This window comes from Triticum aestivum, chromosome 1B (assembly GCF_018294505.1).
Source record: "Triticum aestivum cultivar Chinese Spring chromosome 1B, IWGSC CS RefSeq v2.1, whole genome shotgun sequence".
NCBI lineage: Eukaryota > Viridiplantae > Streptophyta > Magnoliopsida > Poales > Poaceae > Triticum > Triticum aestivum.
Window position 1 is genome coordinate 6,936,534 of NC_057795.1, and position 72,089 is coordinate 7,008,622.

General features: G+C 43.9%; 1 long non-coding RNA gene and 1 pseudogene across 1 annotated transcript; one reads left to right on the forward strand and one right to left on the reverse strand.

The window, feature by feature from the left end:
* LOC123103127 (putative disease resistance protein RGA4) overlaps positions 1-3,705 on the reverse strand; it is an 8,868-nt pseudogene extending 5,163 nt beyond the window's left edge.
* A 31,884-nt stretch (positions 3,706-35,589) lies between these two features.
* On the forward strand, positions 35,590-37,271 carry LOC123103135 (uncharacterized). Its single transcript, XR_006449662.1, has 3 exons — positions 35,590-35,711; positions 35,890-35,982; positions 36,768-37,271. It is a non-coding gene; the product is annotated as an uncharacterized lncRNA (long non-coding RNA).
* Positions 37,272-72,089: the final 34,818 nt, after the last annotated feature.

The following is a 72,089-nucleotide window of genomic DNA, read 5'->3' on the forward strand; positions in this document are numbered from 1 at the left end:
AAATGTTGTGAGCGGGACAGGTATAGTGCTTGAGCTCTCCAATATACAACGGTCGTATGTAGCCTGAGATATGTTCTCGAACCAAACATGAGAAAAACAAATGTATTCTTGCCACTAGAGATGCAGGCTTTAATAAAGTAATCAAATGGCCACACCGAGGCGCCCACAGCCGTCTGAGACAGCGTGCACCGCCATTACAAAACGTCCACTTGCAGCTAAGAAAATAATTTTGTTTCAGATACTACGTTTGGAGCATCATGTGAGCAGGCAGGAAGATAATTTTGTTTCAGATACTACGTTTGATGCGTCACATGAGCAGTCACATGCTTGTCACCCAATACAAGGAAGAAAGTGTTTAATTTTTCAGTTTCGTCAGTCATGACATTGGTTTTGTGCATTACAAGCGTGCTACCAACGGCATGCCATCAGCATCAGCACCAGCACCCAGTTGGTTGCACCTATTTACAAGCTGTGCTCTAAATCTGTTGCGCCATTGGTTTCCTCTTATCATCAAGGCTCCATCCGCTTGGATTTCGTAGCTATATTATCTCTTTTTTTCACTCTGAAGTGTATCGAAAATATTTTACCTGAATGTTTACAATCTACAACGGTTGTATACGGCCTGAGATCTGTTCTCGAGCCAATAATAACGAGAACCATGTTTAATCTTGCCATTTACGATGCAGGCTCTAATAAAGTAATTTCAATGGCCACACCGAGGCAGGTACAGACAGTTGTCTGAGACAGTGTGCACAGCCATTACAAAATGTCCACTAGCAGGTAGGAAGATAATTTTATTTCAAGTATGTTTGATGCATCACATGAGCAGCCACATGCTTGTCACCCTATACGAGGAAATAAAGTGGTTCATTTTGCATTCTCGTCAGTCATGGCACTTGTTTTATGCGTTACAAGGTGTGCTACCGATACCATGCCATCAGCTGCAAGTTGATCCCACTTATTTGCAAGCTGTGCTGTAAATCTATTGAACCATTAGCTATCATTTGCAAGTTTCCTTTTGAGCTACCAATTATACAGACTAGAAGTAACAAAAGCTAAGATAAATTCTAACGGATACAGAAACATATTTGAACAAAGCAGAGATTTGGGGCAGGAAGTGAAAGGGAAGGGGAGCGAGAGAGTACCGACCTTGAGCGGGAGGCGGGATGGGGGTCTTGGAGGCCGACGTCGCCGGAGGGGAAGAAGGGGTGCTGTTCAATGGTGTTGTTCCTGCCGCCGCCACAATGGTCCCACAGATACCGGTGGTCCGGCCGGACTAAGCGTGGTGGTGGTGGCGGCTGGCCTCAGAGACCTCGGGAAAAAGGATGACAGAAGATTTATTTTTTTAGGGAAAAAAACAGAGAAAATGCAAACCGGCAAAGTGTAGGTGGGCTGGGCTTATGATTCGAGGGCCTAGAAAATCCATTATTGCGAGACAGTGAAAACCGGCATAAGGAACCTTATGGAATACTTTTTATCAGCTTAACGAGATCAGCTTGACTAACCAAATCAGATGAAGCCTAACTTTGTAACCATACAACAGAAGCAACAAAAATAAAGACAAAGTGACTAAAACAATAGTGATGTTAGAAGATAAATTCCAGTGCCCTTCATTGATCACTGCCTATGGCCATATAAATGAGGTCAGGTACTCGGTCCGCTCCAACATGCCTATAGAAAGCACATTTGCTCCGATGATGCACATATGAAATGTGACCTAAAATGGCCCCTTACATTTCGGCAAAGCGTAAAGGTACTCAACAAAACAGAAGAAGGACCGAGATTATACAGATGATCAGATGATATAACTTACTTGGATATCGCTCCAGTACACCGAGCAGATGAACTTTCCAGGATCTTTCTCCTCAGACATCAAACAACCACAAACAGTCAGGATTAAATGTAGAACTTTAATCTGTTGACACATCAAACAAAATTAGAAACAGTTAACAATAGCACTGATGAGATTACATGCAGTATCATTTTAATCGGAAAGAAATATTCCTTACGAGATCAGACAGCGCCATACACAGTGCCAAATAAGCAAGGTGGTTGGCATTACCGATGCAGGTTTTAAATCAATCAAATGGCCAAACCGAGGCACTCTAATTACAAACCGTCCACTTGAAGGTAGGAAAATAGATTATGTATTTATTGCAAGTAGAGCACTACATTATGTAATTATGTCAGAACATCCAAAGCAGCTTTTCGAACGGATGCGTGGGTGGGGCTGTAGGCAGGCTCTAGTCGGACGAATGGGAGTTGGGAGATTTTTGTGAGGTCTTGAAGCTTTTGGATGCCTGAGTTGAGAAGAGAAATGTTGTGAGTGGGACAGGTATAGTGCTTGAGCTCTCCAATATACAACGGTCGTACGTAGCCTGAGATCTGTTCTCGATCAAATCACAGCAAAAATATGTAATTTTGCCATTAGCGATGCAGGCTTTAATAAAGCAATCAAAATGGCCACACCGATGCGCGGACAGGCATTTGAGACAGTGTGCACTGCCATTACAAAACACCCACTTGCAGGCAGGAAGATAATTTTGATTCAGATACTACGTTTGATGCATCACGTGAGCAGTCACATGCTTGTCACCCAATACAAGGGAGGAAAAAGTGATTCGTTTTTCATTTTCGTCATTTGGTCATGACACGGGGTTCACGGCCTTGATATTTACAAGCGTGCTACCAATGCCTTGCCATCAGCATCAGCACCCAGTTGGTCGCACTTACTCACAAGTTGTGCTGTGAATCCATTGCATCATTTGTTTCCTCTTAGGAGTAGCATCAACGTTCCATCCACTTTGGTTCAACATATATGCAATTGAATCTAACGCCCCAATTGTCTTCTCTTGCACTCTAAAATGTATTGAAATATATTTTAGCTGAATGTTTACAGTAAATACAGTATACAATGGTCGTATACAGCGTCAGATCTGTTATCGGGCCAATCACAAGAACAATGTTTAACCTGGCCACTGGCACCGACAGCCGTCTGAGACGGCGTGCACCGCCATTACAAAACGTCCACTTGCAGGCAGGCAGGCAGGAAGATAATTTTGTTTCAGATTAGTACTACGTTTGATGCATATCACGTGAGCAGTCACATGCTTGTCACCCAATACAAGGAAGAAAGTGTTAATTTTTTCAGTTTCGTCAGTCATGACATTGGTTTTGTGCATTACAAGCGCGCCATTTGTTTTGCAAGCTGTGCTGCATGTAAATGTAAATCTACTGAACCATTTGCAAGTTTCGTTTTGAGCTACCAACCAATTATACATACAGACTTAGACTAGCTAGAAATAGGAGCAGCAAAAGGTAAAACAAATTCTAACAGAGGATGTAGAAACAGATTTGAACAGAGCCGGGAGTTGGGGGTGAAGGGGAAGGGGAACCTTGTTGGGGTACCTACATATTCGTCGAACAGAGGCCGGGATGGGGTCTTGGAGGCCGACGTCGCCGTCGTTGTTGCCCGCCGCCGCCGCGCTGGGTCCTGTTGACGACGGAGGTCGCCGCCGCCATGGACGGAAGGAGGGACGGAGGGAGGGGCGGACGGCGAGCAGCGGTGGTGGTGAGGTGGGAGACTCGCGGCGCCATTGCCAGCAGCCGCAGCACGAGGGGGTCGGGCCGGCCGGCCAGCCTCGGTGACATCGGCGGCGAAGAGGAGATGCTCACCGGCAGAGTCTGGGTGGGCCGGGCTTATGATTCGGGGGCCTCAGTAAATAGATCCCTGGACACTTTATGTTGGGCTTAACCCCTCAAAAAGAATATTATGTTGGGCTTAGGGCATCTTCAACGCCGACCCTCAAAGTCCGGAAGTGTTTTGCCATCCAACACGGTCATGTAGGCAGTCCGAACGCACTTTCTCCCGCAAAGAGGAGACAAGCGCGGGGGCTTTACGAGCCGCTCCCACGCCCGCTTCTGACCACTCTGATCCACCCAAAACCCTTCCCTCCTCGCCAACTGACCACTCTGATCCACCCAGTTCCTGCCCAGCGTCAACTGACCGCATTCATGCCGTTGTAGAGCAGTCGCTCTGCATTGACGTCAGCCAGAGCAGACGCGGCCGCTCATTGGCCGCTGGCATTGAAGCGGCGTGCCGGCCGAGGGCGCTGCCAGTGATGCATCCGCCTTGTCTGCGCTTGTTGAATGCCGGAGACACATTACTGGACAGGACGGGACGGATATCTACCATGTCCGTTCAATGCCCCGTATGTCTGTATGCCGCCATTAAGTAGGCTCGCAGGCCGAGAAAATCACTCTGACGCTGCGCATTGATGCACTCGATTAACTCCACGCCACACCACAAACCGCTCCACATTCTCCTCCCTTGCACCACATCCGCCATGACTGCAAGCTGCAAAGCTCTATGGGAGAGCCTTTCGCCGTTGATGAAGCACGAGGTGGCCAGCCTTGCGAACGCCAAGCAGAGCCGTCGTGCCACGTGAATTAAGTACGACATGCCGGCCAGCTCGCCCGAGGTCTCTGACAACAATGACGACGGCCCCATGATGGAGATAGGCTCCAACAACACTGCACCGGAGTCCGCGCCTGTCCATGCCGACTTCACCATGGAGCAGACACACTTCAACACTGCCATGGTGGAGGAGCAGCTTGCGTCGGCACCTATGACAACATTCCAGCAGGATCTCGAGCATCATCGGTTGGCAGAGGGCCAAATAGACGGTGAGCGCGTGAGCGAGGAGCCCGTGGCAGCCATGGCCGCGGTGAAACCCAACTTCGTCGCAGAGCAGCATGCGATCTATGAGGCCCTCCGTGCTCAAGCTGTCGCTTGACAAGAACAGGGGACCGTAGAGGCGCAACTACAGGTGATCGTGGACAACACCACCGCCAACCACGCATCCTACGCGCCACCGTCAAACTTTTGGGCGGGCTAGTGGCATGACGTCAGCGCTAGTGCCTCCATTTCCATCGTGAACCTCACGTCCACCAGCGACGGGCAAGGTGCGGACTCCTCTGAGAATGAGTAGGGCACGGGAGACGGCAGGGCCTGGTGTCCCCCATGTGGGTCGGTCAATCTCCCGTGTTCTACTCTTTTCCTCGCCGGCTACTACACCTTCACTTCACGAGTCTTATCGTCGGCGCTCATGGAGACGATGGTGATGGAGGACTTGGTAGCAGGAAAGGAAAAACACGGGCTTCGACACCCAACTCTGCCATAGTGTAGGTTTAGGTCCGCTCCCCTTCCTTTTAAATGAAAACTATCCGAATTGTAATGAAGTCCGGTTTGCATGAATATCATCTGGATTACATGTATTTCATCCGATCTGTTGAAAAAGTGTTTGAAATGTGTGCGGGCAATGTTGGATGGCAGCCTCCGACATCAATGTCCGCGGACAGGGTCTGTCCGTGAACAGATGCCGGAGCAAATTTGACGGTGCGTTGGAGATGCCCTTACTCGCTCTAAACTCAAGTCTTTATTCATTCATGTTTTTCTTCCCTGCTCAAGAAAATAATCATGTTTTTCTTTCTTTACAACGAACTCTATATTCATTCACGATCTCTTTGGATCTGCAGTGTACAACTCTCGGACAACATGAAAGTCATCGGGACCGCTGCGAAAAAAAAAAGAGGCCGCTGAATTCAAGTACATCTCGGATCCCACTACACCAGAATTAATTAGCATATAAGACGTGGTAGATATGCTCATGTGCATCCTATCCAGCATCGAATAGCCAGTTCTAGAAATTGTCAGCGCTGAAGTTCTAAGCTTTTCCCTTGAAGCTTGATAGTTTTTATTTGGTACAAGTTCAGACTTGATTTTTCTAGAGTACCCACCGAAATATATTAGGGGTTCAATATAATATAGACTAAATACTAACGCCAATAAGCCAAACATGATGGCCGGTTAGAGAGCCGGTTCTCATAGCAACTAGCTAACGAACACACCTCCTTATTAGAGAGCCGGTTCTCATAGCAAGCAGGAGGCCTCATTCGTTCCATGAATTTTGATTTTTCTTTTGAGTGGGCGTCGACACAAATATAACAGTCCATTCCTTGATTTTTTTTGTAGGGGAACGGACAAGAAAAGTAATCCTCCCACCTCCAATCTCCTTTATCACCATGCCATAATTATGTTTGATATATTAATCAATGTTTATGCCCTTGATTTTTAGGCAAATTTAAGTCCTTGATATGAGCCCCCAATTCGACATCGTTGAATAGCACACAGCAACGGACATGGGCTGGTTGATGATGGCATGCGTGCAGCGTTCTACTCTATAGCTATTTTCTTACATTTTAACTATCGGTTTTCCAACCAATTTTCCTCTAAAAACGGCTACTGGATTATTTTTACAGATTGAAAAAAATTTAAATGATAAAAAAATGTTTAGGAACTTTAAAAAATGCTCTTGTATTTTCAAAATGTTCTTCCAATTTGAAATATATTTATGAAATTCAAAGTATTTTCATTATTTGTAAAATCTTAATGAATGGTTAAAATCGTGAATTGAAAAATGTTCCACAATTTAAAAACATTCATTAATTTAAAAATAAAATGAAACTAGCATAACAATTTAAAAGGAAATGCAGTGAATAAACAGAAGAAAACTAAAGAAAAAACCACCTAAACAATAAAGGAAAAAAATCATCACATTGAAAAACCAAATAACCCAAACAAAACTTTCAGAAAAGAAAATCGCCTGAGACTATTATACCATAAAAAGGCATTCTCAACGTTCTCTGGCGTACTAAAAGTGGGCCTGGCCCGTATCGCACCGCAACATGCTTGATTTGAAGATACTTTGATGCAAAGTGCGTCAGATAGGAAACCAATCCCTGATGGGAACTACAGCAGTTTGTTAACCCCCCCAAAAAATCAGTTTGTTTGCCACCCCTAAAAATTCAGTTTGTTTGCGAGAAAACATGAAAAAGTTAGTTAAAAATAAAAAATCTAAATACGGAAATATTTTTTAAAAATTTCGGAACAATCGTTCAAATATGAATATTTTATTAAGCTTGTTGGTAATATTTTTTAAATAAAACATATTACTAAACTTTCTGAATATTTTTTCCACATTCGTGAACATATTGATAAAATATCTACTTTTTGTACTCGGACATTTTATGGGAATTGTTTTTTTAATTTTGATCCGTTTTCAAAGACCCTAACAATTTTTCAATTCTGAGCATTTTTCATTTTAGAACATATCTTAAAAATACATAAAATTCTAGTAAAGGAGAAAATTCCAAAATAAATTCTGATTTTTTGTAAAAACAAAAGAAAAAGAAATAAAATGTAGTATTGGCTAAAGAAAATTTAGAAAAACTAAGCAGAAAAAACCAGATAGAAATAATAGCTTAAATAGGTCGGCATATCACAGTTGCCTTCACTCAGCTCCCTAAGCGAAACAACGGCAAACCATAAAATAGGAAATGTCACTAACAATGTCTGCCAAAAACTGATTCTGTACGTCGTCACTAGTACTTTTTTTTCTTATTCATTTTATTTCCTCCAATGCTCCAAATTCATTTATTCTTTATCTTCTATATTTGTTTCGCCAACCGATTTTTTATTCCATCTTTATTCACTATATATTACCTATGAAAGGGCAAAACACATGCCCTCATTTCAATCTGATTTCTTTCGACCTAGCTCCCACAAACAAGAGAAAAATACAAGTGCTTTTCCTGAAATATTTTTTTGTTGGCTAGACCTGTTGTGGCATACCAAAGAGATACGAACAGTCTGCCAATTATTATTGCCATACACATCAAAAGAAATTTCCCACTACAGGAATCAACTGGGTTGGCACATTAGTTGGGAATAAGGGAGAATTTCAGGCGGTCATGGGAAGCTTCTTCCCCTGTCTTGGAACCTTTTGCCGTGTTTTTCTTCTATTCCTCTTGACATTTATTTTTATTTTTTATTCGTGAACTATATTTAAATTCATGAACCTTAAATATTTTTAATATCACCTAAACTTTGAATTAGTGAATGTTTTCAAAAAATCACAATAGTTGTTAATTTTTGTCAACAATTTATTTATTAGTAAACTTTTTTAAAAAGTTAACAACTTATATATTCTATTTTCTGAAAATATTCGTGAATATTTTGTATTCCATGTACATTCTGTTTTATATTCATGAATATTTCCTATTAAAATATAAATGAGATAGATAAAAAATAAAAAAGAAAAAAAAACTTGAATCCGCTCCCTCACAGGAGAATTTTAATTTAAAAAAGCTCGCTCATAGGAATTACTGGCTGCTTTTTGCTATTTGGCCAGGCCCACAGGTGATATCATGGGACAATTTAATTTAAAAAAGCTCGCTCGTAAGAACATGGCTGAAGCGCTTGCAGTCCCTATTTACCACGTAGGACGACGGATATTGACCGACCGCAGACCCCTTTGCTAATGCATTAACCCATCCAAAAAAGAAACTTATGCACTAACCATGTTGGGCTGCCCACTTGTAGAACCAGTTGTTTTGTTTTTCTTCTGTTTTTTATATTCTTTGTCATTTTCTATTTTCATATTAGTTTTTCCTTTCCTTTTTCTTTTTGAGAACCCTTCCTTTTATTCTTATTTATTTATTCTTTGTGTTATTTCTTATTTTTATTTTCATTTTAAGAACATGTTCAAATCCATGAACATTTTGAATCACGAACTTCCTTTGAGTTGTGAATATTTTTGTAAAACAAGATTTATTTTTTTAATCAGGAACACTGTTTAACAAATCCAGGACATATTTTGAAATCATGAATATATATATACATACATACATATATATATATATATATATATATATATATATATATATATATATATATATATATATATATATATATATATACACGCACACAAATCCTAGAACAATTTTTCGAATTTTTAAAAAGTTTCTGAAATCATGAAAAATTTAGAATTCACCAACAGTTTTTGAAATCATGAACATTTATGAAATTTCACGCAATTTTTTGCAAATTTTTAAAAATTTAATGAATCTCTTAATTTTTTTACAAAATGCATTACTATTTCTTGAATTGGAGTACGTTTGTTCAAATTTGGAATGTTTTATCAACTCTCAAATTTTTTGAAAAATGACGACCAATTTTCAAATTTGAGAACATTTTTTCTGAACGAACAAACAATTACTTCATTCGAGGACATTTTTCAAATTTGTGAAGTTCTTGAAATTTAATTTTTTGTTTTAAATCATGAACAATGTTTAATGAAACAAACAAAAGAAAAAATAGGGGCGCCCGTCCGGCACATGGGCAGGGCGAAAAGTACGCATAAGGAGGCAGGGGTTTCCTGCCACGCGGTAGCGGCGCTCACAATGAGGCACACAAAGCAGCGACACTCCAACTGGGCCAGACACATTTGCAGTTTAACTAAAAAAACGCATTGTAAAGGTACTTTTGTTTTTGGTACTGTAGCAATGATACTGTACTTATTGTAAACTGTAGGCCATGGTTTTTTGCTAGTGTTTTTTTTTCAAATAATTGATGAAAATATGAATATATATGCTGAATTTTGTTTTTCTGAATCCAGTTTGTAATATACATCGAACAATTTAGGAAAAAGAGTAAAGCTTTTTGTAAAAAAATGCTGAACAAATTTTCAAGTACACAATGAACATTTTGTAGTACACATTGAACAATTTGTTAATATACGATGAAAAAGTTTCAAATACTCAGCGAACAATTTGTAAAATATAGTTGAACAATTTTGTTTATATGTTGAACATTTTTTAAATACATGGCGGACATTTTTTAATGCATGGTGAAACTTTTTTTATTATATGGTGAAAAATTTCTTAATATAATATGAATATTTTTGAGATATACGATGACCTTTTATATAAATAGGCAAAAAAGAGAGAAAATATAAAAAACAGAAAAGGTAAAAAAAACGAAACATAAAATAGAACACTGAAGGGAAAGGAATGAAAACAACATAATGAAAATAAAATGGAACAAATGAACTGAAATCGACATAACAGTGAAAAAAGGGAAAGGAAAAAAGCACAGATGAAAAACGAGATAAAACCCACAGGAAACATCAGTGAACTAAAAAGTTACACGATGCTAGTTTCATAACTGATTTTGGGCTATGATTTCATCCTCACGGGTGAAGCAGTGGACTAATCGGAAGAGTTCAAGCATAACACTATTGCAGATTCTACAGCAAAAGCAGAGTAGTGTGATGCTTCAGTAGCATCGAAAGGAGGTAGTCTTGATCAAGTAGTTTCTTGAATCATACCAGACATATCAAACACAAGTAAATGTACTCAAGATTCATACGGAATGTCAGGCCCCATACTTGATCCATAATTGAAGGATAGGTTCTCCGTTCAATTGAAGGTAGACGCATATTTCATGAAGTTACATCAACTAACACACTGCATGGGTTACACACAAGCAATACATGTATGCAATAATTCGTTGGCAGAAAATCACAACTTAAATTTTATAAACACGTGTATACTGGATATGTCCGAACACTCGATCATACTGATGACTGGGTTGCTTGAAAACAAGGTGCACCGTTGATGAACACACATACTGACATACATATACATAAAATTGGATTGTATACTGTATACACATCTGACTAATGGCACAACTGACTTTCAAGATATTATATATCTTCGAATCTTAGTAGTATGCTAATTAAGATGTTATCCTTGGATTGTCGCAGTCTACCATTTTTAAGAAATTGCTCCCAACTACAAGGCATTCTCTTAACATGCAAATGGTCCAACTCAGCATGCCATGTCATCAGATACCAACCAATCAAAAGTTTACAACTATCTCTCTCCTCCCGTCCCGATCGTACTTTCCCACAATATTAAAGTGCATATGTCACGGCACACGTTCCATTACTAGCGCTAATTCCCCTCTCATACTAAAGTGCAAATAAAGCATTAGTTGTTTCTTTTCGTTTCCGGGTGTAACAGCTGAACCTCATCTCCCCCTTTTGAACTTTTCACCTGCGTGCATGCAACCCTGAAGGCCAGCCGTCGCTCCCTTAGAAACAAAAAGACCGACTTTCCCTACGGTGCAACGGCAACAGAGATCTCCGTGTGAAGTGCGCTCTTCCCACAAGACCGCCTGTCTTCTTCGCCTCTGACGCTTCTCGGGGTGTTGAACTCCTGCCGGGACGCAGCTCCGTTGCCGCCCACCCTGGAAGAGCACAACCAAATCGACATGCGCTCCTCCTCTGGTAATCGAGCTGGTCCGCCTCGCCACCGACGACTCTCTGGACGTTGGGACGCAGATGCGAGCTGGGCGTCGTTCCATCGCCCACAACCTGAATTCCAGATGGTGGAGGAAGATGCAACTGGTGAGGCCTCTACCTGCACGTCATAGGTCCGCTCCGCGACCGATGTGGGCTCTGAGGAGCTGCGAGGAGTCCCGCTCGATCAGTAAAGGCATCTTTCCTAGGACTCCACCTTCTGGCCAAATCAGCTTATCAGGTGTGCACCGCTGCACTTCCGTTCACATCTGATTTGTCTCTTTGTCCGGCTGCAGGTCAACCGGGGGGGGGGGGGGGGGGGGGGGGGGGTTGGCGATCTTTAACAGCGTAATTGTTATCTTTTTTTGTCCAACTGACCTCCTGCAGCTTGGGAGCAAGCCGACCAGGCTGCTTTGAATGGCCTGTAATTTTTCTCCGCTCAGGGCTCCCAAGCCATTTTCAGTAATGACATCTAATGGTTGCTTCTTAATTCCTCATACTAGATTTACTATGGGAACTTGTCAGTCATACTATATATTAATCTATCTCATCAGAAATGTGCCTCGAGGATATATGGTCTATTTTAATCATTTATATGATGAAGAGCGTGTTCCTACAAACAACAATATCAAGAGGTTCACAGTGAGACATTGACACGTTGCTCCAACGTATCTCCGGCTGCATTTGATGAGATTTTCAATGACATGCTGGGTTTTTGTAGAGAAGTGACATGATGATATTGGGGGAGTTGGAGGGTCCCTGAGCTTGGTCTGAATATTTGGCACAAAGCACACCGAGTGATGTTCGCTTCTCCAACAACAAACTATTAATGATTAAGGGTGATATCTTGGATTTCTTGGCGGAAGTAGTTACACAATAAAGAACTACCAAGGTATGAATGATATGAACATTTTTCATTAGTTAAGCTTAATATGGACAACACCATTTTGCAATATATCGGCAGGCCAACGCATTGCCAATGCATTTATCAGCCACATTATACTATTTTTAAAAAATTTCACATCATTCTATCAAAGGTTCAAGTAAACTTATATTTATATATTTATTTCAGTGATTTCACCAATTATTTGCTTCATAAATCCTCCTCCTAAGCAATCCTACAAATTCCCGCGGCAACGCGCGGGGTATCATCTAGTTCCTTATGAAGGCCACTATCCAAGTAGCATTGATAAACTTGTCCAAAGTATTATATTTCGGTGGTTGTCACGTACGAAGATTGCCCACTAAGTATTATTAATTTCCTTCTATATAGTGGTTTACTTTTTGCAGGCCTATGGTACTCATTAGTTTTGTTCCTAAGGTAGTGGTGAAACCTTCTACCATAATTTGACATGGTTGATGTCATGCATGATTCGTGAATGGAGTTGACATTTACAGAACCACTTGATAATAATTTGTGAATGGTCTTAAACTAGCCTGCATAGTTGATAGTCTTTCTTTCTTTCTTTTTGGCTGGGAACAAACCGCTAAAAGCCTGTACAAGAAGCAGTATGCTAATCAAGACATTTAGGTTGCACACAGCCAAATTGTTAATAAAAAGGCATGCCCTACAAAATTCATGTCAAAGCGATCAAGGCACACATCAGTGACCAACACCAACCAGCGCCAATGGAACAATCCGAAGTACGAGAAAGGTTCTCCAACAACGACACCTCTAGGAAAGGGATGATCACTATTGTCACCGATCTAATAGAGGCTAGATCATGAGTTTTCACACTGAATAGGACTTCCGAGCAATCTCAGGAGAACGTCTCCAACAAAGGAACAATGTCAAAACATCGCCCCATTGCAACGTACAATCAATATTGAAGGCCTAAGCTAGAGTTTCCCCTCTGGAACTCGAGATTCTGTATTTGAAGAGCACCACCAAACTGAAGTCACCGCGTGTTGCCGCCACCCCACCTACCATGAATAAACCACTTACGGCAGCCATATCACCATGCAATGACATCCACTCATGTGCATAGCCATGGTTGTACATCTCCATGTGCGCGGACATGCCCATGTAAACAAGTTGTCGAGCGGCGAAAAGAAATGCATGTAACACCATCGGAGAGGATGCTTGATGCTGCCGGATCCTATGGGCCAGCCATTGTGGGTCGTTGTTGGTGCTGCAAAAACACTCTATAGCCACAGCCGCATCGCGTTGTGTGGCCACGAATTCCTACATCATCCCTCCTGTCTTTGGCATCAAGGCCGCCTCAACAAAACAAGCGACGGCGGAAAGAAGAGGTCGAAGGGAAGCTTTTGACCAGGGTTTGGTAGGGGGGTCCGAAGTAGCAACCACGTCGTTTGTGTCTCGAATCGAAGCGGTAAACCGGGCCAGATAATTAAGTGTTGTTTGATCAAGTATGTATCTAGCTTACACGCATCATCAATCCTTGGATTTGAACTTTGTATTATAGGAGTAATGACAATTTGCTCGTTGTCCAGGTGGAAAACCTAGGCTGCAGCTCCTCTCGATATATAATTAGATGTAAAGATAAGCATGGGCGTCTAATGCATTTTAGTCTTTGTCAATTTTACATTACCATGTGGGCAAAGTAATACCTTGTACATATTGTATGACAAAGAAAAAAAATTGGGTAGTATGTTTCCTCAAAAGGCACCTGACCTTTGTGATCTCCGAGGGTTGATACATCATACATGTACAAGGAATTGTTCAGCCTCACATGCATAGTATATCCTAAATAAAAATTCCAGCTGAAGAAATGAAACTAAAAAGGATATAAAATGGATCATCTCAAAGAAATAAGAAACAAGAGGATATGGAACGAATATGCTAGCTAGTCCTGGAGCACTACAAATAGACCCTAGACTCAAGTGTTTCTCACACAGCTAACACACAACAAGGGAAACAGTCTGTTTACGTATACACCTCCTAGCTAGCCATGGCCAGTCCTAGCCTTGTCATGTCCATGATCTTGCTCCTGCATTCCATTCTATTCATGCCATCTGCATCCCTCTCATGTGTTCTTCAGTGTGAGTCTGAGGTAAACTTGCACTTGTACTTGCACCAAATTGCCGCTGGGCCGGGCACCAACCAGGTAGAAATTGTTACCTCCAGCAAACCGGCAGGGTTTGGCACATTGGCTGTTAATGATTGGACTGTCATGGATGGGCCAAGTCCTGGTGTCACCATTGTTGCCCGTACCAAAGGCATGCATACACAAGCTGGTGTGGCCGATCGAACCTGGTTCAACTACTTCAGCATGGTGTTCGAGAATGCCAGGTAATTTTTGCACATACTTTTGGGCTAAAAGCTAGTTTTTGTTTTCTCGTATGCTCAAGATTGTCCAATTTTAAACGATGTATGATATTGCCCTGCAAAACTGCATCGGGTGCAATGAAGGCTAGATTTAATTGGTATCATCTTGATATTAATGTATTCCATTTCCTTTAACAAAAATCAGGTACAATGGATCGTCATTTGAGGTAATGGGGATCAATGGTCAAGAAGGCCAGATGTCCATTATCGGTGGGACTGGAGAGTTTGCTATGGCACGTGGGATCATCAAGTACAAAGTGCTCGACAACTCTCCTCCGGGTCAAAGTATCAAAGAACTTAATATCCATGCATTCTACGTCAAACCAGCTGTAAGTAAATATGTTTAACTACTTCATTTTGTATATGCTCATTTCTTGTTATGTAATAAATATGATAGTTCCTAATAAAAGTCTACTTCTATGAGAAAGCTAGTTCCAGTCATGTGGATAAACATAACGAATTGCCACTATTCTCATGATAAATTCCATTAGTACCTTAATGCATGGTTTCTTGACATGTAGTGATGCTGATGTTACTGGGCATTTTATTTTCAGGACACCACGGCTGGCTCCGCCATCCAGTAATACGCTCGAATGCTGCGTGGATTGTAGAAACCCATACGGGTAGCTGCGAAATGAACTTTATAAGATTGTCAATGTGTTCCTTTTCGTAATCAGTGGATTTCTATCCTGGAATATTCCAACAACCTATACGGATGTCTATTTGTTAATGTTTAGTTTTGTGTTTGAGATCATATCATATCGGTGTGGATCAGAAAATAAAGAAGTCTGGTTGGTGTGTGAATGTATAATATGAAGATCATACTCCCGTACCAAGGATCATTACTTATTACAACTTTCAGGTGAGCTAGCAACTTTAACGACCTATAGTATGTCTGAAATTGGTCCATATTACTAGATATTGAGATATTGAGATTGAGATTGAGATATTCATATATTACTAGATATTGAGATTGGGAGGAAGTAAATGCTCTCTTGTAGTTGTCGCTGTTGCTGCTGGTGGCTCTGGCATGATAGGACTTCTGCTTATGGAGGTAGTGACTTCTGGTTTCTGACGCCCACCCAGCTGACATGATAGGACTTGAATACTACTGCAGCCATCAATTACTATGGTCTTTAAGGATGGAGGCAGACTTAGAGCCGCTTGTAAGCTTCCACATCCAACTAAACATAGCTCTTCTAGGCATGGACAAAAGTGATTCATGGGTGAGGATGGCAACTCTGATACAGCTGCAGGCATGATTGCCTCACTTCTAGAAGATCCTTGGACTAAATCTTTGAAATGTTTATAGTACATTGCAAAATTAATAGATTATCATCTCTATTGATCTTCAAATCTCACCTATCAACAAAATTGAAAGAATACAGGTTGAATGAAACATAACGATTGAATGTTCGTAGATCTTCTAGTCCCACAGAATATGATCCATACCCAACCACCTTGCCTTCGGACGAGATGCATGGCCAGATCAAAGCTGCGGCCATGGCGTTGAGGTGATGTAGAGGACGCAAACAACCAATTGGGGTGTGGGAAACAGGTTGCCTATAACCTTGTGGCTATAGGCACCCGCATGGAGGATTGTGAGGTGGGATGGCGCCGAATCTTTGCCGGCGGCCGCCGCGGGGAGGGCTGTGCGCCTCCTCTCGTGTTCTTCGTTGAAAAGGTGGTGCGAGATCGCGAGGGAATTGAGGTGGAGGTAGGGAGGGGCCACGACGCGCGGCTAGATCCTGCCGTCGAGGAGTAAAACCCTAGCGGCGGCGAGGAATAAACCCTAGCAAACGGGATAAAAATCGTACTGAAAATAGCCCTGAAATTCATACCGAGAATACCCTCGAAACATTTGGGAGGGAAAATCTGATCAGTTTGAAATATTTTTTCTCCCAAAAATGCCCCTTGGGGTCTGATAAAATACACGTGACATCAATGTATTGCATCGGATCTGGACCATCGAATTCGCTCCGACGGACGGTTCATATCGACCGGATGCACTGTAAAATAACTCATGAAATAACTGCATGTGTGATTTTTCAAAGCAAGCAAGGCCTTATAAAATGGGACATGCTTGTGCTGCTCTTAGGCGTAATATACCCGGAGGGAGTAGTGTTAATAAAGGAAGAAAAAATGCATTTGCATCAATCAAGAACCGAAAAATAACTGTTTTCAATATACATCGAAATTAGAAGGGATGTGTGGCATGATTCGTTTCCTATAATAGAAATCGGGGGGATCCCCTCTTCTCCAAAAAAGCATACCCCACATGAAGAAAATGATGTGGCATACTAGACAAAGTGTCATATGCACTCACCCTTTGGGCCACCACAAAAGAACCACAAAGGAGGCATCGGAATGTAACTATCTACTGCTCAAATGTCAGCAAGAAATGCATCCTTAAGGGCCAGTGCTCTAGCTGCCCACCACATACCGGAATCCTATAATTCTGCTATTTCAACCTCGAGCACTAAAAGCAGAGCATTGTTCGCACCAGATGGGTTTCAGTAAATCAAAAACACTTATTAAAAAATCTAGATAAGTAGTGATGAAACCATAAAAAATGACAGCATGTTCCTGGTGCAGCTGAGTCTGGTTGAACAAATTAGAAATAAATTTGTGGTGTTGTCGTTTCTGTCTTATGAACTTTTGGCATCGTCATTAAGAAAGCGTGGTCGTGTCTATATTCTATGAGAATGAGATGATGATGAATATGATGGCCATGGTTCTGTCATCTCACTTTATTGATTGTCCATTCCAATTTAAGAAGATGGCATGAGACAAATAAGACAAATGTTTGTCGAATCAGGAGCCTCTATTTTGCGTCAGTGACTGGTTACTTGTGAGCTGAAAGTTCAAAAACATCTGGAGCAAGAGGACACTAGTAGAAAAGGGGGCAATGGTCCAGGCCGGCTAACCCCATTAGTCCCGGTTCAATCCAGAACCGGGACCAATGGGGGCATTGGACCCGGTTCGTGAGCCTCAGGGGCCGGCCGGGCCACGTGGGCCATTGGTCCCGGTTCGTCTGAACCTATTGGTCCCGGTTGGTGGGACGAACCGGGACCAATGGCCCTCGCTCTTGGCCCAACACCATTGGTCCCGATTGGTGGGACGAACAGGGACCAAAGTGTTGGTCCTCGTTGCGGCCAGAGTTTAGTCCCACCTCGCCAACCGAAGGGGAATCGGACCGGTTTATAAGCCCCTCCCTCTCTGCCTTATTGAGCTACTCTAAAAATGAAAATAGATGCCCTTATATAGGGAAATTAGCCTAAATTCATACGGATTTCGATTGAAATTTGTTATGAATTTAAGTTGATTTTCCTCTATAAGCGCATCTATGCTCATTTCTGAGTAGTTTTTTATATTTTTTTTCTTTTCTGCTATATTTATTTTTTTCTTTTTATTTCTGAGTTGTAATAAGCCATTAAAAGTAAGTATATATGTTCCTTTTTTAGTACAGTTAATCACAACTATTTTTTGCTTCTATTCATTTCTAAGTAGTTTTCTATATAGTTTTTTTTCTTTTCTGTTATATTTATTCTTTTGTTTTTATTTCTGAGTTGTAATAAGTCATTAGAAATAAGCATCTATGCTATTTTTTTAGTAAAGTTAATAAAAATTATTTTTTGCTTCTATTTATTTCTGAGTGGTTTTTTATATAGTTTTTTTCTTTTCTGCTACATTTATTTTTTTTCTTTTTATTTCTGAGTTGTAATAAGTCATTAAAAATAAAAAAGAGGCGCAATGCTCGTTAAGACGAAGCCGCTCCACCTCCTTCCTCTGACTTACAGCGCTGCTCCACAAAACAATGCTCCCAAGAGAGAAACAACACCACAGTGCCGCCATCGTCCGGTCTGGAACACCAGATCCTAGGGTTTCCCCCGGAGCAATACGAGTGGGTCAACGGTAGTCACACGACGATGCCTTCATCATGGTAACGACATGGCACGCCGCCATCGCCCGCCGTCAGCTCAGTTTTCACCGGCAACTACGTCTCCCCGACTCGCAGCTGGTGCCAGATGACGGATCCCGAGATCCGAACACCCAGCCTCAGGCCGAACACCTCTGACTGAAGAGATGATCACCATCGCCGGCTGCAACGGTCAGAATTATTTTTTAGTAAAGTTAATCAAAATTTATTTTTCTTCTATTTATTTCTGAGTGGTTTTTTATATAGTTTTTTTCTTTTCTGCTACATTTATTTTTTTCTTTTTATTTCTGAATTGTAATAAGTCATTAAAAATAAAAAAGAGGCGCAATGCTCGTTAATTTGCTTCAAGCCTTTCGGAATAGTGTCAACTGCACTGCACATAGCTCTGTGCAGTCTACCGTATTCCTCAAGGCTTGAAGCTAACCAACGTGCAGGAGCATTGAGCCTCTTCGTCATCGTCTCTGCACTCAGGGCTTATAAACAGCTGCGACTGCCTCTCGCTTGGCGAGGCGGGACTAAAAAACAGCTGCAGGAAGAATCAACAAAAAAATAGCTGCAGAAAATAAAAAAGTAGTTACACGGGTCCATTGGTACCGGTACATGGCACCAACCGGTACCAATGCCGCTCTTTGGTCCCGGTTGGTCGCTCCAACCGGGACCAATGCCACCCCTTTAGTCCCGGTTGGTGCCTCCAACCGGGACCAAAGGTCTTCGTTTCCCGCCCTTTGGGCTGCTGAAAAGAGGCCTTTGGTCCCGGTTGGTGGCACCAACCGGGACTAAAGGGGGCATTAGCCTCCAACCGGGACCAATGCTCTTGTTATATATACTGGACTTAGCAGTTTTCGCCAAATTCCATCTCTTTCTCGCCCTTGCCCCGAGCCTCTGCTCCTCGTCGCTGTCGCCGCCGAGGCCGCCCCGCGCCGCCCCGAGCCCGTCGACCCCGTCGCCGCCCCGAGCCCGCCGTCGTCGCCGCCCCCATCGCCGCCCGCGTCCCGCGCCCCGACGTCGTCGCCAGCCGTCGCCCCTGCCCCGAGCCCGCCGTCCCCGTCGCCGCCCCCGAGCCCGCTGTCCTCGTCGCCCCTGCCCCGCGCCGCCCCGAGCCCGTCGTCGCCCCTGCACCGCGCCGCCTCGACGCCGACGTGAGTGTTTTTTTATTTTTGTTAGATTTTTTTTAGATTCTTTTTGTAGTTCATAGATTTTTTTGTTAGGTTAGATGTGTAGTAATTTAGATATGTAGTTCATAGATTTTTTTGTTAGATTAGATTTTTTTTGTTAGATTACATGTGTAGTAATTAATTTGTTCATATTATGTTAGATTTTTTTGTTAGATTAATTAGATTTTTTTGTTAGATTAGATATGTGTAGTAATTAATTTGTTCATATTATGTTAGATTTTTTTTTTCTGTTAATAGATTTATTTTGTGATATTATTATTTAATATGCATGTTTGGTGATATTATTGTTAATAGATTTTTTTTGGTGATATTTAGATTGTGTAATTAATTTTGTTCATAGAATTTTAATGATTTTTTTGTTCATAGTATTTAGAAAAAGGAAAAAAAAGAAGTAGTTTATATATAGTTGAACTAGCTAGTTGATTTAATAAACTAATTTATTTTACTATATAATGAAGTAGTTTGTTTTTAGTAAGTACTACTTATTTATTTATAGTAAGTGCTTAATAGTTGAACTAGATAGTTGATTTAATTAGATTTTTTTGTTAGATTAGATTTTTTTTGTTAGATTACATGTGTAGTAATTAATTTGTTCATATTATGTTAGATATTTTTGTTAGATTAATTAGATTTTTTTGTTAGATTAGATATGTGTAGTAATTAATTTCTTCATATTATGTTAGATTTTTTTTCTGTTAATAGATTTTTTTGGTGATATTATTATTGAATATGCATGTTTGGTGATATTATTGTTAATAGATATTTTTTGGTGATATTTAGATTGTGTAATTAATTTTGTTCATAGAATTTTAATAATTTTTTTGTTCATAGTATTTAGAAAAAGGAAAAAAATAAGAAGTAGTTTATATATAGTTGAACTAGCTAGTTGATTTAATAAACTAATTTATTTTACTATATAATGAAGTAGTTTGTTTTTAGTAAGTACTACTTATTTATGTATAGTAAGTGCTTAGTAGTTGAACTAGATAGTTGATTTAATTAGTAAAACTACTTTTATTTAACTATATATAGAAGTAGTTCCCGCGTCGACGTCGGCGCTGCATATTCCGCATCCTCGTCGTCGTCGACTCGGCGGTGGAGGCTTGGTTGATCAGGGCCATGTTCGGGACTGGGCTCCGCCAGGTTGGTATTGGGAGGTGCTACCTTCCGGGGGACGTAGGTTGGTAAGGAAGCAGCTAGTTGTTGATCCGATCCTTGTTTGGTGGCGGTCGCGTGGGCCAGTGACGGTGGTGAGGCATCCGGACACCGCGGAGGTGGTACGTCACCGTGTCAGCGAGGAGGACGAGCACGTCCGTCGCTACATGGTTGCATTGGAGGGGAGGTTCGACAATACCTAGCAGGTTTTTCAGGGATCTCACTGGAGCTATGATCCTGTGATGGTTCCTTATCTTTGGGTGTCCACCGCCCGTGCCGATACCCGTCGGGCGCTACGGTTCTAGTTGTATTAGTGATAATATTCGACGATGTACGAACACCAAGAGATGATGTACTTTTGCTTATAATTATTGAATGCATGCTAATTTGAATAATATACTTTATTTTATGATTTGGTTTTGCTTATTTTATGATTTGGTTTTGCTTATTGAATGCTCATATTGGATAAGTTCTCCTTCATTCATGTGTGCTACACAATTTGGTATAATAATGCATTCGGGAATGAAAGAGAAGCTACATACGTACATCGATCATCGATAGTCAACCCGTGATTAATAATAATGATCTAGTTTAATATTTGAATTATGAATGTAGGCCGGAAATGTCGTACTCATTGGACGACGAAAACCGCCCGGGGGAGTGCGACTGGTGCCACGACGACCGAGGTATGTGCGACAGGTTCATTGAGCTGGACGAAGATCGGCGCTTCAGCATTAAGCTCGAGGAGACCTGCGATGTTCATACGGTACGCAACGGCGACAATAGTTTTTTTCGTAATTAAGCACGACTTCAACTATTTTAACGTGTATTTTTCATCTTTTCCAATTCGACTAGCTTATCCCATGCTTTGCAAGACGCTATGTCTTGGAGAGGATGGGTTTTGAAGACCATGAAAGTTTCGAAACCAAAAAAATTATCCTAAGTACCCATCATGGTGTGGATTTTCAAGTAAAGCTATACAATGCTCAGAGTGTAACCCATTTTGGTTGCAAAAATTGGGATGCATTTTGCAAGATGTATGGTCTTGATGAGGGTTGCTTGTCACCATGGATCTTGGTGATCCTACAATCGAGCAAGAGACACCTTCGATTTGGGTCCTTGTGGATACACCTCCAGTTCTTCCCTCATGTGAGCTAAACATAGTTATTAAGTAATTTATATTGTTTATTTGAAAATATATAGTTGACAACTTATCTCCATTGACAGCTTATTTTCATTCTTCAAAGAATGTGCGGAAGATGGTAGACAGAACGTACTACACCGAAGGATCCGAATTAACTTATCAGGAGAAAAATCATCTGGTCGGATTTTGTACTGATCTTGAGAATTACAATATCTACAATCAAACTCCTCAACATTATGGTCAATACGTGCCACTAGTGCACGTGTTGAACTACGGTAACTACCATGGAGATACCCTGGTAAGATTATTTTTTACTATTACAACATCCGTGCATCTTTTTGCACACTTCTAAAACTAATACATCATTGCTAACTACGAAGTTATTACTATGTTTTTCAACAGATAATCCCGAATGATTGTGTGCCTCATCTGATGTATACGCATGGTAGCCTTCATGTTTTGAACATACGACCAGGTCGTCCTACGAATCTCAACTGTCCATACCGGGTTTCTAAAAGAAATAGAGACATAACAATCAAAGAATGGAAAAAATGTATGGACAATCGAAAGGAGCTTCTTGGAAGCAATAAGCAGCGAAGGGCAAGAATTGGAGACAGGATGATCGCCATTCTTCATAATGGAGAGTCAGGGTCTATATTGTTTTATGCTATTTTACCTTAAGGGTGTAGGTCCTACCTGATACTGATGATCATGTGCTAAGAACAATTATGTAGGGTTGGGTTCGATGACTACGAGGATGATGATCGTATGACTTATTATTAATAACGAGTAGAAGTTGTATGATGATGCATGATTAGTAGGACTTGTTTTTATATACATATATGATGATGTATGATGCAAAGCATGCATGAGCATGTTATATCTGCGGGTGCAATGAACATAGCAGCAACGTTGATAAACCAAGGATGAAGATAAGAGAGGACACTTCTCTCTATTAGCTAGCTATAATAACAACCTAAAAATAACCCCTAAAGCAGCCACTTTTGTAAAAAAAAATTGACTTTTGGTCCCGGTTGGAGCCACCAACCGGGACCAAAGGCCTCCTGATTGGGCTCGGTGCACAGGGCCACATGGAGGCACATTGGTCCCGATTCCTGTTTGAACCGGGACTAATGGGTGGTGGCATTAGTAACGACCCATTAGTCCCGGTTCATGAACCGGGACTAATGGATGGTTTTCTACTAGTGGGAATTCCAATAAGCCTTGAAAAATGTGGAAATCAACGTAAACGAGGAAATGGTTTAGAAAATTCAGAATTCAAACAAAAACTATGATACAATGGTACCACACCCAATCATTTCAAATTTGCAACTGAACTAGACCAACTTGGAAATTCTACGAGAAATTGGAATTCGAAAGGAGAAAAACATGAGGGGTGGAAAAAGTTCACTTGAGATGCCCTTGTATAAGATTCCTGCAGTTTAAGAGTCTCTGCTAATCGGCAAGTCAGGCATCACTTGCTAATCCAGTGGATATCACAAGTCGGACAAATTTTCAGACCAAAGGAATCTCTGACACTGCAAACAAAGCAGGTATCTACTACACTTCTCAACGCCCTGGAATTCGAAGGTTTGTCTATACTAATTCTCTACTGTTGGATCCAACAGCCTGATTCCTCCACCTACATGATGTATCCCAATAACAAACAGCACACGCCTCATAATCCAAACCAGCTAGCAATCCGATTAAATACTATAGGTGCAGAAATTCCTCGCGGCAGCTACATATCCCTTCCATACTAGTACAAGAAGACTGAGCAACGAGCACTAAATGATGAATAAAGATTGGGTGAATAACCTGGTTGCAACCGCAGGACCTCTGCTGTGCCGCGCCGGCGGCCTCCCGCGATGGATGGCAGACTAGAGGGCCAGAATTGAGACGGCGGCTTCTCCAAGAGGCGCGACGACATCCGTATCTCCTTGAGCTCTCTTGCCGCGCATGGCCGTCAGTGTACAACAACCTACGCGGGGGCGGAGAGGGCTTGGGAACAGCAGAGGCCAGTTGTTGTTTTTCGAAAGTAATTTGATAAAAAAGGTTTTTTTTTCTAAGTTCATCTATTAGACGCAGGGTCTGGTACCACCTGTCAACGACATGTCTGCTATTCTCTATATATATATCCAATACAGATTCTGATATATAACTTTATAAAATTTATCACGCTACATTTCCGAAAAACAATTTTACAAGAACTGCTCTATTGCTCCATCAACGCATCCTCCTTGGGGTGTTTTGCCCACAAAGTCTCTGTGCTCCTTGTCGGCTTCCATGGTGGGAAAGGTCATGACCGTGACCTCATCGACAGCTAAAACGTGGACTATGATGCCCATGATCAGCAGGAGGAGCTTAGGATTGTGGCGTCACTAACTCATTCTCTGATAGCGCAAACATAGGCTCCCGCTTCACAAAGGGAATGTCGCGGCGAATGGACTAATACCACCAAAGAGCACGATGGTTGGAGCTGTTAGACGCGAGAAGATACATGTATTTGTTTTCCTACAATATTTTAGATGAACTTAAGATGTATAGAAAGGGAGCAAGTCTGAACTCATATCACACTCATATTGACATCCCAAGACCGTGGAGTATATATAGGACTTCTGCACTACAGATCATGTGTTGAGCAAGTCATTCAAAAAATGTTTATTTTATCATGTGACTAGACTACAGAATCAGGTGATCATCCTACTTGCATGTTTAGGTTAGCGTCCAACGACACGGTCCAAGACCTTAGTATACATGGTATGATAGTTCTCACATATGTACCATCACTCCAAGTGCATTGCATCATGAAAGGCACGTGAAACATGCGAACTGGTTCATTTTAGCTATCTTTTCAGCTCCTTGTGAAGAACATCATAGCATCCGTGTGATGGTATTAAGCAAGGTGTTTCGAAGCTGATTAACATTTCTTTATTAAGCAAGTACACTGCATAATATAAGGCCCAATAAATATATACAAGGGAGAGAAAAAAATCTTTGGTTTTGGCATTACTTGATTCTTCACCACCACTCAGTTTCAGCTAGAACTGGATCGGCTGGATTAACTTTCCACATGCAAAAGAAGCTAAAAAATAGCGCGCTATAGAAAAATAGCGTGAGCCTTAAAATACGCTATTAGCGTGCTATATCGCGCTATAGCGTGCTATTAGCGAGACATGGTACATCGATTTATTTAGCGAGAGAATTCAGCACGCTATAGCATGCTATTAGCAGCGCTATAGTGCGCTATTTTTTCAGTGCAAAACTGGCCAGAGTAGGTGAGCACACACACACACACACACACACACAGAGAGAGAGAGAGAGAGAGAGAGAGAGAGAGAGAGAGAGAGAGAGAGAGAGAGAGAGACGATGGGCGGAGCTCAAGGTGAAGATGGTTGAGAAATAGATCTCACTAAAAAGAAGATTGAAACGAAAGGTCCACATTTAAACAAACTGATTACATGCATAAATGGAACGGTCTGAATATGCCACCTTTCCTCCGCGAAAATGAACATTTCAATTCTTACACAGAAGAAAGATAAAATCAAGATCACCGTTGCAAGATCAAGAATACACATTTACACGAGTTCGCACGTAATTATAAGTTAAATCTAAATCATAGCTACCACATGTCATATGTGCTGAGAAATCAAAAAAATGTATGCGTTGTAGCTGAACTTACGTTCGACGAGGGCGAAAACGTTGTTCAGAGGGTCTATTGGAAAAGGACCGTAGAAGCATTTGTAGCCCAAAAAGGGCCGCTGTGTTTGGAGGGTCCATATGTGTTATATCAATCCATTGATACACGAGCAAGTAAGCTAGTGGACGTATGAACCGCCTTTATGTGAACGGACCCAATCAGACCACAGAGGTGGAACCGCATGTCGAGAGGTGACAACCTTAACCTTGTCTTCTCCAGTTTAGATACTAGCATCTCCTTATACTTCTGATAGTTCAGTAATCAAAATCATCCTTCCTCCCCTGCTCATGATAACCACATTTACCAATGTCTTTTTTTTCTAGAGAAATCAAAACTGTAAGCATTCAGTCAGTAGGTCATCAGAATAACTCAGGGAAAGCCAATGCAAAGAGGAAATAAACTAAAGTAGCCTCATGAGTGCATTCATGAAACATCTTATAATTGTGGACGGGGAAAATAAACTAAGATACTGGATTTTCAGCACCCGAGGGCCCCTACACCCTCTATGAACAGTAAATTCAAAACGAATTTAAAAAAATCTAAAAAAACTAAAACTTTGGGACATCGAGCTTCATGAAACTTTTGATGCTTGCAAAGTTTTAGCTAAAAATAACATTCGAAGAGCACTCAAATAAAAAAAATAAAATCATTGTTCAAAGTTTATGTACATTTTTGAGCACTGATTTTGTTTTCTTTGGTGAGGGCTCCATGAAGGTTATTTGTTGGTGAAACTTTGCAGGAACATCAAACCTTTCATAATATTTGATCCTTGAAAGTTTCAGAATTTTTTTGATTTTTTTCAATTTTATATGAATTTACTGTTCATGGGGTTGTAGGGGTACCCGAGAGCTGTTATACATTTCTCAATAAACTAAAGTACTACTTACTGGAGAACATCCTATGCTTCTTCACTGAAGTGTGTGCAGCGTGGCCTTTCCTGCTGAATCGGTCCTCCCTCGCAAGCAGCCAGCAACGGCGAACACTGGACAGAGGAAAGGGAAAGCAGCAGAAAACCAAATACATAGCAGATCGTCCTGGCTGGCCCCAACAACACTCGATCGAGAGCGAGTGCAGTACAGTATAGTTGCAGAAGCATAGCCCGAGCAGAGCACCAACCATCGGCGAGGCCTACTATTGAAAAAAAAGTCACAACATCCTTCTGCAGGGCTCCAAACTGCAGAGTACAGCAAAGTTTCTCAACAAGTTGAAGCTGTATTAATTCCTCCTGTGAAAGGCTGATTCGCCGTGCCTCAACCATCTGCCCCAGCATTGCCGCCCAACCATCAGTATGAACCAGGATTGCGTGTGAGAAGGGACCTTTGGTTCTTGGCGTGCGATGAATTGGAGTCGAACAAGTGCAGTCTCCAACCTAATGTATGACAAGTCGTCTCCCAAAACATATGCACCTGAGTTTGGTGACCGTGACTTCAAGTTTTCTTAATACAGTGGCCGTTTTGACTATATGAGACATCGACAATGATCGTTGATGTATTGTACGTAATCCATTTTTTCAGGTCAGCAAGATCGACAGTCCATGGACGAAACGAGAGAGCGCCAGAACAGATGTGACCCTTTTTCCAAGGAGAAAAGAATAACAAAAGTGACACGAGGTGTAACACGACAGGGAAGCTGGGATTGGGTCATTATGTGAGTTCAGGCCTTAGATCCCAGCGCTGGAATCTTGACACACGCAGGTCCGGACGCACACGAAGAAGGAACACACGTAACAAAGTACTCTCTATTTTTTTCGTGAATAACAAAATACTCTCCTAAACACGCCACGGCCCACACATTGTGTGTGCCATCTCACATAATATAAATCGAAGAGTTAGACTTCGAAACTCACTTGCAACCTGAATCTGTACGTTACAACTCGACACTACTGAGCGACTCGGTACTTAAGGTTCAGACTGTACAATACTGAGCTCACAGGTTAATTTAACGAAGCCAGTAAAATGAACACTGAATCAGAGCGAAAGAGACTTTCTTCACACCATCTTGCACGTCGAGACAGCAATGAGGATGGTCGTCATCTCGCACCCGCCGACTGTTAGCACAGGCCCGACCTCGACGCCGCTGTAGCCGAGTACTTTCCAGGAATACACGCGCGTACGAAACTAGCTCGAGTACTTTCCGAGCTAACCGGTTCAAGACGTGTACGTAGACGTTGAATGGTGGCCCAGGTGCGTGTATACACCAAGCAACCAAGCAGCCTAGCTGCTGGATCGATCGCTGTCGAGCTAGCTTACACACGTAGTAGACCAGGACTCGCTGACTTGATTACTCGATCTAACCAGCGAAACAACTCGACCAGAACACACGAGGACGCACACGATTGATGGCTAAACAGGGCCTTGTCGGTCCTGTTGATCTTATTACTTCCAATCTGATCTGGGTTACAAAGCACACGGGGTACATAGGTATTTATATCAGCTAACCTAGCTAACACCAAATCCTAGTCGGTGACTGTTCCTAGTCCAACCAGGACAGGACTACTCCATCGTGCTTAATTCCAACACCGATTGCTTGAACAGTTAGCATGACAGAGCATGGGCAACCCCTTGGAGGGATCAAAGCAGACAGCCTTGGCGCATATTGACAAAGCGCGACGTTTTCACTAACGCTACCCCCAAACATGGCGTTCGCATGGCTTGTCTTTGTTCTCCCCTCGTCAACAGACGAGCCGCGGATGATCATGAGCATGATCTTGGACCCCAGCATCATTGGAAGGTCATATGGTGGCATAGACATGAGCTCTGGCTCGACAAATGCAGTAATGGGGTTGATGGACTCATACCACTGAACATAAACATTGGGAGATGGATTTGGCTGCAGAGGGTACATGTATATTTGTTTTCCTCCAATATTTTAGATAGACTAAAGTTGGATAAACAGAGAAGCAAATCTGGAAACATATCGCATTCACTTTGGCATCTAAGACAGTGGAGTATATATAGGATTTCTATACAAATCTTATCTTTGTTAGCTCTTTTTAGGAAATAAATAAATAAACTCTGAGCATGGGATATGTCTTGAGCAAGCCACTCAAGAACTGTTTATCATGTCTTTTGAGTCATGTGACCATCCTAATTGCATGTTTGGTTTATATATGATTCCTTGCCAAACACAAATTATGAGAAATACTACGTTTTGTTGAAGTCAACTCACATGAAAAGAATGGCAACTAGTTCGAATGAGTCTGTTATTCAAGGGAGATTGCATTTGCAAACAGATTTATCTTGAATTATCCACAGTTACCAACTTAAAAGAGTAGAAGAACTTGATATGCATGCTATTCTTGTTCTGCTCATACGTACCATCACTGCAAGTCCATTGCATCATGAAAGATGTGTGAAATGTGGGAACCGACTCATTTTAGCTATGTTTTCAGCTCCCTTTTGAGAACAACATGTTGTCCGCGTGATAGGTATTAAGAAAGGTATGCCAAAGTTGTTTATCCTTTCTTTATCATGTGAGGACCGGTAATTTGATACAAGCAAAAGCATTCTTTTTTGTCATGTGACTAGACCACAGAATCATATTATATGACCATTCTACTTGTATGTTTAGTTTTGGGGGAAAGCAAACAGTGAGCATGGGGTATGTGTTAATAAAGCAATCAAGAACTGTTTATTATGTCTCTTAATCATGTGACTGGACTACAGAAGCATGTGTTACTATCCTACTTGTGTGCTTAGTTTATGATCCCTTGCCTTGCCAGAAACAAAGTGAAGGCAAATATTTTGTTTGATTTAAGGAAACTTGATCGACTAAAAGAATGGCGAGAAGTTTCTGAATGAGTGAGTAGTCGAATGGCCATCGCATATGCAAATGGGTTAGTCTTGTATAATCCACATAACCAATTCCATGCAGTATATGAATTTACATGCATGTTATGCTAGTTTTTATTCGTAATTAAGTACCATCACTTGACTAGGAAGTAATAACAGAGAGTACTCCCAAGTACATTTGCATCATGACCACCAAGTTCTCGAATTGCTTTATTAACCCATGTGCTAATTAAGGTAGCAAACGCACAAGCATGGGTATGCTGAAATGGCACTACTAGGCATACATGGCACAACATGTAACAAGATATAGAATAAATAGTATGGGTCAAGCAAAAATTAAATATTTAATAAACTCGTACTCAAGCATGCAAGTGTAGAGACAAGTCATATAGCCTGTACACATGGGCATATGGCTGGTAGCCTACTGTAAGAGTAAGAGCATACGTATAAAATTGGCACACGCATCAGGAAGCATGGTTAAAGAGCTAATCAGGTTAGCAAGCAGACACTACCAAATACTGTTGACTATAAACTGTATCGACATGCATGTAATTTAATCTACTTTAGAAAAAGTTGCTATTTCCACAGAGTACATAACTGGATAGTACGCTGCCAACAGAGCAGGAGGGTTTTAGGTCAATTAACTGAACGAACATGTTACAGTATGACGTTAATTAGTTGTTAGTACAGGCATAGCAGAGAAAAAGGGCTCTCCTCTTAGGTGGCGATATGCAGTGGTCTTCTCCGGCGGCAGCTTCCACCGGCGAAGGGGACTTTGTGCCTGGCGGTGCTTGGGAGCTAACAGTGCCTCACTTTGCATTACTAATTAGCAGGCAGCTCATTTCAATTTCATTGAAGTGCTGTGGTTGTCGACGGAGTTGGGAAAAAGTACCCATCTCAGTTTTTGGTGATGGACTAAGCAATCAACTTGAAATTGAAATCTCCTTTTATGCTTTTCAATACTCCCTGTGTGCATTCTTCTGTAGTCACGACTCATCACTAATTGATCAATCCAACACACTGAGCACCAAACCATTGGTCATTTCTTCTTGATCGATGCAAGTCAAAACTACACTAGAGGCCTGCTTTTGGAATATGAACAGTTGTGTACTCTGACCACCATGGCCACATCTGCATAACAATGTCAGGATCTCAACATTGTAGACTATAAATGCAAGTCTCTTCAAGTGCAGTGCTCCTGTAAATGCAAGTCTGGAAAAAGGAGCTTCTTGAAGACCATTGCAGACTTGATTTAATTGCACTATATTCAGAGCATCTCATCCCATGCTTTGTTACCCAAACAATGCCTCTGAGTGGCCAGCCCTGCAAAATATTGTGCAAGCTTTAAATATGATGGCAGAACATCAAACTGTAAGTGGGAAGTAGGAAAGGACAGCCGTTAACCTGAAGCCACATTCTGCTCTCACATTCAGACAACTTTAGAGATCATCGATACGACGTGAAATTTAGAATGGCTTTTCAATGTGAGTATACATAGTAGTTGGAAGCACGGACCACTCTCTATTTTCAATATGACAAGTCAATACAAATAGAAAAAAGTCCATTTTACTACCCTGAATAAAGTGGGTGGTTCACTTTACCCCCCGATTTATTTTTCCGCTTCTTTTACCCCCCAAACAAACCCAAACCGGACAAAACACCACCCCGGCTGGTTTTTCTCCACCCGTTGCTGATGTGGCACTAGTCAATGGCGGTTTTGACCTGGCTGGGGCCCCCTTGTCAGGTCTCTCTCTCTCTCTCTCTCTCTCTCTCTCTCACCAACCAAAGGGACGGGCAGAGCGCCTAAAGCAGCGGAGGCTATAGGCGTCGCCACGCCGCTGGTGACAGGGAAGTGGCCGGGCGCGGCACGGCCATGCGCGCAGGCGAGCGCGCGTGGAGGCACGGCCGAGCGCAGCGGCCATGGGGATGCGGTAGGAGGGGCGAGGGGCTGCGGGGCAGGACGGACGGCGGGCGATCGGAGCAGCGCGGCAAGGAGCGGGCAGCCGCGGGGGCTCGGGCACAGCCCGGCGTCAGCGCGGGGGGGGGGGGGGGGGGGCGGCCGGGCGTCGGCCGACGTGAGCAGGTGGTTGCGGTCAGCGACATCGCAGGCTAGGTGAGCGCGCGGATGGGGCGCAGCGGCGCGGCAGCACGACAGCAGAGGAGGCGCGTGCGCAACGGCGGCTGGGGGGCTCGCAAGCAGCAGAGCAGCTCAGTAGGTGGTGGTGACCGGCGAGGAGGCGAACGGGTGGCGGCGGCAGCAGACGCAGAAGCAGCATCGCCGTGCGTGGGAGGGGAGGAGCAGGGAGGGCCCGCTGGGGCGAGTGCAGCATCAGAGCAAGCGGGCGGGCAGGGCGCCTAGCATGCGCCGCGGGCGGGGCAGTGCGACGGTGAGCGTGAGCACGTGTGGGCGAGCAGGCGAGTGTAGAGAGGCGTGGTAGATGCGCTAGGGGAGGCGGCAACATCAGCAAGACGAGCAGCACAACAGTGGCGGTGAGGGCGAGCCGCGGGCGGAGCAGGGGACCCTGCACACACACACACACACACACACAGAGAGAGAGAGAGCCCAGACAAGGGGGCCCCACCCAGGTCAAAACCGCCGTTGACTAGTGCCACATCAGCAGCGAGTGAAGAAAAAACAGCCGGGGGGGGGGGGGGTGTCTGGTTTGGGTTTGTTTGGGGGGTAAAAGAAGTGGAAAAATAGATCAGGGGTAAAGTGAACCACCCACTTTATTCAGGGTAGTAAAATGGACTTTTTTCATACAAATTTGCCATAAGTAAATATACCATCGTATATTTGTTTTCTTCCAATATTTTAGATGATTTGAAGCTGGATAAGGAGATATAAATTACTAGTATTCATATCACTCTAACTTAATTCGGTATCATCATAGGGAAGAAGCTATTTATAAGAGTTCCATACATCTCTGGTTTAGCTTAGCTCTTCTTATGGAAACAAAAAGTGTGAGCAAGCAATTCAAGAAATATTACTCATATCATTTTTACCATGTGGATGTACTAGAGAATCGCATGACCATTTGACTTGTATGTTATGCTTAGATCTCTTGCCGAGGCGCAAAGCGAGCAGCAATATTGTGCTTGCTTGGAATAGGACTAGGATTAAAAGAATTACAAAAATTTCATGAATGAGTGAGTAGTTGAACGACAATTGCATTTGGAAATAGGTGGGGTTGAAAACACAAGAGCATGACTCGGCCCCATGCTGCTCCCGCGAGCAGCCCGGGCGCCCAACTTCTGCCGCCGCCAGCAACACTCCCCTTCCCTTCCCCTGCCTCACCGCCGCTGGGCAAAGCCTGCGTGCCATCGGCGGCGGCGGGGCCTCCCCTCCCTCTCGCATGGCTCTGGTGGCACGGGGTGCCGGATCTCGTGATGGCGCGGGGCTGGCAGTGCGGATCCTGTCTTTCGCGGTGGCGCGGCGGGAGTTGGCCGTCGTGACGACAGCTGGTCGGGGAGGAGGCCCGGCTGGGCGGCGTCGGCTCCACCCCTTGTCGATCTTAGGTCTCCTCCTCCTTCCATGCTCTCTTGGTGCACCGTCGGCTGCGGGGATGGCCTCCTCGCGTCCCTATGGGGTTGGGTCCTGGCAGATCTTGCTGCTATCAATCTGAGGGCTCGGGTCCATGGCTGTAGGCCGTGGTCGACGGAAGGAGCGTGAGGGTCTGCGTCGGGTCATCCAGAGGCATAAAGGCGGTCCCTTTCGTTTCGTTTCTTTGGCGGGCGGTAACTGATGGCTCGACAAGGCTTGGAGGCGGCGAGATCTGGGATGCCGTGGCGGCAGCCCTGGAAGGTGGACTGCACGGTCGGGTCTTCGGCGAGCGAGGTTCTGGTGGTGGTGGCGTTTCTCCTTGGTTGTGCGGGCAACAAGCAGAGAGGCGGCAGGGATCTTGGCGATGGCGTTTCTTCGGCAGTGGCCTCGTGGTGTGGAGGCCTGTTTTGGTGGCGGCGGACATGGATCATGGTACTTCGTTGTGGCGCGAGAGTGTCTTTGGGCAAAAGCTCAACATTTGGCGCCGATGATAGCGATGCCTGTGGGTGTCATGTCTCTTTTGGGGGCGTTATTGCGGTAACTCTCTTCGCGTCACGGCTCCGGGTGAAAACCCTTGACCGTGTCTTCGGTCTCGACGGCAGCAGCTTGTTGCATCGTCACCCTCTTGGGGGCGTCGTCGTGAAGTGTAGGTGCCCTCCGATTGCGTTTCTTCGCCATGATGGAGTCTTGGAGAAAGGGAGGCAGTTCAAGATACTTTTATATAGGGACAAACGTTTCGATATCTCTCAAAGTTTCATCATGGAATGACGTTCATGGGAGACGTGTGGCAGAAAAACGATGCTTCAAAAAAAATATTTTCAAAAGTAACAATATATTGTGACAGAATAACCAGTTTACGTCAGCTTTACCATCACCCATGTGCATGCCACGAGCACGTGCGACAGGGTTTGCATTGGCGGCTGGACCATCGCTTATGGTCCAGTCATTTGCAACGGTGACACCAAAATCCATAGGAAGACCTGGATTCACAATGACTTTTTGGTTGGCATCTGGGGTTCCTTCGGCAATCTGGTTCATGTATAAGTGGAAGAGATGCTGCTTCTGTGTGATGGATTGGCAAACACCACTCTGGTAGTAGGAAGGGTCAGTGGCGGCCATGGCTATGGGATGTGTGAGGAGCTAAAGCTAAGCAATCAAGGCAGGATTGATTGTGTTTGGTGAGGAAATGAAAGAGTGAAGGTGGCAATTTATAGCCAAGTATGTAGTTGGTGGTTTTGTCATGTATAAATGGCTGTGTGCATCAAGATGATGCAGAGGCCGAGGGTTTAACATACTCTTGAAAAAAAATTAATATAAAAGTTATGTGGCAGGTGGGACAGCACACATATATTGGTAAATGTTTGTGGCTGGCGGGCTGGCCGAAGTTTGGGCCCGTCCCGTACGCGCCGTTCGATATGTTTCGATCCTACGTCCCTCGCGTCACCTGCGTAACAGAAGAAACCAGCATCTCGTCTCGCATCTACTATCTACTACTACTATAAAAGAAAGAAAGGGGCAGATCCAAACAATCACACCCATTTATCATCAAAATCTAATGGCCCTTAATCATTCTGTGTTTAACGCTACCAACCACGCAACAAGCCACGATCGATCGCTAATCGCCCCGCACTCGCCCCGCAGTCAAAAAAAGAAGAAGAAGAGAACCGCCCCCGCACGACCTCCTCACCGCTGCCTCCGCCAGAGCCGCCCCGTCCCGCCAGAGCCGCCTCGCCGTCGCCGGGAGCCTCCCCGCCGCGGGTCGCCGCCTCCGCCCCCGTCCCGCCAGAGCCGCCCCGCCGTCGCCGGGAGCCTTCCCGCCGCGGGTCGCCGCCTCCGCCCCCGTCCCGCCAGAGCCGCCCCGCCGTCGCCGGGAGCCTCCCCGCCGCGGGTCGCCGCCTCCTCCCCCTTCTTCGCCCATCCGTCGTCACCCTCGGCGTCGATGAGGGGCTGTGTGCCTTTTGGTCTCGGATCTGGGCATCTGGATCCTGCGAGTTGGGGTTCCGCTGATCTCCACTGTACTCTTTGTTGATGTCGAGCCGGGCCTGTTTCTCTGGCCTTGGGCGTCCGCCACTTCGGTCTTCGACGGTGGCGACGGTGTCGGCTGCTCTTTTGGTCCTTTCATGGCTTGGTGCGTGGAGGGGAGTTGGATCCAGCTTCGTTCTTCACCGGACTCCTGGTTGGTGCTCTAACCCTTGCTCTCCGGTACTCCGGTCTCCGGCGACGTTCACCTACAACATCGTCTCCGGCTGGAACAGAGATGGCGACCTCTCCCCGACCTCCCTCTCCACCAGCAGCCCCTTGTACCTGAGCATTACCAACCCCCTGTATGGACATCGCCCTACCTCCATATAAGTTCCCTGAACTTCATATGCCTCCCAAGGCTAGGGATATTCCTCAGCTTGCGACCCTATTTTTTTCTCTTAAAGAGAGATTTTGCTACCCATTCTTGTGACAGTAGGAGCAGTCTCTATTGTGTTTCTCACTAATTGCGTCAATTTGTTTCTTTATTGCATCGTATTGTTAGCTTTGTTCTGACAGTAGGAGTACGCATTAATTTGATTCTTATAATGTTGGTCTTGTTAGGTTTCAAAGTTGTCTGCTTATACGTTTTTCACAACAAATACTCGTAGAGCTGATATATGGTAGTAATCTTTGTGTTCATAATATTGTAGCCTGCCGCATGGATTGAGCTCGAGCCTGACTCCAGCGAGCTTTCTTTAGTTGGTTGTGCTATAGCTTTGGATTTGGTTTCAGATTTTCAACTTGACATATGTATGTAGCCCTCCCCATTTCCTTATTCTCTGATACTTTGGGTCATTTAGAACTTCTGATAGGTTAATTTATTTGCAGTACAATGTCGATAATGCTCTATGACTAGCAGAAAAACTCTTTTAATGTGCATACTGCACCTTCTCTTTGAATCTAATATATCTTTTATTTTCTTGCATAGTTTTGCCGCCAACCCTGTTAACGCCGTCGCCATCCTCCGTAACACCCATACAACAACACGCACAATAACCTAAGTCCCCGCCTTATCCGCCAGGTATATGTGCATTCCCCCCTCTCTCTATTTATCTTTCACTAAGGTATATGTGCACCCAACGTCCAACAACCTGCACTGTGTCTGAAATAGAAGCTAACAAAAAAGATTAAGCTATCTGTAAGGTTTTGAAATATCTGCCAAAAGAACTCCAAGATCTAATTCAAACACCATTCTTTATTGAGTTAACTATAAGTTCAAGAAAAAAAACTTCTACGCCCAGATTTTCTAAAACAGAGGATGTATTTCTAAAGGAAGGTGAAGATTTTCAACAAGATAAAAAAAGAGTTTTCCTTTTTATTTTAATTTGCATACAGAACAGTGCACAATATGTTTACCACTACATGTATTGCGTGAAGGAAACTAGGTTATTCTAATAAGGGTGGCCATGCTATTTAACTCTTGAACAATTTCATTTGTTGTCCACTATAGAAATAAATACTTTACCGATTTAGTCACATTTGCAGAGCTTATGTTGATACAGTTAACAAATTTTGATAGATAGGTTGATTGCCAAAACAGGACTTAACTAGGCATATACATCAATGATGTTCATTACGGAGTTGTTGTATATCTTGACCAGTGTGTCGTTATTGGAAGAAAACTTCCTAGGTGACGTTCACAAGATAAATGGTTTTAATGCTACACAACACGCCCCTCCCTGCACGTTGAATTGCCAAGTTGAGCAAACTCTGTTTTTTTTGCTTGTTACTGCATATTGCTTGTTACGACCACTGTACAAAATTGCATCTAAAAATGAGAATGAGACCTACTTTTCCATTTTTCAGAGATGAGAGATCCACTTTCGTTTGGAAACGAGAAAAGAGGACAGAGATAATCAAAACAAAGGAATGTAACCCTCGACTTATTACATTTTTTTTCAAGAACTAACACTGTTGCTGGAACGCACAAAACCTGTACCTTTTTAGTAGAACATCCATTATTATTCTCAGCATCTCACCTGCAGCAGTACATACAAATAAATTCCTAGCAGCAGGCAAAAAATTATATGAAGCCCCTTAAAATCTGACAAAATGGGTTCCTGATGTGGTTCAGGAAACCTGCTCTCTGCTCTCTCCATATGAAGATTATCCCTATCCTAGCAAGCTGAGATGTGAGTTGGAGACATCCAGATTATCGAAGTTAATGTTGATGTGGCGTTCTGAGGTGCTAATGCTCGTGTGACCACGGGAGTAATTGCAAGATATACTGGAGGTAAGTTCATGCTAGCCGCTGCTTAGAGGTATGAGTATTCTACTCTCTGTGTTTGCTGAAATACTTGCTCTCGAAGATGGGGTACAGCTTGCAAAGGGGGAAAAATGGCCCGATGTTGCCTTCAAATCTTATTGTCAAGCACGGGTAGAGATGTGGAACTCAAGAAAACAAAACAGATAAGAGATTATGGGCCTCCTGTGTGAAATTGAGGAGCTGGGCCCAGATTTTTGTTCAGTACTGTCTTTTATTTGCAGAGAGGCTAATTTCTATGCACCACTCTCTGCAAAGCTACCCTTGCAAGTTACTGACCCGAGGCTGTGCGTAATGCCGCTCCGGACGATCTTGCCTTTTTTTTTCAAACTGAGTAATCTTGAGCGATATAGGTGAGCTCCTTTGACTGTAAAAAAAAGGAACTCCCTAAAATCTGTTGGTGTTAAGATTTTACTTCAGAACACTGGTTCAATGCCATTGATATTTTTATCTAGGATATATCTTTTTCATTTTAGTAGTCATCAAGCTGAGTTCGGAGTATTCGCAACATGTAATCAAGTCCTGGAAATTTCATGCCATTTCCAGATTTATATAAACATTTGGTTAGTAATCTCATATCGATGGATCAAACTTTTATCTCTTGAACTTTTCTCATATTTTAGTTATCAATTGCTTACACCATGATATTAATATCTTTTTCTAAGATTAGGTATCAATTGCTCACACCATGATATTAAGACCAAAAGATTACATCTCCATGTACTAAACACAGTGCAAGGCTACTCTCCAATCGCAACTCGATTTTTTTATCTTTTACAACTTATTAAGCACTGGGTATTAAACAATATATTATTGTCTCCATGCAACAACATCATCAGATGTAGTCTCTCTTCTAAGAAACAACTTCAGTGAACTCAAGACATTGTGCATCCATTTAATTCATATATTTTAAAACTCCTTTTATTTTATTTTATACTTATGTGATTTCAGTTTCCAACGATTAAGACGTGCGTTGCACGTGCAAACTTACTAGTCACACAAATCACTCCACGTGCATAGGTGGGTCCGCCGCCGCTCGCCCTTATCCTATTTTCCCAAGGAACGACGGCCACTCGTTCCCCACATCTCTTTCCTCCCATCTTCTACATCAGCACACCACGTTGTGAGGTCCCTAGATGGGCACAACAAAGGAGGAGGACCTGGGGGCTGCTGTCTGCTAAAATCGTGACCGAAGCTCACGGCTATGGCATGCAGTGCTGCAACCAGGTGGTGACGGCCATGGAGTCGTTGTAACAGGCGGTGCAACGAGGTACTAGCCATGGTCGGAGCTACAGCCAACGAGCCGCGGTGTTGCAACCAGTGTTGGGGTTTACTACAACCAGTGAGGATTTTTGCTACAATCATTCATGGCAATCTTGCGATCCACGACGTCGGTGACAACAATTTGCTGCAATAGTTGTCGGATTTTGCTACGACCGGCGACGACAATTGCTACAACCCTGCAAGGAAAGTGATGCGACCTGCGACGGCGGCAATGATGTTTTTGCTGCAACTGTGATAGGCATTTGCTACTATCGGCAACGACAATTTCTACAACCATTCATGGAGATGTCTTGTCGCAGTCGTTCGCAAAAAGCAAGAAGCGTTGTGGCCGGCGTTCACGGCAAGCTGCGGCCGGTGGCAGGAAAAGCATCATTCAGCTCCCAAAAAAACCTCAACAATAGATATAGAAAGCTTCAACGGAGGCACCGTGTAACCGAAGAAATGCTAGCATTGACAGAAAAGCTTCAACCATAGATGAAAAAAGCTTAGACCATGGTGACCGCGTGCTAGGACCGTGCATACAGGAGCTGGAACCGGCCAACCGCGGAGCTGCGATCGCGGTGACCTCAAGCTGGAACCATACACACCGGAAGCTGCACCCGGCGACACCGTCGCTTACGATGTTACAATCGTGTATTGCAGGAGCTACAACCAGCTCTCGGTGATGCTACAACCATGCAAACGAGAGCGGCACCGGCAATACCGTCGGCGACGAATGCTACAACCATGTACCGCAGAAGCTACAACCACATGCAACAGAGCTGCAACTGTTTCCGCGATGCTACCATCGTGTCGCCAGACCTGCAACCAGCGACGCCTGTATGCTACTACCGTGTAGAACAGAAGTTACATCCACTTGTGCCAAATCTGCAACCATCTAGGCGGTGCTACATCCGTGTACACTGAAGATGCAACCGCCGACACATGTCGCCGGCGAGGATGCAAGCATGAGCACAGGGAGTTGCATCTGGGCGGCGCTGCATGCTGGGACCGGCGACAGTGTGATGGAATGCTACGACCATGGTTGTTTGCATGCTACGATAGTGGCAAGTGTGTGCCCGAACAGCAATGGCCGTGTACTGCGACCATGTCAGCGAACTGTTGGACCGTGAGGACCAAATGCTGGGACCTTGACAACCACGTGCTGGAACCACGTGGCCGGAGTGCTGCGGCCACGTCCTTCATTACGACAACGGCGAGTTGTACTGCTACTATGGCGGCCGTGTGCTGGGCGGCGATGAGCGAGGGCAGAGCGCTACGAGATCGCGGCCGCGTGCTGGGCGGCGACGAGCGACGGCGGCGCGCTACGAGATGTCGTCCGCAAACACCGGCCGGGGCGCCGTGACCAACGTGCGCGCGAGGACGAGCAGTTCCGTAATCACCGGCTGGATCAAAACGTTCGTGTGCAGGTGAAAAGGAAAGATGGACGTGATCTAACGGTTGTGCGTGAAAAGATCGTACGGCGCGTGGTGGACCGGCCGAATTTGGGCCGGTCGACCGGCGGCTATCAGCGCCCTAAATTATTTGGGGCTCACTGCATATAAAGGACGGCCCGTGACCTTGGCAGCCTCGCTCCCCAACGTAACTAAGGCTATGGTCATCTTCCTCTTGCTCCCATTTCATGGATTCGCAGGGAGGCTAACTACATGATCACACTGTAAAAGCCAGTGAGTATGTGAGGTCCCTACGGCTATACACATACTTATGTCTTATGTTTCACCTATGGTAAATGATGTCGTTTTTTCTTTTCTTATTTGTTTCTGGGAGCCCGATTTTGTGCTTCGTGAAGGTACCGGCTGATTGATGTCTCTACCTCTCAAGAAGGTGGTCATGATTGGGTCTCCATAATTGGATCTGTGCATAAGCATGCGGTTCTTCACATGGGAACAGAGTGTGTGCTGCTGCTGCTGATTGACTTGAATCCACAAGGGACAGACACTCTGAACCTTCAAATCAACCGTCCGATTTTGCTCTGAGCAGTGAACGAATCTTCATGTCCATGTTAAATGAGAGGAACTGAATGCTCCCTCAAAAAAGAGAGGAACTGAATACTGAAAAGCTTGACTCATTCATTCGTGAGGCTGCCATATATAAGTGGTGCAAGGATTAACGGCAGCTACAAATGAGGAGGAGCGCGCTACAACTGACAATACAGTGATGAGCGCTGTGATGCAATGCTGAGTACAATACAGTCTGTGAAAGCTGTAGTTGGGAACCCCTTTGTAAATATGTCAGCAAACTCAGATGTAGTACGAACCTGGAGTACACGAACTTGACCGACAGCCCCTTTGTAAATATGTCAGCAATCTCGATGTGCCTAGTTCGTCGATGCTGGATAGGATTGGCTGACATGTAAACACCTGATATTATCATAGGACACCATTGTTACTTGAGGAATCATGTGAGGCAGCTCAATAATAATTAAAAACTTCGATGTTAGTTGGGGAACAACTGGCCTTGAATACCGCCAAGTACACACTCAATAATAAAAGATAGGTACAAGGCATGTCTTAAAAGAATGTAGGAGTAGCTTGATTCTCAAATATGTTAGTGAAGACCACACGCTTAGTCATTTTATTCCTTTTGTTTGATGTGCCTTGTAAGAAGCATATAGTTTTGTACTTTTGTTTTTTTCTATATAATTGGTGTTCCAGAGCATATACTCAAATGCAGAAGCTGCTATTATTGATGGTCACCTTGTTCCAAAACTAACACATTTTTAATTGTATCAGGTAAGACAAAAAATGCTACACCTACGAAGCAATCTATTTAAAACTACCGACGAAACTTTCCTACTAATAACCCCCCCCCCCCCCCCCAACCGTGCCCTTGCTAATCACCAATTAAAATGAAACCATCCCATAAGGTCACCTTTGGGTACCATGTGCCAATTTAATTTTCATATCAGTTGGCTGCAAGTCACAAGCATAAACTTCATCATGAAGCTTAGTATATAAAGAGTGTAAGGTATAACATTAATAGAGGACCCTATATCACAAAGACCAAAATAAGAAGTACTACCAAAATAACAAGGCACCTCCGGTTTACAAGCATCTGCTGCTTTAATGCAACCTTCCACAAGGCAAATCCTCGAAGCCCGCTTTGACATTAGCCACGCTAACCTTGAAGACGCCATGGGGCATCTCTCGGTTGTGCAACATGTGGTCCTTCGGCTTCACAATCGTTGCCTTTCCCACACCCACCTTCTGTTTGTTGATGTCGTGCAGTAGGGTTCACGGGGTTTCGTCGGCCCGCGAAGACATGTCTGCGATGTCAAACATACGAAAGGCAACTGAAATGGAAGACTATAGACATGCTGGTGAAGAGGGTATGACGCGTAATTACCATGAGGGCGTAGAGCTCAACCAAAGACGAAGCCCCACCGAGCACGCCAGAGACAGACGGGCTGCTATAAACAGGAGAGGGACCTTGTGCGGTTGCATGGGCAGGTGCTGGTGGTGCGATGTTCACCGAATTGCTCCCGACGTAGCTGGGAAGGGGAAAGTCCGTTGGCCCTTTATCTGGATTGTTCTTCGTCCAATCGATAATTGCCGAAATCAAGCTGGTAATAATGGAAGATGTGAAGTCAGTCGTGACGCCAGCTACAACTGCATTGACCGCTGCATGGACTGGGGAAAATTTGCTAAAAATGCCCTAGCTAAATGCTACTGTTTTTATTTAAAGATAGGCATTTTCATAAAACGTTGTCCTAGCTAATTTTCTAAACAATTTTTCCCTGGCTAAATTTGCTAATTAGCTATTGCATTAGTTAATTAGCTAAATTTACTAAACAAATTTGCTAATTCGTTACTGCATTAGCTACTACCCTAAACATATTTGCTAAATTTTCCCTAGCTAAATAGCTACTGCCCTAGCTAATTTCCTTAAAAAATTTGCTAATTTTTTTCCTAAATGCTAAAAAAATTCCTACCATCCTAAGCAAATCTAGACATGCTAGGGTTCATCACAACAACATGCTAGGGTTCATCACAGAGAGAGAGAGAGAGGAGGGCAGGGGAGAGGAGAGGGAGAGGCCTTACAGTCGTCGGTGGCTCGGGCGGCGGCGGCGAGGTCGAGGGCGGGCAAGGGAGAGGGCGACTGCGGTGAGGTTGAGGGCGGCCTCGGGCGGTGCCGGTGAGGTCGAGGGCGGCTTCGGGCGGCGCCGGTGGGGTCGAGGTCGAGGGCGGGTAGGGGCGACGGCCGGCGTCGAGGTCGAGGGCGGGCAGGGGCGACAACGACGCGTTACAGAGGAGTGGGGGGAGAGGTGGGAGAGGGGGGAAACGACTTGGCAAAATTTTGAGCCCGCGCGGCCGGGTTAACTAAAAATAGCAGTAACGCTGGATGAGGACCCAACGTTATAGCTAGCTTAGCTATAGCACTGGGTCGTAATCCAACGCTACCGCTAACTATTCCAATTTTTATTTTTTTATTCTAAAATACACATAGTAGTACAGCTGGATTACGAGCCAGCGCTATAGCTAACTTAGCTATAGCGCTGGGCCCTAATCTAGTGCTACTGCTATTTTTCTTTTCTTTTGATTAGTTTCCTTTTCTAGTTTTTAGTTTTCTTTTCTTTTTATTATTTTCCTTTCCTTTTCTGTTTCTTTTATATTGCTTTCTTATTTTTGTTTTTGTTTTTTAGTTTTCTCCCAACGGCCTCGCACGCAGTCGACGAGAACGTCTCCCTTCCACATTGCGCGAATATCACCGGAACCATGCATGTGGTGGTAATTGAAGGGGATACAATATATACATCATTCGACCGATAATGGTTACTTAAGTGCATACACATTGTCGAAAAAAGTTGAAATATCCAGAACAAAAATCCCGCGTGTATATCCGGATATTTTATGTGCGTTCACAAGGTTTCGGTGAAAAGCGACATTTTTTGTGGCTTGTGTAAAAAAGATAAAGAAATGCCTCGTGAATAGTTAGAATGAAGCATCAGGAATTGTCTTTTTTACACAAGACACAAAAAACATCGTTTTTCACTGAAACCTTGTGCACACACATAAAATGTCCGGATATACACGCAGGATTTTTGTTCCGATTTTTTCAACTTCTCGAAATGTGTATTTCGATAATGGGTGCATATGCACCTAAGAGCCAAAGGCAATTACCGTATATGTGTGTGTGTGTGTGTGTGTGTGTGTGTGTGTGTTTCTCAGTTGCGTCAACGACGTTTCACATTGAGCTTCTTCCCTTTCTTGTTCGTTGTCGAATAATTGAGCCCCTTGTTGTGACTTTTCCGGTACCATGAAGTACGATCTTTCTTAGGTAATGCAGTCTTGATTCTTCTTTTCATGTATAATTCATTGTCATCGTCATCTTCCCTCATCAAGTTGCCGTATTGGTCGTAGTCTTCATCATTGGTGACTCCATCCATTCCGACGACGCTCCTTTTGCCTCTCCTCATGACAAGACGGTTGTGATTGGTCGGGTTGGTTATGAAGAAACATTGTGTCATGTGCTTAGCGTGTACCCATGGCTCAGTTTTGGCGATGACATTAACGTTCATGGTAGCGCTCTTCGCGTCGGGTATACAATTGATAGTGAAATACTTGTTTTCTCTTACAATGTCCTTAGCCCATCTAACACGAAACATCATCGTATCATGCATTCCGGCGTAGTCAAGCTCCCAGATCTCGACCCTTCCGTAGAATCTTTCAGTTGTGCCATTGGCATCGGTCACGCATTCAATCGTCACCCTGAGTTCTAGTAATCGCTGTCCATGTCTTTGGCCACCGGGTAGAACATGTAGCTGTTGATATCGTATGTCTGATGGGTCGCGAGTTTGGGCGCGGGGCCATGTTCTAAGGCGTGTATGAGCAATCCGTACGAACTGGCCACTTCCGGGGGATTAGGAAGAACTTGCTCTTTGAACCAACACAAGAAAGTGGCGTTGTGCTCTACAATAACTTCGTCGCCCGTCTTGCGCATCCCCTTATCACGGTACTTCTTTGTGATGGTTTCTTTATGAAGTGTCACATAATCATCTACCACATCTAGGTGTTGTAGCACTACTAAGTTAGCCCTGTCAAAGTCGTTCCATTGATCCAAGTAGTCCACCTGCAATTCTCTTCGGCCATTGTTGTGACCTGCTCCTTTGAGCCTCCCATGTTGCTTCTTAACGGGCAAACCAACAACAGGGTCTCCGACACCTATATAATTCTCGCAAAAGGAGATGCACCCTTGCGTCAGATACCCCTGGACGATGCTCCCATCGCAACGGGACATGTTACGAACGAATCTTTTGATGACCCCATTCATCCTCTCGAATGACATCATGCTGTGAAGGAATGTAGGCCCGAGGTCGATGATGTCGTCCATGATGTGGACACACAGATGCACCATGACGTCAAAGAACGCGGGCGGGAAGTACATCCCAAGCTCACATAGTATGACAACGATCTCTTCCTGTAGCCTTCGAAGCTGCTTCACACTGATGGACTTTCGAGAGATAACGTCGAAGAAGTTGTAGAGAATAGTAAGCACGTCACGGACGTGCTTGTCCATTATCCCTCTAATGGCAACCGGGAGTATCTGCATCATCATCACGTGACAGTCATGAGACTTCATCCCACCGAACCTTTTCTTCTTGGTGTCTAGAAATCTGCTTATCTTCCCACAGTAACCGAAACTGACTTTGATTCCCGTAAGGCATTAGATGAATTGATCGATCTCCTTCGCACTTAAGGTGAAGCAAGAAGTGGGGCAATAATTCTCCTCCTTCTTGATGACTTTTCTGCCCTTTTCCCCCGCTTCCATCTCCGTCTCCTTAGTCGACTTTTACGGGGCAACATGTGGAGATCTCTCGTGATCTCCAAATCTTTCAAGTCCTTCCTTGATTTCGGCCCATCCTTGGTTTTCTCCGACATGTTCATCAGTGTGCCAAGCAAGTTCCTGAGGACATTCTTCGTGATATGCATTTGATCAAGGCAATGAGGAGTGTTGTTATTGGGCCAGTACTCCAAGTCCCAGAAAACAGACCTTGTTTTCCATACCTTCAGCAACTGCTCCGTCGCCTTTTTCATCTTTCCCAGCGCGGGGCTCCGTTCCTAGTTTTTCAACAGCTCGTTGGTTTCGGCGCTGCTCCTCTTACATGGAGGCCTCGATGCCCAGCCAAACCATTGAATAGATCTCCACGAGTCATCCTTCTCGAGCGATCGACGATGCCCCACGTACACGATTTTCCCAGACCAGCCATCTTTCATTGATGTCAACTGTTGAGATGATGTATCATTCATGCACCTCATGCATACATAGTATTCGCGGCACACCTAGCCTGAGGTGTACCCGTAACCGAGATAGTCCTGCCCCATCGTCATCAGCGCGGCTCTCAAATAGAAATAATCTCATGTGCTGGTGTCTCATGTCTTGACCATCGATTTCCATAACGTGTCTAGTTCCTCCTTCAGAAGCCCCATATACAGGTTAATATTATTTCCTGGCTGTTTTGGGCCTTGAATCAGCATGCTCATGTGTATGTACTTTCTCTTTATGCACTTCCATTGGGGGAGGTTGTACATCCATACAAAGATGGGCCATGTGCTGTGATTGATGTTCTGGTTTCCAAACGGATTCATGCCATCGGTACTCGCGGAAGCACGATGTTCCTTCCATCTTCTGTGAAAAATCCATATCCGGCGTTGAATGCTTTTCATTGGCTAGCATCTGCTGTCTCAGCTTCGGATCATCTCCACCGTCGGGATTCTTCCTCTCTGTGTGCCCGTGCATGAGCTTTGCTTCCTTAGGATTTACGAAATACCGCTGCAGACTGGGAGTGATCGGAAAGTACCAGAATTTTTTTTGAGGATTTTTATTTCCTGCCTTCTTGTATCGAGAAGCATTGCACACTGGACAACTGGTTTTTTTCACGTGCTCCCCCTGATAAATGATGCAATTATTGATGCATCTGTGGTATCTAATGTGCGGCAGATCAAGAGGGCAAACAATTTTCTTGGCCTCCTCGATACTAGTAGGACACATGTTCCCCGTGGGAAGAACTTTATTATGTAGATACTTCAAATGCTCATCAAGGCTTTTGTCTGTCCATTTGTTTTTGGCCTTTGTCTTTAGAAGTTTGAGTGTGAAACTCAAGCGGGTCACCTCAGGATCGCAACCATCATACAATGGAGTCTTTGAGTCTACTTCAAGTTGTGCTAGCTTGGCCTCCTCTCTTGAAGCAGCTCTGTCACTAGTCGTATGCTTGTGAAGGAGGTCTCGAACATGAGGGTCCTGCACAACTGAACTTAGTAGCGTTGAAGACTGCGGCGTGTCCGCCGCCTCTTCTCCGCCATCTCCAGACTCTTCTTCGCCATGTCCGGAATCATCTCCGCCGCAGCCATGTCTAGACTCTTCCCCGCCGCCATGTCCGGCGCCATCGTCTTCGTGTCGATCGATCATCTCTTCGTTTAGCCCCATGTCATTATCCCCTGCCGTGTGGACGTCCTCCTCATCATCTTCACTTATCTACCGAGTATAGCTATCCATGAAACCATTCATCAGCAGGTGCGCCTTCAAACTACCACGAGCAAAAGTGTCCAAAATGACTCCTTCGTTGCATCTTATACACGGACATCTAATCCCAGTCCGATTATTTGGATACATGTCCATCACCGTGGATTGCAAGTATCGCTCCACCTTCCTTCCACTCACTTTCGTGACTAACTGCACGGTATAACAAGCAAAAGGGTTATGAACAAAATGCATGCATGCATCAAAGTCATATAAAAATTTGGCATGACCTTGCCTAAAAATAGGACATATCGAGTTTGCTCGAAATTCACCAAAATGGAAATAAATTGACATTTCGGCAAAACATAAGCAACTCAAGGGGCATGTCACTAATACAAATCCCTTCATATCGCAAACACACATATTCCCATTCTTGAAATGCACAACTTTTTACTCACCTATCCCCCGAGAGAGATCGAGCACGGTTAGATGTGAGGACTTCGCTACCTATATATGGCGACCGAAAGTGGATGACAAAATAGCTAGCTAGATCTAGTTGTTGGGAGGAGAGATGACTCTAGCTAACTAATGGAGATGGAGAGAGATGATCTATCTAGATCTATATGTATGCAAGGAGGGAGAGCCAAATAAATGAGGAAGATATAGAGGAGAGTCCATTTATGGAGGAGAACATTATGGTGGAGGGGGCATTAATGGGGAGAGCAGAGAGGGAGAAGGAAGAGAGAAGAAGGGCAATAATGGTGGAGAAGTAACTTAGGGAGGGGAGAGGGGAAAGGGGGAGGAAGGGGGAGGGGTGGGTGAAAAGGTGGCAGCCATGCCTAGCAGTAGTGTTGTATTATTGACGGCGCTACTGCTATGGTGCATAGTAGTAGCGCTTGTCAGGAGCAGCGCTGCTATTAAGTGGGCCCAATAGTTGTAGCGATGTTGTCGTGGCAAGCACTACTTCTAAAACCTTAGAGCATCTCCAGCCGTTGGCCCCCCAGGAGGCGCTAAAAGTCGCCCCCTGGGGGCGCACCGGCGCTAAACCGCGCGCTGGGGGCATGATGCCCCCAGTCGAGGTGCCCATGTATTTTTGAAAATTTTAAACACGGCGCAAATTCAACGCAAACTTCGGCGAGTTCGGCGAGAGGAGGACGGGGGAGCGGGGTACTCGAGGCGCGGTGTGTTGCCGCCCTCGATGTACTCGAGGACGGCCTCCAGAGTGCGGCCGGGCACGCCCCACCACCGGCGCCTCCCCTCGGAGTTGAGCCTGCCGGAGGGCACGACGCCGTTCGTCGCCTCGAGCTGTTCGGCGTGGCGGCGGCGGAAGTAGGGCTCCTAGAGTGGGCTGTCGGGGGTGTACCGCGGGCCTTCCCTCGCCACCCGCGGTAGGGACGCGCGGATATGTGCGATCTCCGCACGCTGCGCCGCCCCGATGGGTGGTGGTTGCACCGGCACGCCGCCGGCGCTGATCCTCCATGCCCCGGGCACCCGCATGTCCGGCGGGACCGGGTACTCGGCCTCAAAAAGGAGGCGAGCCTCGTCCTCATGAAGATGGTGGTGGCCGAAGCCGTTCGGCGCCGCGCCGTCGCCTGGAAAGCGCTCGGCCATTCTTTTGAACTGGAGACGGAGAGAGGAGGGGAGGAAGGAAGGGGGAGAAATGGTGCGTCGGTGGTGGAGGCTCTGTGCGTGTCTCCGGCGCGCTGGGATCGGCTTATATAGGCGGAGGCGCCGCGTAGTACGCGTGGCCGGCGCGTTACGCATGGCGGGCGAGGGGACGTGCGTCGCCCGGCCTTCACTGCGCCGCCCGTGAGGCATCAATGGAGGCTGACCGGCGCGGCAGCGCGTGCAGATTTGGCATTGATTCGCCGCGGGAAACGAGGCGATGATGATGATGAAGCGGCGAGAAGAGAGGCGAGTCGCTGGCAAGGAGGGCGCGCGGCTCTTTCGCGCCAAAAACGATTCGCCCGGCGCCCCCGAGCGCCCCCAAGCGCGCCGGGTTCGGGTTGGGTCCGCCGACGCCAATTTCGGCCCGAGCCGGCGAAAACTGGGCCCTTGGGGGCGCGACTGGCCGATTTTTTGGCGTCGACGACCGAAAAATCGCCTGGGGGGCCTTGTTGGGGGCGCGGCTGGTTATTTTCCAGTGCTACTACTGATGTCCTACTTATAAGCGCTTCCCTAGTTGTGAATACTTCTTAATTTCGGGATCATTGTATATGAGCTGCGCTAATGTGGTCTTGCCAAGGCCCCCATTGCAACAATTGGAGGAACTGCGAGATCTGAACTGCCAGCTTGACCAAGTAGTGTATCAACAATATTCTACTTATCTTTGTCTCTGGATCTACTGTCAATTTCTTATGGGTCAATGATAACATAATCTGTCTGCCTCCACTCTTTGGACACCGGTGGTTGTGTTTGGTACTTGAAGCCAAAGGCCTGCATATCTGCATAATCTGTCTACCTTAATTGCTTGCAGAATCCGGCAAAGCTTGCGAGCCATTCTGCGACGGAATACAATATGGTTGTGAGTAAGGAAGAGTTTGATAACGTCAAAGCCAAGCTTGGCGTAGTGCCCATTCTTCTGGGCTTCAAGGCGGAGCGCTTCATACTTGAATTCGTCGAAGACTTGATTTGCCTCATAAGCGACTGTCTTCAGCTCCTGGAGCCAGGCTTATGCCCCTTCTCTGAGGGCTATTGCCTGCTCCTCGGCATCGGCAATGAAATCGAGGATGGCCGGAAGTTTGCGTTGGAGAACCTTGTGCTGCTTCTCCATTCCCTGCATCACCTTGTACTGGTTCAGGAGGAAGTTGGACGACTTCTTCATCATAGTTGACACCGGTGGCTGGATGGCCATGGTGGCCACCACCTCGGCCATTGGGACGATCAAAACACCCCCAACACACTCAGAATACGGGGAACACAGGTGCAGTGCAGATTGGAGAAGAATGGTGTGAGCGAGACGTTCTTGTTTGTGCCTTGTGAGGAAAATGGAAGACAACGTGGTGGGGGCAGAGCATCACTAATAATTTGGCATGTGTACAGGACAGAGAGATGCTGAGATCGATACAAAGGTGTAGTTCCACTGTAGTTAGGGATGTAGGATTAGGATCAGGTCTGATTATTGAGATTCTATGCATCATCTTTTTAATTTGACCCTACTAACAGAAAAGTTGAAATGCAATAATGCATGTGAGACGAAACTTCATGCAGCACACTGTTCCTACAGAGACAACCAAAAATGCATTATGCAAGACCCATGATGTAATTAATCTTTCAACCCCACCCACTGAGTCTACATCATTCGTGTTGATGTTTTGTTTATTTAGCTTATTAAGTGGCAAGTTCGCAAGGACTTAAATACAGGCTGGCTGGCTTCACAGAAATATCATACTATAACAACTAGATCTGTACAGTACTAGAAATGGCAATGCATGTTGGTGCACCAGACTACTACCTCGGTTTCTAAATATAAGACATTTTAGCAGTTCAACTAAAACCGTCAAAACGTCTGTCGAAATAGGCTTTCACCCTGCTTTATAGATAAAGCAAAGTTCCGTACAATAGTCAAGCAAATCCCATGCTACAAACCAACGGCTAGGGCCACAGCTCAGCAATGCCCAAAAAAACATAAAAGAAATATGAAAAAAGGCCACCTAGTGGCGGTGGCAAAGCGACACTACGATGCGGAAAGCCGATGCGCTGTTTCCAGAATTGCATCCATCATGTGTCCGAGGCAGAGTACGGTCACGCTGCCTCGAGAGCGGGTGCCAGTGCTGCATAAAAGTAAGGAATTTAAAGGAGTCTGATGCCTTTTCCGGGAAGACCCAATGCTAGAAGCTCCCACATCAGGTGGGGTCGGGGCAAGCCTTATCCCTGCACAGCAATGCAAAGAGGTTGCGTCGAACCCAAAACCTCTTGGCACAAGTGGGGAGTACTTCGCCAGTGCCAGGCATGTGCTTGTACCAGACTAGAACAAAAGAAAAAATTATTTCCATGAAATGCAAACAAGTATAGAATAATTACCAACTGATCTTGGCAGAGGTCATCTCCATTTCTGAAAATTATCATGGGCGCTCCCACATTTATCACCCATGGATCTCTCAGCCAGAAAGAATGTGTCCTTGCAGTGGTCCTCATTCTCTCCTCCATCACGCACGTAGACTGCATCGATGACGACGACGACGAGGATCCCGATCCACAGCCTGGAGCAGAAATCCCGATTGGACCAAGATCACCAGCGCCAATAAAAGAATTATATGGACTCTCCCCATGGACTTCCAGATGAATGAGGACTGGGGCGGTGTGCTCTTTCTCCATGAGTATGAATTGACAATGTCAGATAGCACAGTAGCACTGGATACAGGGCATCATTTTACTCCCTTAGAAGTTGCACGTGTTGAAGTCAAGTGCCGTTCTGCAAGTATTTTCAGTTTCTTCATGTTAGCTAGCTCTGAATAATACATTTGTACACTTGGTTCAGAAATTAGCGTTTTCAGACCGAGTCGTTGTAGTGCCAGAAACGTACCATGTTTACGTTGCGGCAAGATTAGCGTGTTTAGTGGTTGGCCACGACCTGTTTGCATGGGATGGTGCGTGATAGAAGGATCGTGGGCGATCTTATCGTGCAGTCTGTTGGGGATTGCTCCATCTCTCCCGTGTTCGTGTGTTTCTTCTGTTCGTCCTCGAGTTCCTCCTGGGTTTCAGATTGAAGCAACCATTGATCGTGTGTGTGTGTGTGTAGATCACGGCTTACATGGCTGACTATCGGTTTGCCGGTGCGAGGTATGCCGACATATGCTAGCTTATTGTTCAGAGCGGATAAGGGGTACAACATGGGCTAGCTACTTGGATGGATACAGCGAGTGTTTTGTCACATCAGACGGCATAACGGCTGGGGTTTTACTGTTCCCACGGCTGCGAGGACTTGTTCGAGAGCAATTACCGTGGTCTCACTCACTGATACACGTGAGGGGGATATTAATGCAGCTCTGGAAATAGAGATAGGCCAGGAAGTGGTATTGGACGCAGCAAAGGTCCTTGCGGAGTACTCCCTCTGTCCTTTGAAGAGTGTACTTCCAACTTTTTTGGAAAGTCAAATATTTTTATGTTTGACCATATTTATACAATAATACATCAACATTAATACCATCAAATTAGTACCATTAGATTCATAATAAAATGTATTTTCATTCTATACCTATTTGGTTTCACAAACATTGGTATATTTTCTCACAAGCTCGGTCAAACTTTAAGATAGTTTGACACTCCAACAAAGTTGAAAGTACACTCTTTAAAGGACAGAGGGAGTACTCGTGCATGCCGCGCACCGAGGCTAATAGGGAAAATGCAAGGAACGCCATGCATCACCTCACAATAATGGTCTGCGAGGGCCCAAGAATCAATCGTATCGGGGCCCAAGAAATATTTTTTTGGAAGAACCAGTAGAAGTTAATTAAACTTCCCTAGGAAAATGATTTTTTTTGTTGGGCGGAGAACTCGATCATAGGATGGGCCTGGCACTGAGGAGCATGGCAGCAATCGAGATTTGGTTGCTTTCTTCTGTGGGCTGGATTCATCCTTTTCCTCTGCTGGTGTTTCCATGGGAGACGTATGATGTAGGAAGGGGAGGCGATGGAAGAGAAGCTAAAGATTTACTACGGTTTTTTTTTTGTTTTCCTCCAATATTTCAAGCAGATTGATAGATACGGAATAGAGCATAAAATAAATTTGAAATGTCCCCATATAACACTCACTTTTGCACCCTAGCTAAGGCAAGTCTGGTGATCCAGTACATATATATATAGGCCTGACTTATATATACTGCAGTCTTTGTTAGGATCTTTTTACATCCAGGTAAGCACGTAAAAGGTGTCAACGGTTAAGCATGCATTCAGGAGACGTTCTCATTTGTTTATCATGTGAGTACGCAACAAAAATTGCGTGACATAGTAGAGCTACTTGGATATTTCAATATGGACTACATACGGATGTATATAGACATAGTTTACAGTGTAGATTCACTCATTTTGCTCCGTATGTAATCCATATTGGAATATCTAAAAATACTTATATTTAGAAACGGGGCAGTACAAGTGAGCACATGGTTTAATGGAAAAAGATATCATGAATAATTTGTAGTTTGGCGATGAGAACTGCTTGATGAAGAGTGGACCCAGTCCAGCATAATAATGCATGATCCACTCAGGTCTTACAATAGATAGGCAAATGCTAAATAGATGTACCAAGAAGTGTAAGATATTAACGTCAAAAAATAAATATGCGTGAGTTATTGGAAACGTCTAATACACAAATGCATGGCTCTTGGGACAGTCTTGTGCTCAACATGCAGGCCACTTCTTAAAAAGAGCTCAAATCCATCATCCATGACAGTGAATCAAGACTGATTGCTCGCCTTTCTCTTCCTCACCTTTACCAGCCAAACCTTTCTCTTCCAGCGTCAGCGACACCAAAAAACACTTTCCTTCTCTTGATCACATGGCAAGGTAACCAACCTCTTGCCAAAGCACTTGTACAACACTCCAGTTACATAATGTCCACAGGAAAGCAGCATGGTTAGAGAAATAATCAGGTTAGCAAGCAACTATAGCTAGACTACGGCTGACTAGAAACAGTGTCCACATTCATGCATGTAATCTGATCTACTCTAAAGAAGTGGATGATAAGCTACTAATAGAGCAGGAGGCATTTATAAGGTTAATTAATGGAAGAAACAAGGATACAACCTGACATTAACTAGCTGCTAGTACAGGCATCGCAGAGAGACACAGGGTTCTCAGGTGGCCGTCTCTGGATGCAGCTTCCCACATCCCAAGGCGACGGCAAGGGCGACTTTGTGGAGCATTACAAACAATGCTCTAGAAGCAGACCACTGACTGACTACATGAGGCTACAGACATAATAAACACTACAAGAAACTTCCTTGAGAAGAAGCCGTTTACCCCTGCTTAGTTTTTTTATGGAAACCTTTGATGGAAGCCTGAATTCCCCTGGTCTCAAGTAATGAAACTATAAATGTCAATGACACCGTCAGCAAGTTCTACTGCTGCATTACTCAGAGCGAAGCAAAGTCAGTTCTAAACAGCAATATTCAATTGCTAAAATGGCTCATGAAAGAGATCATCATCCAATTAAAATCTAAAACAGCCAGGCAAAACTCACCTCACCACGCCCAAAAAAGGCTTTCTTCTGCGGCAAAAGCAAAATTGAGCATCAGTAGCTGCGCTGCACATGTCCCACAGCCACAGGGCAGCATCAGAGCAAACAGATAACAAATTAATTAGCAAGTCCCTTGTATTACTTATTTAACCATCCACTTGCAAATTGACACCTGCCGCACAGCAAAACGTGCACTGTGACCCCCATGAAATTAACAGCAGCAGATACATCATATAGCTCACAAGTGTTTATGCTGACAAACGTGAGTCTCCTGCTTCAACTAAACTAGTCTGTACTCTGTAGTAGTGTAGTATGTCTTCTGAACATGGCCATTTCAACTTCTTGCATCAGGCCAACTAACTTTCCACACATGCAAAGAGATCAGATATATTTCAGACACTGATTACAAACTAATTAATAGCATGATTAATTTTGAAATTGGCACCATTATATTGATCTAGCCTGGTCATGGTTGCGCTAACAGATTCAGTAAACATGTGCTAGCAACATGTAACAGGATCTAAATTAAATAATTCCAGGGTTAAAGAAAAATGAATAATAACAAGTTCGTACTTAAGAATTAAACAATATTTATTCCATCCAAGCATGCTAGTGCAGATACATGTCCTAGCTTGCACACACGGTCACAGAGTCGAGATTAGCCTAATGTAAGAGCACACACATACATAAATCAGCATATGCAAAATAAATACCCACCTGCTGAGGCATTTCCAAGTTACACTAGCATTTAGCAGCATGGTTAATTAAGGAACTAATCAAATTAGAAAGCAAAGTAGCTACTACTTCTTGAAATGGCATCGACATGTAATTTAATCTACTTTACAAACATTAGTTGCTAATAACAGTATTATAGAAGCAGAGGACTCGCCGACTGACTGACTAGTGACTACAGGAGGCTGCAAAGAAACATAAGAACTACATTGCACCATCAACTGAAGCCGGAATTGTGAATGAGTGCAACAGATTGCAAACTACACGAAAAGAGCTCTTGGGATGTAAAAGATTTGTCCTCGGACCACCATGGCAATTGCTGCATAACAATGTCAGGATCTCGACAAAAGAGAAAAAAATGACCTCCTTGAGACACCACCAATGGGATCTCTCAAGATTGACATCCTTCAGCCACCAGCAATGGGATCTGGAATTCAGAAAAGCTTTCCGATGTGAGTATCTAAGAGGACTGTAGCTGCAACCACCGACAACACTCTTTTCAATATCATGAGACAATATAGATTTACGGCCAGTAAATGTTACCATGATATTTTTGTTTTCCTCCAATATTTCAGACGATGTGAAGTTGGATAAAGAGATAAAAAAATTAGTATTCATATTCCGCTCACTTAATTCTGTATCCTAGGGCAGAAGGTATATATAGTAGTCCCATGCAGAATCATGGGATAGGTGTGAGCAAGTCATCCAGGAAACAGTTATCACCTCATTTGCTTAGTAGACTAGAGAATCATGTGACCATTTGACATGCATGTTTACTTATCGATCTCTTTCCGAGGAAGTAGTAGCTATGAACAGAGTGAATAGAAACATTGTGTTTGGTTGGACGAGAATGCAGCAAATGCTCTACATATACTTCTGACCAGGGCCAAATCATGTGCGTTACTCGAATGAACACAACAGATCTCAAACAACAACATTTGATTGCTAGTACAGGCTTATGAAAGACGCCACCATCCAATTCAAATTTACAACAGCCAACCAAAACTACATTGATATGAATCTTCCGTTTCTTCCTCACCTCAGCTCGCCACCAAACTTTTCTCATCCAGCAATGCCAAAAGGCTTTTCCTTCTACGGCCAGACATGCATTTTGCCAAAGCGAGAGTGAAGATAGAAAGTAGAGAATAAACTAATCAGTAAGTTAATTTTATTACTCAACCATCTTCCTGCAAATGGATACCTGCTGCACAGGAGAATGTGCACCATGACAGGGGAGCGAAACCGCGGGAACATAATAACACCTCCTGCACAAGTGTTCATGCTCACAGACGTTGTACTAACATGGGAAATGCGTGTATGTGGCATACGCTTTGGGTTTGCAGCTGGTACCTCATGCGGGCGGATCAACGATGATCCCGGTTCTAGATGGTGAGGACTGATGGCATTCCTCATTATCGAGTTTGTAGGCGTTAGTAGGGGCTTTGGATTGTTTGATTTATCTTTTTGTCAGACTTTAGTTGAATACTTTAATAAATATGGCTGCCACAATCTATTGATGCAGAGCCAGGGGGTTTCAACCTTCTTTTCGAGAAAAGAAAAAAAAACTAAAGAGGAGATGATAAATTCACATTAAAAGTATCTGAACAATATACAGGTCAGAGTTCAACCGAGCTGATTGATTTACAATCATGATGCGACCTAGAGTACATTGTCTCAAGCAAACAGATTGCTGATTATGCCCTTTCCATGTGGTATTCGCTCTCTTCTGCTCCTTTATTTAAACTAGTATGTACTCTGCAGCACTTATGTCTTGTGACCATGGCCATTTCCACTTCCTGCATCAGGTCAACTAACTTTCCACACATGCAAAAAGGCATCAGATATATTGATACATTTCAGACATTGATTGTAAATTAATTAATAGCATGATTATTTTTAAATTAGCACAGTTATATTGATCAGACACTGATGACAAATTAATTACTAGCATGATTAATTTCGAAATTACACTAGCATTTAGCACCATGGTTAATTAAAGAACTAAATCATTAGCAAGCAAGTAGCTACGTACTATATACTCTTTACTAGAAACAGCATTTGAATGGTACAGCAGATTGCAAACTACACGAAAAGAGCTCTTGGTGAAAGCTGTGTCGTCTGACCACCATGGTCACTGTTGCATAACAATGTTAGGATCCCAAGAAAAACAGGAAATTTGAAACAAACTAGTTAATGACATGATTAGTGGTGTCCACCCAGTTGCTCTTGATAATTCTCAGCAGGATCTCTGACTCTCTGTTTAGAGGTGTCGACCCAGTTGCTCTTCCTGCATCAGGACAACATTCCACACATGCCAAAAGAATCACATACATTTCATACATAATTGACGACAAACTAGTTAATAACATGATTAATTTCGAAATTAGCAAAGTAATGTTAGTCTAGTCTAAGTCATGGTTATGCAACAGCTTCAATAAACATGTGCTAGCTAAGCTAGCCAGTGCACAAAAATAGAAGCATGCTCAAATAGTAGGCATCATATACGTGGCACAACCATGCAATAAGATCTAAAAGAAATAATTCTGGGTTAAAAGAAAAATATACAAGTCAGGTCCTGTAGCTTGTACGCACGGCCGGGCATAGGGGTATTGGGCTCAGCCTGCTTGAAGAGCACATAAATACATGAATCAGCTGAGGCATTTAGCAGCATGAATGCATCAGTAATCAGATTAGCAAGCAAGTAGCTAATAATCGTTACTAGAAACAGCATCGACATGTAATTTAATATACTTTACAAAAGTTAAAGTTGCTAATAACAGTACTATAGAAGCAGAGTAGTTACTAACCGGCTATAGGAGGCTGTAAAGAAGCATAAGAACCACACTAAACCATCAACTGAAGCCAGAATTGTGAATGGGTACAGCAGATTGCAAACTAAACGAAAGATCTCTGGGATGTAAAAGCAATTGATGTCCTCTGACCATCATGGCCACTGTTTCATAACAATATCAGGATCCCAACAAATACAGGAAAATTGAAACAATGTCAGTCCTGCGACACTGAAACATCAATAGTACACTGATAAAATAGCCCATGAAATTAACAGCAGCAGATACATCATATAGCTCACAAGTGTTTATGCTGTGAGTCTCCTGCTTCAACCAAACTAGTCTGTAGTCTGTAGTAGTGTAGTATGTCTTGTGAACATGGCCATTTCAACTTCTTGCATCAGGCCAACTAACCCTCCACACATGCAAAGAGATCAGATATATTTCAGACATCTCATGACAAACTAATTAATAGCATGGTTAATTTCGAAATTGGCACAGTTATATTGATCTAGCCTGGTAATGGTTACACTAACAGATTAAGTAAACATGTGCTAGTAACATGTAACAGGATCTGAAATAAATAATTCCAGAGTTAAAGAAAAAAGAATAATAGCAAAGTTCATACTTAAGAATTAAACAATGTTTATTCCATCCAAGCATGCTAGCGCAGATACATGTCCTAGCTTGCACACACGGTCACAGAGTCGAGATTAGCCTAATGTAAGAGGACACACATACATAAATCAGCACATGCAAAAATAAATACCCACCTGCTGAGGCATTTCGATGTTACACTAGCATTTAGCAGCATGGTTAATTAAAGAACTAATCAGATTAGAAAGCAAAGTAGCTACTACTTGAAATGGCATCGACATGTAGTTTAATCTACTTTACAAACATTAGTTGCCAATAACAATATTATAGAAGCAGAGTACTCGCCGACTGGCTGACTAGTGACTACGGGAGGCTGCAATGAAACATAAGAAACACATTACACCATCAACTGGAGCCGAAATTGTGAATGGGTGCAACAGATTGCAAACTACACGAAAAGAGCTCTTGGGATGTAAAAGATGTGTCATCTGACCACCATGGCAATTGCTGCATAACAATGTCAGGATCTCCACAAAAGAGAAAAAGATGACCTCCTTCAGACACCACCAATGGGATCTCTCAAGATTGACACCCTTCAGCCACCAGCAATGGGATCTGGAATTCAGTAAAGTTTTTCGATGTGAGTATCTAAGAGGACTGTAGCTGGAACCAACGACAACACTCTTTTCAATATCACGAGACAATATAGATTTACGGTCAGTAAATGTTACCATGTTACTTTTGTTTTCCTCCAATATTTCAGATGATGTGAAGTTGGATAAAGAGATAAAAAAATAGTATTCATATTCCACTCACTTAATTCTGTATCCTACGGCAGAAGGTATATATAGTAGTCCTATGCAGAATCATGGGATAGGTCTGAGCAAGTCATCCAAGAAACATTTATCACCTCATTTGTTTAGTACACTAGAGAATCATCTGACCATTTGACCTGCATGTTTAGTTATCGGTCTCTCACGTCTGAATATCAGTGAAGAAATAACACCTCTGATATTTTTAGTGAACAAAATACAAGTGGGACATTACTATTCATTCAGACAATATTTTTTCTGTAACTTCGAACTCAACTTTTTTTGCTCAAAGTAACATCATGTCATTTCTTCACGAAATTTCACAACTGAGTAGAATGGTCGGTCATGTTTGATATCCTAAAATTCAAAATTTTGAATTTTTTTTCTAGTATTTTTTTCATTTTACTGTTCTAACAGGTGAGTGCGGAACCATGTTCCAATAATTCACGTCTCAAAATTGAGTAGTCGGACAGAATTACTTACAAAATTGATGAAAAGTATTAATTTAATAGTGTACATAAATGTTTTCATATAATGCCTGTGATTTATCTACCTAAATAAAAATCAACAGGCGAACATTGACAGGGAGGGTGCTCCCAGTGAACGACCTTAAGGACATTGGATCGTGATGAAACGCAGGGAATTTTCCTAAAAAGAAAGTACACTACATCTTTGGCATTTTTTCCATAAACGTGCCATTTTTTTTCTTCATACCTGGCAAGTCCCTCACAACTGGATGGCAATTTTAGTTTCTTTATTTTACAAAATGCGGTGTCACTGCTTTTCATTTTGATTAGGAGGAATAAAGTTTAGAATTTAAAAGAAGGAGAAGTGATTAGATAGTATGCAAACTACAACATCAATTTTATTTACTTTGGCATGACACTTAGAGCGTTTGCTAGCAGTTTCTCTCTAGCCCATGTTCGCCGGATAAATGGGGCCAAAACATGGCTTAACAGAAAAACATAAATTTATTTGGTAAGTCAATAAAAGGTGGGACAGTTAAAAAATGTTTTAAAGACAGCCCGTGAAAAAAAAATCAAAATGAAAAGAGAGGAAGGAAAGAACATATGTAAGGTTGGACGGAGTATTCTATCGGACAGAAAAAGGAACGCTATGTTTTTTTTAGAAAATAGTAGAGATTCAGTGCCATGCCGCAATCCACAAATTGTATGGGCTAACACACCTACTATGAGTCGATACGTTTGACTAAAAAACACAAACAAAGAGAAACTCGGTCCTAATCTGCGAGTTCCAATGACACTGTTGAACGCCTTTCAGATGGAAGAATGTCGAGCTCTCACATGTTTATTTAAGCCAAACAAAAACAGACACACAGCAAAACAAATCATGGGCCAATCTAAAGATGCACGGCGTGTCGCACACTCCAGCCGCACGAAGGGCATCTCAGAGCTTGGGTGACCCCTTGTAGAGATCGAAGAGGATCTCTTGGCGCCATCGCTGGCTCCCGTCGGCATATCAACAAAGTGGGGTGCTTCCATTGATGCTAGCCATGGATCTGATGTTTGCGCGGCCTGTCTTTGTGCTTGTCCCATTGGCAGCCGAAGCCTGGAGGGTCATGACCATGAAATCGCACGGCATACAAATGCTGGGATCATCCTCCTGGTCCGGCGTCACTGCAAGGTCATAGGGTGGCGTAGACATGAGCTCTGGCTCGACAGAGGGAGTGGTGAGGCCAATGGACTCCCACCAGTCAAGAGCAATATGGAGAAAATGATTAGGCGAGAGAGGATACATGTGTTTGTTTTCCTCCAATGTTCTAGATAGACTGAAGCTAGCCACAAGACTATAGAGGGAAGCAAATCTAAGAACATATCACTGTCGCTTCACATCCTAAGACAGTGGAGCACACACACACACACACACACACACACACACACACACACACACACACACACACACACACACACACACACACACACACACACACACACACACACACACACACACATATATATATATGACTCTTTTCTGCATCTCTTGTACTAGGAGTATTTGTTAGCTCTTTCTAAGAGAAAATAAATAAATTTTGAGCATGGAATATGCGTTGGGCAAGTCATTCAAAAACTGTCTATCATGTCTTCTTAATCCCATGTGGCTATCCAAGGTCTCTAATTCTCTGCACATTTGGGTCTCAAAATCATGAAATCTCCTGTGTGTGAGCCAGCGTGGCTATCCAAGGCCTCTAATCGTGTTCCCAATTTTGAAGCAAGCGACGTGTACACCTCTAGTTTGTTGCTAACTCCTCTCTATTCCTGATTTGTTCTAGTCCAAGCACAAAGAGACTAACCTTTGATAGAGATAGCTCTCTTAACAACAGTCCGACTAGAGAAAATCAATCCCATCTGTAGCGACCATGGGAGACCCCAACCGTGGCAATTCATCTCCGTTTCCAACCACATCAACCACGGTGCTCCCTCCTCTGTTACCTGCAGTGTCCTAGCAGCAACAGAAGTGATAGACAAAGTGGTGACATGGCTATGCACTACTGATTAGTTACCAAGGTTTATAATTTTGGAAACTAAATAATTTCAGACCTTGCCACAATATGCGAAATATCAAAAATATTTCGAATTTTGAGATATAAAATTTCACCTAGTTTTAATGAATGCTAACATAACTTCAATTTATTTTGGAATCAGTTTGAATCTACCTCGAAATTTGGGGGTTACAAATATTTCGGAACCCACTGAAATATGTGAAATTTTGGCAATTTCACTGAAAATTTCATCAAAATTTGAACACTATTAGTCACCTTAGGATGCACCATGTGACCTGCACACGTGCTGGATTTTATTAGCTATTTCTTCAGTGTGTGGTTAGGTCGCAATGCTAATTGCATGCTTTGGTTTGTCAGAATCACTGTTGATACGGTGGCTTGACAAACATAATTATGTCGTCTAATTTAAATGTATGTCGATTAACCCCTCGGTGGACTGGTATGATAGGTGGGATATGGTGATGATATATTATTGTTTCACTGACTTTCTATGACCGTGCATACTTGAGCTCAAAAAAAGTATACAAAGAGTGCTTGATAATTATATAATTAGTAGGAGATATATATTTATTAGCTGCAAATAAATGCGTACAAATGATCAGATTTTATATACTTTTCTTTGCAACTTAAGCATATCTATTCTACCATAACCACAAAGTGCCCACGAAGTGAAAACCGAAGGTGTAAACCTAACTGCTTTCATCCTTGAAAATGTAACATTTCTCTCTCCATGTACCACTCTCTACGTACTACTCTTACACCATGAAACTATGAAGCCAGCTGTGATGAGAGAAGCTCTAATGAGGGATGTGGATGCAAAGTCATGTGGAGAAGAAAGTGGCAGGTTCGATGATGCTTAGGACTAGTGTGGTCTACTCAGTGCAACGCCATTCAAACTTGGTACGTGACCAAATATATTTTTAGCTCAGCAGCCGTTGTGTAGGGATGTTCTCGCAAAGAGCTACCAACATCACTACAGCTCTGAACTCCACTAGCATCACTATAGTCTCCGTCAAATGGCAATCCAACTTCAAGTCGACAAACCAAGACATGAGATTGCCATTGGTATATATTCAGCTCATTTTGCCTTCACCCCTTTGTCTCTCATGTTTTTGTTTTCCTCCAATATTTTAGATTTTTTGAAGCTAAAGACATAAACAAATCTGAACTCATATCACGGCCACTTTAACATCGAAGGGCACTATATATAGGATTTCTATGCATCTCTAATCTATTAAGCTCTTCTGATGAAACAAATATATCGTGAGCATGTGATTTATCATTCAGGACGTATATCATGCCATTTTTAGCATATGACTGAACTGCAAAATGGTGTGACCGTACCATCCTTCTTGCATGTTTAGCTTCCCATATCTTGCCCGGAATGAATTGAAGGGAAATATCATGTGTGGTTGGAGGGAACTCACGTAAAATGAATGCGAGATGTCCATGAATGAGTGACTGGTGGAGTGACAATAGGATTTGCAAAGAGGCTAATCGTGAATGATCCAAAGTGTGTTGTGTCCGTCCGTAGCGGTCGCTATTCTCGCAATAAAAAGAATAAGCGGTCACTCGATGTTCTTACCGGTGGAATGGGTGCTCAATCAGCTATTCCATGGGTTGCAACGAGTGTTCTAAGTTCGATTCCAATCTACCCATAATTTTGTTTCCTCTAATTTATTTATTTAACCCACTGATAGCTGGGTCCCACAGAAGAAAGACAGAGGACCTGAGCTCTGACCGATCAACTAGACGAAATACAAACCAATATGGTGAGCCAGTGACCGTATAATCACCCAAAGTCATATTTAGTGACCGTATTCTTAAGTACAATGTCGAAAGTGAGCTATCGATATAAGTTTAGTGACCACTAGTGCATTTTACTTGATCCACAAACGCCGGCCCGCAGCGATACACTACGCGTACGTTGGCATCTACTGGCACACCATTTGATTTGAGACGTAATATTGGCAGTAGAATGTGTTTAAATTGATTTAATCAGAGGGTCCTAGCTACCTCGTGTACGGTTTACTATGTGGCTTTAGGAGAATTTACAATTCTTTTTGCGGGATAGGAGAGTTTATATTCTCTCTTTTAATAGTAGTGTAGATGTAGATGTCGATAAATACCTAGTCTACCATAACTGGATCGTCAAACCTTGGAGTGCACCCAGAATAATAGGTAACTAAAGAAGTAAAAGTGTGCCTTCGTAACTCATCCCTTCTTAATAATGATACAGAAAATATATCTGTTCCGTCACGGATTTGTGCATACTTCAATTTCGGAGTACTGTCAAAGAGAAAAACTAGCATGATTGTCACTATGCGAAACTATGATGTCCTGCTAGTGGTGGTAGAGGAATCACATATTTGAGAGGATAATTTGGGAGAAGGGGATCAGAATAGAGGAAGAGGGAGAGGGAGAGATGCAGAACAGAGTAGGTGAGTTCAGATAATTCTCATTTCTACGACAGTCTCTTACAAGTAGGACCCTCGAGTCCACACACCCAGTGTACTACTCCCTCCATTCCTAAATATTTATCTTTTGAGGATTTCAAATGGACTACCACATACGGATGTATATAGACACATTTTAGAGTGTAAATTTACTCACTTTGCTCTGTATGTAGTCATTTGTTGAAATCTCTAGAAAGAAAAATATTTAGACTCTGTTCTTTGTCTAGTTCACCGGTCAAATCTCATTAGGCTACTCTGCTTCGTATGTAGTCATTTACTCAATTTACTCACTTTGCTCTGTATGCGGAGGGAGTAGACGATCTTCCTACGGCTCACTTCTTTGTCTTTCTGTCTGTTGGGCCGTCCAACCTACGCATCCCAGTCCTCCTCGTTCCCCTGAACTGGGATCTCGTTGTCTGTCGTCGCCATTATGGAAGCTATAGGTGTGACACACATTGCTCCATTCGGTTTCCATTGTCAAATCTACAAGACACAATGAGACCTTTGTCAACCTGGTGCTTCAACCACGTCTTCTAGAATTATGTGCCCGGAGGTGTACCGACTGTATGGTAGGTGATCTTCCTAGAGCTACAAAGGTCACCGTGGCTCCTAGTTCGAGTTCTGTCGGCATGCATACACCGTAGAGTGGTAATCCGACTTCAAGTGAACTAAGCAAGACATGACATTGCCGGTATTTTTCAGGTCCTTTTCCCCTCACCTCCTTGACACTCATATTCCAAAATGAAAGGAAGAATTGTGGTCAGTTAGTGAGTTTCTACATGAGTGAGTAGTTGAACTGCATTTGCATTTACAAACAGGATAATCTTGCATGATCCAAAGTAACCAACCTTCACTTAATATGTATGTTTATGGTAGTTTAGGTTATAACTGAACAAACAAGTCACAGACTGATGTTAAGTAGATGCTAGTACAGGCATATACAGCAGAGAAACAGGACTCTCCTCTAGGGCAGCCGTCACTGGCAGTAGCTTCCCACATCGACGGCGGCGGCTGCACAAAACAATAATATAAAGACACACGCAATCAAACTATAAATCTCAATCACACCTAGACTGATAAGTAAACATAAGAAAAACACTAGTTCAGTCATAGCAGAGACCCGGGGCTATAGAAGCAGAGAAACAGAGAAACAGGGCCGACTGACTGACTACAAAAGGCTGTTCTACAAATAAACATAAGAAAAACACTAATAACTAAACCTTTGAGAAGAAGAGCACTGTTCCTCTGTATAAACCCTTGAGAAAAACACTAGTAACTAAACCCTAGGGTCCGTGAGACTTTTTTAGAAAAGGAGGATGACCCCCGGCCTCTGTATCTGGGCGATGCATACGGATACTTTATTAATTATTCTCGCAAAACCTTACAAAGTCATACAACAGCATGACTGAAGCCACCGTCTAAGCAATAACTGTTGCTACACCTATCCACTTGATGAAGGGGCGCAGATAGTCTCGGCCTAATACCAAACAGACATCCAAACCTAAACATCTAAGACCTGAGGTCCCAACCAGGACGCCTGCCGAGTATGGGGCACCTACCAGTCTGGCGCACTCCTCAACCAGGACGCCTGCCGGGTATGAGGCCGCCGCAGCCACCTGCCACCAACCATCTTTAGAGCTGTACTGTTGCATGTACCGTTTTAGGTCTCTCTGCCATCGACGCCACTACGACGGCCGACAACGTCGTCCTCCTGTGCGAGTCCATCCTCCCACAGCGAACTCTGAATCTGCACTGCGCCACGCCATAAAGATCCGTCACCATCAGTGTGTAGGATGAAGCACCGCTCCACCAAAGAATACGTCCTCTGGTCCCTCGATCACGTGTGTACCTCCAAGAATGACGCCCCCAAGGGAGGAACGACACCAGAGCGCCGCCGTCATCCGATCATCCGATCTAGGATTTCCCCCAGAGGTAGCAGAGAGTGACCATGAATTTCTCCACGGCGATGCCTTCAAGAAGGGAACGACACAGATAGCGTCGCCACCACCGGCCTTAGCAGGCGCCGAAGGCAAGTTTTCACTCAAATCCGTTCGAAGGGATCCAACTCGTGCACGGGCCGCCATCACCACCAGCACCACCAGGCAGAACCCTGGAGCACCGGCAGATCAGCTAGCCGCCGGCACCACCGCATCAGATCGCCGGCCATGCCGGGCCGCCGCCATCCCCCGCGCCGTCCGGGTCAGAGACGGAGCCGCCGACTGCGCACAGGGACCACCGCCGCCTGCACATGCCGGAGCGCCGCCGAGAACCCAGCGCCCGCCACCGCACACCCCGAGCGGATTCCCACACACACCAGGGGAAACTGCCGTCGCCCCCAAGCCCGCTCCGGCGCGCCGCCAACCACCGCCGCGATCCGCCGGCGCCAGATCTAGCGAGCCATGGGAGAAGAGATCCCGCCGCCGCCGCCGCCGACCAGGCTTTGCCCGGCGGTGGCGAGGAGGAGAGGTCGGGGGAGGGACGAGGACGCGGCGGCGCTAGGGTTCCCCCCCCCCCCCTGGTCGCCGCGCAGGGGCGACACGGGAGGAGTCGGGAGAAGGACGGGAACTAAAGCGTACCTTGGACAGGAGGTGCACGAGGAGGAAAACTACTCGCCGTCGATGGGTCTGTGAGACTAACTTGAGAAATTAAATAAAGTTAATTCCACAGACTCAAGCATGCGTGCACATGATTGAGATTTGCCTACTCTAAGAGCATACATGACTTAGGACATGCACTTAGCAGAGTATCATAGTTAAAGAACCAATCAGATTAGCTGCATCTTGCCAAGTAATGTATACTAGGAACAGTCAACTCATGTCATGCAAAACAGTACGCACAATGCACGCAATTTGATCTACTCTACACAAGTTGTAGGTTAACACAGACTACAGAAGTGGTTCACAAGTTGTAGGTTAACACAGACTACAGAAGTGGTTAAACAGCTTCCAACAAAGCATATAATTCATGTTAATTAACTGAAGTCTGATGTAACTAGCTTCTAGTACAGGCATTATACAGAGAAACATCGCTCTCGGGTGGCCAGTTCTGGCAGCAGCTTCACACAGCGTCAGTGACAGACTTTATGGAGCATTACAACTTGTTGCTACAGCCAGCAAAAGCTCTAATCCTCCATCTCTTGCAGAAAACATCGTGACTGCAGCCAGTCTCTACATAAGGATGTAGCCTATTGCTAAAAGAGCCATTAGAGTGCTTATGAGCGAGCGCTCGCACACAAACATGTCACCGTGTACCCCTGCGTTGGGCACAATACATAGAGCATGTCGTCAGAGCAGCCTCGCCGGGAGCGTGATATGCAAAACACGCCGGCGAGGTCTTTTGACGATCCGAAAGCCCACATGCCCGAGAGGGACTTCGTCAGGGAGTGCAGTGGCTATGGGCTTCCCTAGGTTGACCTGATCGCTCTAGGGCCTCATGGATCACTGACGTCGAACACGAAGTGCAACAAAGAATGAGGAAGAAGAAAACTAAGACAATGGAAAAATTGTAAGAGATAAAAAGTGGTATATTAATTGGTTGATGAATTGTGTGTTATTCAATCGGCCATCACCTCTCATCTATTTATATGAGGTAGTTGGACTTCGTACAAGAAAAGGACAACAAATCCCGTCCAAATCTTTTCAAGAGTAACAGAACCCGGATTACACATGGGCTAGAGAGAACAATTTGGTTTTGAGACCCACCTGCCACATACGACCTCAGGTAAAAATGAAACAATTTGTCCATCTCAATGAGACGAAGAAATCTCATATTGAACATTTTTTTACCTAAGACAATGAGGGACCAATCACTCGCGCAAAAGAAGTGACAACTCGCGTCATGTATCAGACATGGGCTAATGGGTGTCTGGTGTCGGCTGAAACTTTTCATTAGTGGTAGGGCCGCTTTGCTTTGGCCATAAGTTTTGCATACGACTTCGGATTGAGATGATTCAAATAAAAAAATCATTCGCCTTAACGAGACAAAGATTTTTCATGGAGAACACTTGTCAATCTGTGGTGATCTTGTGTGTGCAATTGGCTTTTGAGCAACAACTTTCAGCACCATGAGCACTGGTTTTAGCGATATTTTAGGTTCATGCCACTTTTGAGCAAATTCGAAAAGGGAAGGATCTGAGTATGGCCGCCATCGAGATCTTTTCAGTTTGTTCTGTGGGCTGGATTCATCTTTCTTCTCTGCTGGTGTTTCCATGGGAGACATATGACGTAGGAAGGGGAGGCGATGGAAGAGAAGCACGTTTAGGAAAAGAGTTACTCATTTGTGATTGTTATTTTGTGTTGTGCAGCTGCCATAATCGCGTGCTGGACCATGAACATCACGTTTATGATCCGTAGAACTCTCAGCCAGAAAGAATGTGTCCTTCTTGCAGTGGTCCTCATTCTCTCCTCCATCACTCGCATAGGCTGCATCGATGACGATGACGACGAGGATCCCGATCCACAGCCTGGAGCAGAAATCCCGATTGGACCAAGATCACCAGCGCCAATAAAAGATTTACGGACTCTCCCCATGGACTTCCAGATGAACGAAGACTAGGGCGGTATGCTCTTTCTCCATGAGTATGAATTGACGTTGTCAGATAACACAGTAGCACTGGATACATGGCATTATTTTACTCCCTTAGAAGTTGCACGTCCGCTTACATGGCTGACTGTTGGTTTGCCAGTGCGAGGTATGCCGAGATATGCTAGCTTATTGGTCAGAGCGGATAAGGGGTACAACATGGGCTACTTGGATGGATACGGGGAGTGTTTTGTCACGTCAGACGCCATAACAGCTGGGGTTTTACGGTTCCACTGGCTATATCACCCTGCAAAGATACTAAACACAACAAAAATCCTTGACAAGAAGCCGTTTACCCCTTCTTAATGCAGAAGCAGTACAAGTTAATTAAACTTCCCTAGGAAAATGAATTTTTTTTGTTGGGTGGAGAACTCGATCATATGACAGGCTGGCACCGAGGAGCATGGCATCAATCGAGATTTTGTTGATTTATTCTGTGGGCTGGATTCATCCCTTTCCTCTGCTGGTGTTTCCATGGGAGACGTATAATGTAGGAAGGGGAGGCGATGGAAGAGAAGCTAAAGATTTACTACGTATTTTTTGTTTTCCTCCAATATTTCAAGCAGATTGATAGAAACAGAATAGAGCATAAAATAAATTTGAAACCTCTCATGTAACACTCACTTTTGCATCCTAGCTAAGGCAATTCAGGTGATCGAGTACATATATATAGGTCTGACCTATATATACTGCGGTCTTTGTTAGGATCTGTTCACATTCAGGTAAGCACGTAAAAGGTGTCAGCGGTTAAGCATGCATTCAGGAGCCGTTCTCATTTGTTTATCATGTGAGTACGCAACAAAAATTGCGTGACATTGTAGAGCTACTTGGATACTCACTCCGTTCCTAAATATAAGTCTTTTTAGATATTTCAATATGGACTACATACAGATGTATATAGACGTAGGTTACAGTGTAGATTCACTTATTTTGTTTCGTATGTAGTCTATATTGGAATATCTGAAAATACTTATATTTTGAAACGGAGGGAGTACAAGTGAGCACATGGTACCAAGAAGCTTAAGATGTTAACGTCAAAAAATAAAGAAGCGCAAGTTACTAGAATAGTATAATACGCAAATGCATTGATCTTGGGATGTGTCTTGTGCTCAATATTGAGGCACTTCTGAAAGAGCTCAAATCCATGACAACGAATGAAGACGGATTGCTCTACATCTTCACTTCTGCCTCACCTTTACCGGCCAAACCTTTCTCTTTCAGCGTCAGCGTCACCAAAAAACACTTTCCTTCTCCTGATCATACGGCGAGGATAACCAACTTCTTGCCCAAAGCACCTGTACAACACTCCATTTACATAATGTCCTCAGGAAAGCAACATGGTTAGAGAAATAATCAGGTTAGCAAGCAACTATAGCTGGACTACTGTTGACTAGAAACAGTGACAACTATAGCATGTAATCTGATCTACTCTACATAAGTGAATGCTGATTAGGCTACCAACAGAGCAGCATGTGCTTCAGGTTAATTAATTGAAGAACCAAGGATATGGCCTAACATTAACTATCTGCCCATGGCGGCGGCGACGGCGAGTTTATGGAGCATTACATAAAATACTCTAGAAGCAGAGCACTGACTGGCTATATGACCCTGCAAAGATACTAAACACTACAGAAATCCTTGACAAGAAGACATTTACCCCTTCTTAAGTTCTGTATGCATACCATAAACTGGAGGCGTTTATCATGAGGGTTTTAGTTTCCGGGCGGTAAATTTGGTTACCGCCAAGTTACCGCGTTTCCCGCTCCCCCACGAGAAGCATGTATACCGAGCAGAAAATTTCAATTTTTTTGAATTTTTGAATTTAAACCACTATCACCTAGTTAAATAACATATATCTCTTACTGGAACACAAGCATACTCGCGTCCGAGTGGTAAGGACCTTCAACCAGCAACTGCGGGTCTTGTGTCAAGGACCGCCAGCAGCGCTTTTTTCCTTTTCGTTTTTTGAAGCCGTAATTTCTAAAAAAAATATGAGCTTGCGAGGGTCGAACACGTGGCCTGCATGTGCGGGGCATTGGAGCAGACATCTTGCCGCTGCGCTAGCACTAGTGTGGATAATTTTGTGCTCAAGTCTTATTTATTCTTGTCTTAAAAATTTTGATTTTGAATTTCGCTCGATTTTTTTTCAGAATTTCGTGGTTACCGTGGTAACCGAGTTTACCGCCCCTCATCGACAAAAATGGTCCATTCGGAATCCAAAACCTTTACCATTTTTTTCGAAAAGGGGTGACTCCCCGGCCTCTGCATCAGAACGATGCATACGGCCACATAAATAAATAAAATAGGTTCAACAATATCATAGAGTCTTGAAACAGAATAAAGACGAGCTCACATAGAGCCTCGACGCCAAAACGAGAAAAGGCCATAAAGCCACAACCGGTTGGCAAAATAAAGACAGGAAAACTAATTGCCTATCCTATTACATGACCGCCATCCAAACCGGTTGAAGATATCCCGCGCTACCATCTTCCACCGGACAGATCCAGTAACCAAACGCTCCCTGGCCTCCGTCGGAGTGAGTAAGGACCACATACGGATCAGCACCGTAGCACGGAATATAACCTGCAAAAAATGAATAGTAGTTATTCTGTTAAAAGCCAAATCATTTCTGCAATTCCAAATTACCCATAACAACGCACAAACTCCTACACGAATATGTCTAGCTGCATCGGACTCTATCCCATCCAGTCACGTTCCAAATAACGACCCGACCGAACTCGGAGGAGTAATGTTAAAGGCAATTTGCACGGTGCGCCACAGAATTCTCGCCAACGGACACTCAAAGAAGAGATGCTTAATGGTCTCGTCCCGATCACAGAAACTACACCTAGTAGATCCTGTCCAATTACGCTTAACCAAGTTGTCCTTTGTTAAAATAACCTGTTTATGGACAAACCACGTAAACACTTTAATTTTCAAAGGTACTTTTACTTTCCAAACATGTTTGGAGCTAGGAATGACAGTCGAGTTAATAACATTGATGTACATCGACTTAACAGTAAATTGTCCAGACCTAGTAAGTTTCCAACACAACTGATCGGGCTGATGAGCTAGCTGGACTTCCATCAGTCTACGCACCAGATGAAGCCAAGCTCCCCATCTATCACCAACAAGCACCCTCCGAAACTGAATATTAAGGGGAATGGACTGCATAATCGTTGCAACTAGCACGTCACGTCGCTGGACAATACGATACAGGGTTGGGTACTGTAGTGCCAATGGTGTATCACCCAGCCAAGTATCCTCCCAGAAACGTGTATCATTGCCATCACCGACAATAAACTTTGTTCTATTAAAGAAGGCTGCCTTGACTCTCATAAGCCCCTGCCAAAACGGCGAATCAGTTGGTCTCAGTGTCACCTGTGACAAAGTTTTGGAATGCAGATACTTGTTACGGAGAATCTGCGCCCAAGTTGCGTCAGTCTGAACTGATAGCTTA